Raw genomic sequence first — 72,089 nt, 5'->3', positions numbered from 1 at the left:
AGTTGAATTAAAGCTGGTTATAAAATAGTAGTAGGACGCATAAGAGTTAACAATCTACAGCGCATATATTGACAAATTAAGTTGTTTTTTTTGCTTCTTGGATAGTGTTACTCAAGGTATATGAGGAAACATGTCTAAAATATGTTATATAGCGTAACTTGTCTTAAATTAAATGTGCCCTCCATTGTTCATGATGGGAAATGGGGAAGTTGTGGTACTGTAAGTTTACACCAGATAAGATGTGGCAAGGCCTACTTGGATTTATGCCTGTATCTGGGGGGATGTGGGGTGATATTGAGTGGTCCTGTCATGTGGAGTGATATTATTGGTTAAAGTCTTATATGATGTTCTATCTATGTATTAGTTTGTGGTTTTAGGGCATACAATGCTTGCAAAGTTAACATGTAATCACCATTGATCTGATTGATTTGAATGGTCTGTATTGCTCATACAAGAATAAAACTGAGCATATTCTGAAGAGACTTTGTCCTTGAATTATTCCTGAAAACTTCCATAACATTTTGGAGGTCCCACCGAGATCCTAATTCCATAATACCTGACCTGACGCACTAAGGAGGATCGGCTTTGAGTATATGAACCAACGGATTCCTGCTCTGTTTAAAGTGCTTAATTGCTGGTCCCCTGCTGTTGTGTAAGGCTTTATGGTAGGTTTCTCACTAAGTCTCTTCATTATATTACATATCCAGAGTGCTTAAGAAAAATTGTATAAATTGTATTGTGGTGTTTAAACAAGTAGCATAATTTGTATTCCATCTTTTTCAAGTATAATCTGAGATTATGATAATTGTGTGAAATTGTGTAGACACTTACAGCGATTGATTCTGGTGGGGGTCCAAGCAGAGGAGAACTCAGTAACTCCTCTGACTTGGGTGTCGAGGACACCTCTCAGAGTTCAAAATGCTTTATTGTGGTTGTTGAAGCTGTATCATCAGTGGTGACTGGGGAGGGCTGCTAGAGGTTGTAGCATCCAGCTCCCAAAGTTGGAAGAAATTTCAGACTTGACACTGTGAGTACCCTGGGTTAAAGAAAATATAGTGACTCACAATGGGAGGGAGATCCTCAGTAGGTGAAAAATACAATGTTTTTTTACCTTATGTTTGTCCAGGTAGTGTAATGCTACGAAAGTATGGAAATGAGAGTGTGCAGTATTTGAAAAAATTAAATAGAAAATGTCCAGGTATCTCTTTGGCTGGTACCTTTGATAGAAATTTGTTGACAGAGTTGAAGAAACATGTGGGTAAGTCGGAATCAGAACAAAGCATATGGTCAGTGGGTTATGGAGAAAGTTATCAGTGCTCCACCTGCCTATGTAGAACATGACCAGGGCCGTCTTTCCCATAGGGCACAATGGGCAGGTGCCCGGGGGCCCTGCAGCCCAGGGGGGCCTGTCGGAGGAAGCCCAAAAAAAACAAACCATATATATAATAATTTTTTTTTTTTGTATATATAGGGGCCCCGGTGCACTGCTGTGCCCGGGGGCCCAAGATGGTCTTAAGAGGGCCCTGTCCATGACGTTACAGACAAAAGGTCCGGACTGTGACATAAGTTATGATGTACATGAGAACTTAGATACAGATGCTATGCTTGCTGTGATTGCTGCAGCATCGAGACTAACAGCAACAAAAACAGCTGCACCTGAAGATAAAGGAAAACATTGAACAGACAGAACAGGGAGCAAAAAGTACGCATATGTCAGGAAGAGGCAAACCTTCAGTACATATGGTCAGGAACGCTAAACCAAAGTTAGTGGGCGACTGTGTGGAATATTATGATTCAGACACAGAAAGAGAGAAAGAGGCCCCTGTAATTGACAAAACAGGAACAAAATTCTTTTGCATAGATGATTCAGAGTTAGAAACACATAAAAGAAATGTTATCTTATGTGAAGACCAAATGTAGACCTGAAATTCTAAAAAGCAAAGGTGGGAGGCACATGAAATGTCCCCAACAAAGTTAATTAAACAATCCCTTATTCCAAAAGAATATTGTGATGTAAGACATTGCAATATACAGACTCATAATAGGGGGGTACAAAGCACATCTGTTATTCAGATGCATCCCTTAAGAGAAATAACAACTAGTGACTGGGGAAAGTGGACTATGCATGACCCATGGAGTAAAATGAAACGAAGACAAATAGTAGAAGAATGTTCTAGTTACCAAACAAATCCGGGATATGTTTTGAGTAAGTTAGATAAAACTTACAAGACGTTACACCCCCACATACAGAGATATAGTACGGTTATTTACTGCTCTACTCACAACCACGGAAAGTGTTAAGCTTTTTGAGGAAGTAGACCAGCACTTGACGAATGTGCCAGCGGACAATGACAGGACAAACATTGACAAAGCATGGGAAAATTTTAAGACGCAGTTTAAAAAGTTATTTCCTTGTAAGCCAGACTGGACTCGCATGCAAGCAGTTAAACAAGAATATAATGAGTTAGTGAGAGATTATTATGGACGATTTTGTCAAGAGGCTGAACATATATGGTGGGTTGAAAGCAATTTTGCAGGAGAACAGTGTACTGTTGCAAACATTTTTAGACGGTCTTAGACCAAACATTAAAACTCGTGTAACCACGAGTGGACCCATGTGGAGAAAGCATGAGTTCCATGAAATGCTCCAAGAAGCACAAGCACATGAGGATAATTTAAATGCACAAACACAAAAGAAAGCCATTGCAGCACAAAATAAATTAATGAATGTACAATTGAAAGGTGCTTATAGGGCTACTCCAAATTTGCAGGGTTACAGACCCAGGTTTGATAAATCTGCAATTACTTGCTACAATTGCCCAAAGAAGGGCCATTGCTCAAGGGAATGTACAAAACCAAGAAAGAAAAGGTATCCTCAGGGTAAGCCTCATCAAGAGGAGCAAACTGAGGGAGAGGAGATGCAATGACTACCAAAAGCAAAACCTGTGTAACAAATGCCACTTATTCAATGTAAATCCCAAGAGCCCACAGTCGACACAGGTGCTGCAAGATCTTTGATATCTGAAAAACAAAGATACCTACTAACTGAAAATGTAATACATGCTGTTGGGGTAGCAAATAAAGTGATACCATTAAGAGAGCCATAACAGCTACCTGTCACTATAGGACCACTTACCAGTGAGTATTCTCTCCTTTTAGCTGCAGATGCTCCTACCAATTTGTTAGGCAGGGACCTGCTTTGTAAATTGGGGTGCACAGTATTCTGTACAGCTGATGGGGTATATTTACAAGTACCAGAAAAGCACGAAGATATAGTCAATAGTGCATTACAGAATGATCCTAGTAGATTTGATAGTGTACTATTTGTAGTCAATGTGACACTAGAAGTGTCTCAAATGCTTGACATGGTACCTGAGAAATTATGGGCAACAAGCTCACATGAGGTAGGGAAAATGCTGACAGTTACTCCAGTACAGGTTAAACTGAAACCAGGAGCAGATATTCCTAGCAGACCACAATACCCATTGTCTCCAGAGGCAGAGAAAGGTATTTTCCCTGTAATTCAAGAGCTGTTAGAAAAATAAGTATTGATTAAGACTCAAAGCCCCGCAAATTCTCCAATTCTCCCCATAAAGAAACATGGTGGGTGTGGCTATTGGATAATTCATGACTTAAGGGCAATCAATTTAATTGTAGAACCGCTACACCCAGTTGTCCCAAATCCTGCCACGATTCTGATGCAGATCCAGTTTGAAAGTACACACTTTACAGTGATTGACTTATGTGCAGCTTTTTTTTCAGCATACCTACACACCCAGACAGCCAGTATCTTTTACATACAGAACCACACAGTACACCTGGACCCGAACTCCCTAATGGTGGGCAAACAGCCCCAGTATTTATAGTCACTCATTTTACCCGATGAATCCGTACATATCCAGTATGTAGATGATTTGCTGCTATGTTCACCTGATTACACTACATCACTATTAGACACTAAAGCACTGCTTGTTTTTCTGGCAGTAGATGAACACAGTCTCTAAAGACAAAATGCAATTATGTCAAGAGAGAGTCACATATATTGGACATTGTCTAACACAAGGGTTCAGACACCTCTCACCAGAACGGTTGAGAGCAATACAAGATATCAGGCTACCTAAATAGCAGCTCCATTGTATGACTCAATAAAGTCTGCGGTCCCAGAACCATTTGTTCACACAGAAGAGACAAGAGCATCATTTGAAACATTAAAGGAAGCATTTCTCAGTGCTCCAGCGCTGGGAATAACAAATTATGACATGCTCTTCTCACTGTTTTATCATGATGGACATACTACATGTGTACTATTCCATAAACATGGTAATGATCACAGACTCATAGTGTGCTATAGCACACTGATAGACTCAGTTTCTAAGGGATTTCCAAGTTGTTTAAAAGCAATTGCAGCTGCAGCACTCATGGTAGAGAAATCAGCAGGCATTGTATTGGGGTGCCCCCTAAAGGTTAACGTACCTCATGCAGTAGCCGCACTGTTAAATTGTGAGAAAACCAGACATCTCACTACTTGTTGAATTACTAAGTGGGAGCTGGCTTTAATTTTACCTGAAAACATAGAAATGATACGATGTAATGTGTTGAATCCCGCCTCTTTAATGCCCATAAATGAAACTGATGAGTTTCAGAGAGAGGAGTGGGAAATAATGTCAACAATGATGATCATGACTGTTTGAGGCATGTTGATGGGCAGACACTGCCAAGACTTGATTTAAGTGAGATTCCACTTCAAAACCCTGACTTAACCTTTTATGTGGATGGCAGCTTCCACAAGCAGACTGAGATAGGTGCAGTCCAATCAGGTTATGCACTAGTGGATGATGTCCAAACTGTATTTTCAGCACCACTAACAAAACCTCACTCTGCACAGCTAGCTGAACTAAAAGCATGTCAGCTATCAGAAAATAGAAGTGTTAACATATACACGGATTCCCGTTACGCATTTGGCGTTTGTCAAGATTCTCAAGAAATTTGGAAACAGAGACTTTTTAACTGCAACGGGTTCACCCATGGTGCATGCAGAGGCAGTAAAAGAGTTGATAGCAGTGTTATGCACGTCTAGTCGTTATCCAATAACGATTGTCGATGTGTGGTTCCAAAGCACAAAGTAATTTAATAGCCAAAAGTAGCAGAATAACAATGCAAAATAAAACAAGTACAGACGTTACTTATCACAGGTGCCCTGGATCCAGTGTACAGTCATTCAGGTCTGAAGGCTGCAGTGAAGAAGACTGGCCACTAGGTCCAGAACCCCTGCTTATATACAGTCAGTCCAGGCTTCAGGTAGGTCCAGTGTACTTCAGGTCATAGGCCAGTTCAAACCAAAATATCCAAAGGTGGGGGTCAGCTCTAGGGGATGCACTCCGATTTTCCCGCCAATAATCCAGTTTCAACTAGTCTATTTGCATTATACAGTCAGTATCACTTTAAACATTTATTCCCTAACATCGCTAACTAGAGTATGCAATGTGCGATCTCTTCGGTAAATGAACCGGACAACTGCTGATGAATGGGGGATTAAAATGATACTAAACATGACATAGTTCCTGCAACCTGAACCTTTGATTTCACTAACATGTATATAACTTATAATACTAAGCATAAATACTGCTATATTTCGACATAAATAACTATGTGTTGCAACTACAATTAATTTGTACTAATTACAAATGTGTATGTTTGTGTGAATGTGTGTAAAAGTGTAAAGCCTGTTATTGCCACATGTTGCAGCTGGAGACGCCCTCCACGCCGTAGCGTGTTCTATGCATAATTTTAGTCAAAGACAACCAAGTTTGCTCGATAGCAATTGAAATGACTTTATTCAATTTGCTGACTTCGACAGCAGCCATACAGTTACCTTCGCAAATTGCTATTATAAAGTGTCAAGCACATATGACAGGACATGATGAAGTTACCAAGGGTAACCATAGAGCAGATATTGCGGCCAAAGCTGCTGCACAAATGCGAATTGAGATAGAACAAACACGTACACTACAGAATGTTGTTTGTTTACCTGATGTACAAACACTAATTGATATGCAAAAAGTTTGTGATTCACAGGAAAAGGCCAAGTGGGAAGATGTAGGATGCTCACAAGATGAGCTTGGCATGTGGCGCAGCAAGGAAGGTAAGCCTGTCGCCCTCAGATCACTCTTGCCCGCATTGGCACAAATGTCTCATGGATTGACCCATACAGGTAAGATGGCCATGATTGGTCTGATTTAGACATATTGGCATGAACCTAGATTTACACCAGTAGCAACCAAATACTGTGCATTTTGCATTATTTGTTTAAAAAGTAATGCAGGAAGACCAGTAAATACGATACCTTCACATCTTCCGCAAACTGACGTCCTTTTCAAATCTTGCAGATAGACTTTATTCAACTTCCAAAAGTTAGGATGTTGCAATATGTGTTAATTTGTGTAGATCAATTTAGTGGTTGGGTTGAAGTTTATGCAGTTGCAAGTAACACAGCTTCAATAACTGCAATGAAACTAGTACAGGAGTTTGTATATAGGTATGGTATACATTACGTCATATCCTCAGACCAAAGCCCTCATTTCACAGGACTAGTGTTTCAGAAAATGTGTGAAGTAATGGGAGTTGATCAACAACTCCCTACACCATACCATCCACAGAGTAGTGGAAAAGTAGAAAGATACAATGGGACAATTAAAAATAAACTCTCAAAATATGCAAAGAAACCAAGTTACTATGGCCTGAGGCGTTGCCCATAGTGCTTCACTCAATTAGAGTGACGCCCAGAGGACACTTGAACATCTCCTCATACGAGATCTTATTTGGAAGATTGCCTAATGTTGTTGTTGCTCCCGCACATGAACTAAGTGCTACAAATGACCTAACTGTGAATTAAATTGAATTCACTCAACAACCAGCTCAAGAGAATCCAAACCTCTGTGATAGGCACACAGCTTATAGCAGTGGAAAAGGCCTGTCACCATCTCCGGCCCGGGTAGGAGGTAATGATCAGAAGTTTCCTGAGATCTGGCATGCTGACTGAACGGTGGGAAGGACCTTATTTGATCCTGTTGACCACGCCTACAGCAGTAAAAGTGAAGGAGAAGTCTGCATGGATTCATGCCTCTCATTGCAAAAGGTAAATTCTCCTAAAAGTACAGTTGCTGCAGAATATCTGTTGGAAGACACATATCCTTTACAACGAAGAAGCAACTAGTGATCCTGTCTACAAGTAAGTTATATATTTTACTACGATCATAATAAGATCGTAGCGCTCACCAACAGCAGAGACTCTGATTAATTGGTCGAAACGGCCTAAGGACGAGCTTTGCGAAGTCAAGAACTGATAAGATACATCAATCTAACAAAATGATTGGGCAAGCAAATCCAGAGAAGAAATTGTGTATACTCTGATAGTTTTTGGATTAGCCAATTTATTAACACGAAAATATTTACATTGTTTTATTTTATTTTAGAATATCATTTATATTTCATGTGGTTTTATTATGTCTATTGGATCCTTGCATGTGAGCTGATGGGAGGGATATGAGCAGAAATTAAGGAGTTAATTTAAAGAACAGAAGTTTGTAATCAGAGTTGGTGAACAAAGAATTTTCAAAAATTTCTCCAAAATCTCCATTGTATACAAGAGAGCCTAAAGGACCAAGACACGCCTATATGCCATCTCAGCCAATTGTAATATGACATTTGTGAATTGTAATACAACCTACTTTTTTTACTGATAAAAACTGTCTGGTCTGTGGACGGGCAGAATTTCAGAGATTGAAATTTGGACTGATAATATTAGCGCAAGCTTTTATTTTGTAAATAAACAATGATAGAATTTTTATTATTAAAGTTTCTTTTGCTGAAGAAATTAAATTATTACTTTAACAACTCATATGTGTGTGGGCTATAGTTGCAGCATTATTATTCATTACCATTGATGTCACTGTCATAGTAAAGCATCACCGACAGGCATATAACACAAATACAGGTGCTGGTTAAGGAGCTAAAGGAGTCATTGATGCATAGGTATAGTGTGCTTAAAGAAAAGTGTCATGATTTATCTCCTACTGAGATGCGTATTTGTAAACATTGTTTGCCAGTTCCTGAGAAAAGGTGTATCAAATGGTGTGAGGATGCCAAAGGTCATGAGATAAAGAGAAGGGAAATGCATATGGAATTGGAAAGGTAGAAATGTCAAATTCTGTATTAGAAATGCATAGCAAGATAGCTCTGAGGCTAAATGCAAGTGATTGTTTGGTATGTACACATTTGCCAGTGAGCGCTACATCAGGCATACCTTTAGTAGCACATTTTCTTACAAAAAAGGATATAGATTAAATTGATTGGATTTGTGCTGCATATGCTGTTGAAAAGGTTCAGCAAGAGTATAAGACATGTAGAGAAAAAGCAGACCCATCATAAATAGAGGTAAAAATACCATGGAAGAATGTGACAAAGGAATCATTGCACAGCTCTCTAGCAATCACAGTGACAGTGTTGAGTGGTATTCCTCAATCTTGCATAAAAATATTTGATACAGGAATAATAGGCCGTAAAGTAAAGAACAAACGTACATAAGAGCTAGTAGGGGAAGTGCCAGGTCAGGAGATGGGGTATACTAAGTGTTCACAATCAAAATTCGTGGCTAAGTTCCCTACAAAGTACAATTATGAGGGATTGCGTTGGTACAATGTAGCCAAGAATGGACGTCTAGTTGGGAATCAAACATTGAAAGATATTCAAATAAAAGGTTGTGATTTCAATCATGAAAACTGTAACTCCACGAAGGGAAAGAACATAGCTGTCTTTATGGAAGCGTTTGGTACTGTATATAATAGATATAGAGCACTTTCGCTGCCAAAGGATTTATATTGGATTTGTGGTAATAAGGCTTACTCTTGGATCCCATGGGGTGCCACAGGACAATGAGCCTTGTTGAATGTGTTTCCATATGTAAGGGTTACTAAAGAATTATAACAGTATCCTAGAAATATTCCAGTAGAACATGTAATGATTCCTGCAGGGGTGACCTATTGGACTCACAGAAAAAAAGAAGGTTGACAGGTAAGAAAGAGGTAAGAAAGAGGATGTATTCAGAATCAGTGATGGAGAGAGAGCTGCAGGTACACTGTTCCCATTATCTACAATATATTTGATGGAAACAGCCCTAACTAAGATCATTAATTTAATGGATGACATGGTAGATGAGATAGTTGTGGCCATAAATCAGACTATGGAAGAAGTGTCCCAAATCCAAAAGGTTCCATTATCACAGTGGTCTATAGTGGCTTAAGTGTTTTGCTCTGTGCTGTGTAGGGATAAGGAAAATGTTGAAGACAAAGGAAGAACCTGTTGAACATAATGGAGGGGAATATGTGGGGATGCACGTGTTAGAGGAAAGAAACGATTATAGTCAGGCTCAGATGAGAGTAGGATATGATCCACTTTATGATCATATTGTTGTTCCTCAGATAAAATAAAGAAGAAATAGTATGGAATTGGATATCCGTATGTTATAGTTCAAAAAAACCTAAATACACCTATGATCCTATATAAGGGCTCCCTAATATCCGATACAGCAAGTATTGGGGATTATTCTGTCACAACTGCATCTACCCTTTCCTTTGTTGTCTGTCTCCAATAACCTCCCTCTAGGATCGAGAAAGGATCATATGATTTGTGTAAATTGACATAGTATATCGCTATACAGCAACAGAGAGAGGAATAATATGGATAATCAATTCACACAAATGGAAGTTGAATTAAAGTTGGTTATAAAATAGTAGTAGGACGCATAAGAGTTAACAAGCTACAGCACATATATTGATAAATTAAGTTGTTTTTCTGCTTCTTGGATAGTGTTGCTCAAGGTATGTGAGAAAACATGTCTAAAATATGTTATATAGCGTAACTGGTCTAAAATTAAATGTGCCCTCCATTGTTCATGATGGGAAATGGGGAAGTTGTGGTACTGTACTTCTACACATGATAAGATGTGGCAAGGTCTACTTGGATTTATGCCTGTATCTAGGGGGATGTGGGGGGATATTGAGTGGTCCTGTTATGAGGAGTGATATTATTGGTTAAAGTCTTATATGATGTTCTATCTACGTATTAGTTTGTGGTTTTAGGGCATAAAATGTTTGCAAAGTTAACATGTAATCACCATTGATCTGATTGATTTGAATGGTCTGTATTGCGCACACAAGCATAAAACTGAGCATATTCTGAGAGACTTCGCCTTTGAATTATTCCTAAAAACTTCCATAACAAAGCTACCTCTATATCTCCATTTTCTGCACTACACGGATTCCATCCTAAACCGCCATTCTCAGATCTACAATTGTCCTTAGTGCCTGTGGTGGATTCCCTCCTGCAGAATTCACCTCAGTGACTGTAACAAAATGGAACTGAATGCCTCTGTAATAATATTGTAATGTAAATTTAATTTTAACATGTGTTTGGAGAGCACCCCATGAATAAAACTCTTGAATTTGTACAAAATACTATTTGCTAGAGAGAGTTAGTAGCTGTGGTACTGTTCCTGTTGTGAATGGACTGGATTCACACTAAGGGAATGAGAACAGTTTAGGAGATATTCAAGCTACGTTCTCTTCAGGCAATATGAAAATAAGCCACTCCAATAGGACAATATACATTGTACTATCCCCCTGTACTTATCAGTAAATATTTGTATTTTTGTATGTGTTCATTACCATCTGTTTTATACTGATAGGTGAAATTTGTATTGTAGTTCAGGTGATATCTGTTTGTGAGTTAATGAGTTAAATATTCTATTGCTAACAGTGCATGAACAGTAATGTATTAGTTGTATAAATATTAACACCACATGTGTTTTTTTAATTAGGGTTATCTGTAGCTAGCTAAAATGTGTGATCGTGAGTGCATTTACCAGAAACAAGCACAAAAGAATCTTCAGTTTTACCATTTCCCGGACACTCCTGCAGGCCTCTGCATTCCGTATTTATTTTGTCTTCTTTTCTCAGTGTTATGTGTACTGACCTTTATGCAGAAACTGTTTTACACAATAACACCTTTCAGTCTGTGATAAATTACTGTAAACCACACTGTATAGACAGAAGGGGTAGAGGTGTGGTAAGCGCTCCCTCTTTGAAAGATGGAGTAGGCTGCCCAGGGGCACTGTGGATAATAAGGGAATTTCCAACCCTTAAATAGATGTAGCAAAAAGTGGGATGTCCCCTTTGCGCTCACAAAGTGGGATTGTCGTGATTCTATGTATGTTAAACCTTTTATTAGGTATCAAGAATCATAAACACATAAAACAGGTTGCAACCTTAAAATGGGTACACAGGTAGATCTCTTATGCACACATATAAATGTAGATATAAACTGGGTGTACAAATAGGTGACTACCTTGAACAACTGTACATATACCCAACAAGCATAGAATTGCATATAAATGACATATATACAAAAATGCAAATGTATAAATACAAGTGTATAGAGACTCTGACAGGTAGCATCTTGATTGGAAGTAGCTGAATACACAGAGTCCAAACTAACGATGTAGTAATCCTGTAATACAGGGGTCAGTCTCTGAGCAGTTCAATAAAATTGTCCCAAACAATAATTGGACTGCTTTGAAGGTTCCCAAAGGGATCCAAGTCCTGCACAAGTAAACAAGAAAGCTCCGGTGTGAGCCGTATCCAGCCGCACCAAGGCTAATATTGCCAAGGGAGAATGGAAGTCCAGAAATATAATAAGGACGGAGTCTTGCGTAATACCGGCAGACTTACCCTAGACGGGCTAAACAGCGTTGCTCCATTGTCCAGCTTGATGCCTCCTTATATAGATTGTGCCTAGGTCTTGCGATGAGGACTAAGTCACCGCCGTGGCTGAGTCCGAGTCCTTATTGCCTTACCTTCTCCAGCAGTCCAGATGCAGTGATGTTTGATGCAGAACGCTGTCCAGACTTCACTGCAGACACAGGATTTCTAGAGGGGAGGTATCCAGGTGTTAGATTTCAGAACAAAAAACTTGACACAATAAGCCTATGAATTATGCATTTGTTAAAGGCAATGGACAGCCCTAACATGTCCCTTCATCACACATATGTTCCTTCATCACACAACTGCACCCCCTCTGCATCACACAACTGCACCCCCATCTGCATCACACCACTGCACCCCCCTCTGCATCACACCACTGCACCCCATCTGCATCACACAGCTGCACCCCCTCTACATCACACCAATGCACCCCCTTTGCATCACACAACTGCACCCCCCTCTGCATCACACCACTGCACCCCCCTCTGCCTCACTTGCAAACTATAGTTTAGAAATTCTACCTCATAGTTTGAAAATAAAATATAGAGCATGAGGTGGCAAACGGTATAAAAACGACTTTGCCACCTCATGCTCTATATTTGATTGGCAAACTCTGCGGAAGAAAAATTACTATTATTTGCCACCTCATGTTCTATATTTTATTTTCAAATTATGGTGGAAAAAAATTACAATTTTATTGGCACCTCATGCTCTATATTTGACTTGCAAACTATGGGGCAGAAATTCTACCCCATAGTTTGCAATGAGGTGGCAAAAAAAGTCATATTACCCCCCCCATTTATTTTTAACCCCCCTACTTGCTAGATTGGACTTTGGGCACCCTATTTTTTTAAAAAAGAAATAAATAATTAGATTTTATTTACTCTTTTTCTCCTGAAGTCTGGTCAGCAGATGCAGGGGGGCTCTTCAAACCTCTTCTCTTCTCTTTTCTTTTCTCTTCTCTTTTCTTTTCTCTTCTATCTTCAATGGCTGCTCCTCGGCTTCTTCACACAGGAGGTGGAGTGATACATGCTGGAAGGGGAGGGGGACGTAGGGAAAGAACCTTATTCACACTGTCTGTCACTGACAGACAGTGTGAAACTATTATTCACTGAGGCGCCCCCGGACAGTGAGACTTTCACATCACATGATCACTGACTGACGTCAGTGATCATGTGAAATGCCCCGGGCGGCCCGGGCACTTCTGAATGTAACAAAGAGGACGGCCGCCGCTGCACTTCTCTCCCAGCGGAGAGTCAGCGGCGCCCTGCAGGTCCCGGCGCCCTAGGCAACTGTCTAAGGTTGCCTAATGGGAGCACCGGGCCTGTGTATAGAACAATTAACTCACAGGTTTGGCTTCTATGACCAAGAGCATAACAAAAAGCACAGCCATGTAATAGCATGTGCCACCACTAAGTGGTGTACGCCACTGATGGGGGTGTGTTCAGTTAGAGGAGGACAGTTCATTTAGGGGTATTCCTCCTGTGCATATCAGCTTGTCATACTGATATAATTCTCCATTGTTTCCCCAATATTAAGGAATAGACCATTTACAACGCTTAAAAGTCATTAGCTTTGAAGGTATGAGGTCTAGTATAATGAAATTGCAAATGGAACGGAGTGAAGACAAGATTAAATCTTCTATTTGACAGTTTATGGAGGCAGATCCTAGTATAGCAATCATTAAAAGGCATAGATAGTTAATGGTTGAAATGGGTGTGTATACGGTGGTATGCCATACCGCAACTTCTCCTACTGCCTTCATTGTAACACTATAAAATTCCATTCACTTAAATTCCAATTTAAATTTCTATACCACCACTTCTAAATTTCCACTTACCCGCTGTTACTAGCAATATAAGGAAACTGATAGAGGGAAATCACTGCAATAGTTGTCCTAGCTATCAGAGATATATGATATTGTTTGTTGTAAGATTGTCTTATTTCAGATAATAGTAAGTTTAGATATCTTTTAATCAGCTGTTAATAAGTTGAAATAGCTAACTCTTAGAAGCAATATATTACTGTTTTGAAAACTGTGGTTGACTAATACATCACTGCAGTTTAATAGACAATAACAGCAAAAGATGATATTATCCTTTTCATCAGAATATTATTAAAACTAATATAATTTATAGTTTTTATATAATAATAATAATAATAATAATAATAATAATAATAATAATAATAATAATAATATTCCAATACATACATATAACTGTTTTTTCACACTTTCTTGATTTTTCTATTCACATCTTCTCGATTTTAATATTTCACCCATCTTCAAGGAATTTATTTGAAATGACACATGCTTGAAGATGTTTATACATATAACATGTTGAACAATAAAAACAAGATGTTTACCTATTGTTCACCAGTTTTTAAAAGAAGCACATAGATCCCAGCACAATGTTTATATAAAAAGGGCACCCGTTCATAGTTTTCAGGAAGGAAATAGAATAATGGTGCCCTTCGTACACCTAAGTGCAAGCTCTGTACCATTGTCTAGGGACTGAAATCTGCCTGTACCTTTTAAATTCAAACACTAATACTGTTAGATGACAGATATACTATATCAACTGACTAAAAGCTTGGAAAAATGGGCAAGTCTCTAGAGCTGTAGTATAGGAGATACAATACTTCTATCAGTGACTCTGATCCTGTTTGCTGCACCCGTGCTCATGGGCAGCTTGTACTGAATAATTCCCCAACTTCTCCTCCTTCCTTCTTCCAGTTATAGTGTCTTGCTATACCACCTTACAGCTAAATGCCCAGTTCAGCTGCTCGTAGTGGTGTCATAATACACCGCAACCTCCCGATGGCGGCCGCCATCTTGGATGCATGCGTAGACCCGATTCATTTTTTATCTCTCCCTCTCCCTGCTATTAGCTCTTCTCCCTTCCACAGGATATTTAAGGCACCTGACCCTGAAATCAGGTGCCTGTTCTTTGTGTCAATACCTGGTATATATTCAGACGTGGCTTCCTGCTCTCCTGCTGCAGTACCTTTGTTTTTGCTCAGTTTGCTGTTAAGTGGACCACTTTGCAGACTACCACCCTCTAGCATTCAGCTTGCTGCTCAGTGGTAACCTCCCCGCAAACTATCACCTCCTGTGTCCAGCTTGCTGCTCCAGTGATACCTCAGTCTACTGTTCAGTGAACCTCCTGCAGACTATCAGCCTCTAGTGTTCAGCTTAATGCTCAGTGGTAACTTCTCCGCAGACTATCACCTCCTGTGTCCAGCTTGCTGATCCAATGATACCTCTGTCTGCTGTTCAGTGGACCTCTTTGCAGACTACCACCCTCTAGCATTCAGCTTGCTGCTCAGTGGTAACCTCCCGCAAACTATCACCTCCTGTGTCCAGCTTGCTGCTCCAGTGATACCTCAGTCTACTGTTCAGTGAACCTCCTGCAGACTATCAGCCTCTAGTGTTCAGCCTGATGCTCAGTGGTAACTTCTCCGCAGACTATCACCTCCTGTGTCCAGCTTGCTGCTCCATTGATACCTCAGTCTGCTGTTCTGCTGTTCAGTGGATCTCTCAGCAGATTATCACCTTCTAGTGTTCTCGTCTAGTACTCTCTCAGAGAACTGCGACCTGCAAGGCAGAGGCTGCGAAGTCTAAACCTCCTGGCGGGGATCCCTGGCGAAGACCACCTGCTTCATTAAACTCCGCGCCTTTGGGTAGAGCAGTGTCAAACTAGACACATCTGGGGATTCGAATCTTACCTTCGGTTTGTGACATATAAGAAGAGGTTAAAAGACAAAATGAGGGAACATCGATGTCATACCAGCAGAAGTGGTGGATGACTAAAGGAGGGCTTAGTTTTCAATTGGATGTATACTATCAAGGGGAAAAAATTTAAAAAACAAACACCAGTAACCCTAGGTTTTTCCTTGTTTTGTTTGTTACAATTTAATTATATATGTGTTAAAACTATCAAATATCTGCTTAAAGATATTTTCAACTTTATACATAGTGAATATTTATAAATATAATGCATTATGTATATTTAGGATATAAAGTAGATATGAGTTTAAAATACATGTTATGCTATGAGTTGTCAAATGTGTGTTCTCATTTTCAGTTTTTCAGGGTGGGGTCTCTGAGGAAAAATATAAATTTATATACAAAAGCACTGCTGACCAATCTTTGTATGCTTCATGCATTCTATAGACAGTATCTATTACTTTTTCACATTTGTACCCCTTGCATTAAAACCATTGTTTACCATTGTTTAAAATTTCAGCCTGGAGGTGTGCTATAAACAGGTAACCAGATCTGTAGTATATTTACATTTCCTTATATGTCACTTTATGGTGTAATTGCAATTGAATTATTCCTGGCTAACACGATCCCTAATCCTCTGTTCTTCTTCCAAAGCCACAGGTTTGTGATAATTAGCAAAGGCTTCTCAGTCAAAATCTTCTCTTTCTCTATGTCATATGGCTATGTTATGGAAAAATAACACACAAAAAAATTATATGGCACACAACTTTTGAAGCATACATGAGAGCTCCTCCAGAGTGGTTAAGACAACAAAACCTACAGTTGAGTTATTTGTTATATGACAGATCTGGTGGAGGCATTTGTCGAATTGTATGCTAATTTTTGCTCTGAGACTGTCTTAAACAGAGCAGTGGGAGCCACGTTTGCAGAGGGTAGGCACTGTCTCCTGCAAAAGGAACAGACACATTTTTAGACAAATGACCACTGGGGTTACATCATATTATAAAATTGTTAGTATCTTGAATATGCAACCTTTTAAAGCCTCACACAATTTGAAGGATTTATAGTTATGATAAAATGGAGCATGGAGTGCAATATTTGGGGGAGAAAATATTTTTCCTTTTTTAATATGTATTGTTAAAGTTGGTTTATATCTAACTGAACTGTAAAATGTAAAAATAATTGTTCCCAGTGTTTGTGTGTAACAAACAAAAGGACACATTGATTAGAACACATGGCTTTTTCACACATTGCACATCTATATTCATTGGTCAAATTAACACTGAACTCTCCACAAGCTACAGCTAGCAAAATATAGCAGATATGGCATTGATTAGAGACAATAGAATCAGAGAAATGATTGTATTTAAACGTGTTCAGTATGAGGCTCACTATTATGTTTCAAAAATAACAACTAGCAAGATAAACATTGTAAACAGTAGAGCAAGTTTATAATGTGAAGCTATTTACTACATATTTCCCCTATATGTGCATGAGTGTGCTGAGACTACTGATGACATTTGTACTTCTTTTTTGTTAACTTCACCACCCCTCACAATACAGCGCCATTGTCATAAGAGATAGCTTTGATCCCATGCATGGAACAATGTTGCACCAATGGGATCTATGTATATAACTACATACAGGTCATAATTAGTGTAAAAAACATATACATAAAACATTAACAATAATGTTACATACTAATATGTAGCATTATAACACCATTGAATAAGAGCCACTCCTGTTTACTTTACCTCTTAATTTTGCCAAATACCTGACTGCCTCATTATCATAGGTACTCCCAGAAAATGTGCTAAAGAGGTTACAGATGTGGATAGACACATTGGGCCTGAGTTATTAAGGAGAGCAAAGCAAACAAAAGATGTACATTTGCACCTGGGCAAAACCATGTTGCATTTGTGGGGGAGGTAAATTTAAAATGTGGGAACAGATTTATAGTTGGGGTAGGACATGTTCTACATCAACTCAAAATTTCAGTGTAAACATAAAGCTATCAAGTATTTGTGCGCTACATGAAAAAACAGCCAGTATTTTCCTTATGTGCAAAATAGTAAACTAACGCATTGCAAAATGGTTTCTCCAGGATCAAATTTACTATATTTTTTTGCTTTGCTCTCCTTAATGACTCAGGCCCATTGCATATATCCTGGATCAGGGGCAAGCACATGATTTCCAGAGGGGATGTGGTATTCCAAATGCTTGATATTCATACAAATCAAAGGTGGTGGTGGGTTTGGGGCAATGATCCCACCCTTTAACTGAGCACCTGTGTGACTTATGTTGTGAAGGATGATTGGATAGGTGCCATAGCCGTATAGTCAGGGGCGGTTTTCACTATATTGCTCACTTGTACCTCAGTTATTTTATAGAAAGAAACTGACCTTTATCATTGGAAAGTGTTAATCATTATTATGATTATTAAAGAAAACTGTAAAACAAACAAAAAATATTCCAAAGTAAAATTAATCTTGCACAATGTACATATTTGTTATTTTCTTTTCATAAATTATAAATAGGCAAGTTGTGTTTTTTGGTTTGTTTTTAAAGGGAGTTTGTGCTTTGCTAATAAAAAAATAATAAATTCCTTATCGCTCACTATAATTTTGGTAGGAAAATCCTTTCACATACCATCATTTGTCAATCAAAATTAACCCCCATGTGCAAATATTCTTCCTTTCATCTGCCCAGGCTGCAGTAGTCAACTGAGGGCAGCTCAATGAGCCACTGCTGATTGAAACATTAAAACATCGACTAGACGGCAATTTCTTGGTCAATCAGGTCTTTGTCTAAGCCAAGGATTTTCTAGTAAGAAATCCTTTTAATGTAATTTTCCATCTTTCTTTTAATTTTTCAAAACATTTAACTGAAATACATCAGACAGTAGCTAACCTGCTGCTATACACGTACACATTTGGTACAAGAATTGGCCACCTTACCATTCTAGTTCTGTATTCTTGTCAGCTTCAGAAGGTTTTTGAAAGGGTTGACATTATATTTTCTAATACATCTGTATATTTAAAATATACTTTTTATTTTTACATCTATAATTTCCTAGCTGCTGGGTCATATCTCTCTTTTACAGCAGTTAATAGTTTGCAATTCATTCATTCTTTGTTTTACTTTTATTTTTCTACTTTATCTCTTTATTAGTAACTTATATTTTCAGAGCTCAAAAGGTTGAAAACCATATGTGACACTGTGCTACACATATACAGGATGTTTATTGTGATTTCTGATCTATTACACAATAAAGGCCAGTCATCTATTTGTATACATGCATTAAGGAAGTAAACTGCACGTTTGGGATTTCCCCATACTAGTCCCTGGATGTATTTGTGTACATCTTGACAGTAAATGGTTTGCAGTTTTGCCTATTTTAACGCATGAGCTTCTGTTTGGTGCCCACAAGAGCATGAGCACTTTGATTGGCAGGAAACACACTGAAGAGAGGAATTGAGCAATTCTGTCTCCCACCCAGTCACCTGAGCTCTTCACAGAGCCCTGCATATCTAGCAGTGCCATATGCTGTGTAGCTGACCTGAAGCAATTATAATGGCATTACAGTGCATGTGATTGATTGATAGGACACAATGGTGTCCAAATAGGTGGTAATATATTAAATAGCGGACAAAAAGCACATCCAACTTCTAACAGAAAAGTCCCATGGAGCTTGTATTAGGAATAACCAAAAAGTTAGCTCCCAGGCGTCTTCTCTGTGTACACATTCGCTGCAGCAGCCTGTGAACCCGGGGAGCGGATGCGATGAAGTTTGTATGCCGCTCACGATCGTCTCGCCGTAAGGTCGGAATTCCGGAAGTGGACGCGTTTCTCCGTCACAACTGACGGTTTCATCAGAGGTAAGTATCGATATCCCTCTTAAATAGCGGAAGCATTTTTTTCTCTCTTTTCAATTGGATATCTGCATTATCTTATCAATAAATGGGAACCAAACCCAGGCCAGTTGGAACTTAGATCAACGTCTAGCCAGCGGGAATTCCCTGGTCTTTCCTGATAATTGGCCAATCATTAGAATACAGAGTCCTCATCCAATGAGATAAATCCTAAGGCTCCATATTGTGATGAGCCTTCTGCTGTTGCTAGACAGATTAGCTTTCTTATATATCAGCCTAAATTATGCCGTATCGTTACACTATAGGAATCTCTTTAAATATATAGAGATCACAATACTTTAAAGTCTTCATAGGAGCCAATATATTTCTTTATCATAAATTTATTTTCAGAATATGTACATTTATTTCTTCTAAACCAAAACTTCCCTTTGATACCTCTTTGTTTCCCTCATCCAATATAGTATTTTCTCTTATTTCCTCTGACATAAGTATTCCATATTATCAATATTTAACCTGTTGTGTCATCTATATTCAACAACAATGTCCTGCAATAGGATCATCGAGATCTGAGATGTGTATTCATTAAAACTTATATCTATGGATATACTTAAACAGCAATATCTATTGATTTCTTTCTTATTCATACATTGTCCCTAAATCGGAATCTAATTCAATTCGTGTGTGTATATATATATATATATATATATATATATATATATATATATACAGACTTCAATATCATTAGTCTATATATTATAGCATATTGTACATTATAAAATTATATATTGACCTTCTGCAAACGTTCTTAACTCATAATATTACCTAAGCTCAGTCCTCTTAGAGCTACAATAGCATAATTCTATCTTATCTATATCTAGACATCTACGGTCCATAAAGGATAAATATAATATATAGTTATGTGTCTATACATCTCAATCTTATTGATAGTCACTATTAAGTTTACAACAGATGTCATTATGAAAAAACCCCAAAAATAATAAATAATAATAAATAAAAAATAAATAAAAAAATAATTTTAAATCAGCAAACATTATGTTTTTATACACTTTATATAATCATCACCATTGAATATATCATAGATCCTACTTAGAAACAGATCAACATTTTATATATTATTTAGCTCCAAAGTCTAATTTAGACCAAATGGCGATAATGTTTTAAGTTTGAATATCCAGTATTCTTCACGTCTACATAGGTGGTTAAATCGGTCACCTCCCCTCTTGGTTATTTCAATTTGCTCAATGGCTTTAATTTTCACACCCTTCAAGTCACCATTTTGACACCTGCTAATGTGTTCAGAAAGTATGTGTGTCTTAATGCCATTGATAATATTGCGTCTATGTTCCAAAAAGCGCAAATATAGCGGTCTGATGGTGCGACCCACGTACTGTACACCACATTTGAAGTGAATTAAGTAAACAACAAAATTGGATCTGCAGTCTAATACATCTGTGATGGCAAATTTCTCTTTGGTAGCAAAGGAAATAAATTCCTTTGCTCTATGGTCGACTGATTTACAAGTCAAGCATCAATTTCTACCACATTTATAGAATCCGTCAGATCTACTGGATAACCAGTTTGTAGGTGTCCCTATTAATATATTTTGGATGTCAGTATTGGAATGACTTCTTATCTTAGATGATCTTTTCTCATTAGAATCTAAGAAATGACTAGGGGCTAATTTCTCTTTCAGATTTCGTGCTAGTCTGAAGACAACATTTTTACCTTTGTTAATTTGCGATCCTATTAGATCATCCATCTCAAGTATCTCAAAATTTTTATTAATTATCTTTTTTTTTACTTTTGGCAAATTTATTATACTTCGTAACAAAAGCTAATGATCTATCTTGTTTCTCATCTACTGATTTCTTTTTGTGAGTCAGTAGAGAGTTCCTATCCACCAGTTCTACTTCTTTTAATGCATTGTCTAGCAATGGTTTAGGGTACCCTTGTTTAACAAATGCTTGATATAATACGCTTGCTTGTTCTCTAAAATCAGCCATTTTTGAGCAGTTTCTCCGTACTCTAAGGAATTGTCCTCTTGGAATGTTGGTCTTCCAATTCCTATTATGGCCACTTTGAAAATGCAAGTAGTTGTATGTATCAGCCTATTTGGGAAGGTTTTAGAGATGTCTCTGTCTTCATCAGCATATAATGCCACATCTAGATAATTAATCTGCACCGGATTGTATGAACTAGTAAATTTCAAACCAAAATCATTGTTATTGATATGTGAAATAAATACATCAATGGATTTCTGATCTCCATCCCATACAAAAAATAGGTTGTCGATGTAACGGCCATAAAGAACCAGGTCCGCCCCAAGCGGCGCATCCCATATATATAGGTCCTCAAAGAGGCCCATATACAGGTTCACATAACTCGGGGCGAACCTGGTTCCCATGGCCGTCCCTTTGATCTGTAAATAAAATTCTGTTCTAGGATAAATTTTATGGCTGATAAAATAAAATCAACCAAAGTTTGTATCCTTTCCCAGAAAATATTTAATAGCTTCCAGACCACGAGAGTGTGGGATATTTGAATACAGTGACTCAACATCACATGTGATGAACTTATAGGTGTCCTTCCATTCCAACCTAGCTATCAGATGTAAAAAACTGGTCGTGTCTTTTAGATGAGACCTCAATGCAAATACATATCTCTGCAGATGAATATCTACAAACGATGACAAATTACTTGTCAATGAGCCAATTCCCAATATAATCGGTCTCCCGGGAGGTGTTTTTAGGTTTTTATGAATCTTAGGCAGTTGATAATATGTTGGTATTACTGGGTATTTATTGAATATAAAACTAAAAATATCTTCATTAATTACCCCTTTCCATAGTGGCTCATCTAAGAGGGTCTTCAATTCAACTTGATAGACTATAGTAGGATCCACCTTCAGTTTAATGTAAAAATTGTGATTCTTTAATTGTCTGCGAGCTTCACTGATATAATCTTCAACATTTTGCAGAACCACCCCCCCTTTGTCAGCAGGTTTAATTATAAGGGTCTTGTCAGATGTAAGTCTCTTAAGGGACAATCTTTCTTGTCCTGTAAGGTTATCCCTAAATAGTTCTTTTTCTGCTCTGACGCATAGCTCTCTAAAATCTTCCATGGTCTTTTTGTAAAAGCTTTCGACAAAGGGGCCCTTATGCTGAAGCACAAGGCCTTAAAGTGGTGCATCCTTTCCCACATACTGCAGAGAATCTTTGCCGATAGGAACGGGTCTCTGAGGATAAATAGGGGATTAGAATGACACCAAACATGATATGTTCCCTGTATTCTGAACCTTAGATCTCACTAAAGTGCATTTAACATTATTATATTTAACTATAAACTCTAATAAATTTGGTTATAAACGAGTGTTTGATGGAACTATTTTAAGGTGAACTATTTACAAGTGAATGTGTAAGTGTACATGTGTGTAGAAGTGCTCGCATGTGTTGTGGTTAAATACGCCCTTCCACGCCGTAGCGTGCTATTCGCATACTTTCAGACAAAGACAACAGTATTGATGGATATTAATTTGAAACGACTGCATCCTTTTATTTGACTTCGACAGCTCCACCCTTTGATAGTGCACAAAATTATCACCTAATTATGCTTTCGATTTCAGGATTATAATGCAGTTCTTCACTAACCTTGATACCTGTACTTCTCATCATCATTACAGTCTCATTTTCAGTGTTTACCTCAGTAGAACATTTTACACACTTCAACACAGTAGGGACACATCTGACACATAAGCCAATTACTAAGATGACACCAAGTATAAGAATAAGGAGCTTAAATATACTAACAACCATTTCCTGTACCTACTTCCCCAGACCTGAAAACCATTTTGCAGGATTCAACCAGGAGAATCATCCTGCTATCTTTTCTCCTATCTTTTACAGTGAAGAATTGTGGTTCTTCTGAAATTCCCATTTTAATTGTAAGATTTGTCCATTTTCCGGTCAATAACTTCTTTGGGGTCGTCAATATTATTGGTAATGTATGTGCCACATTTGACAACAATTGGATGGCCAATGTCACACAATATCCACCAGTAATAGATGTGAGATAATTTAACACCAGTCTATGTTGCACTAACTCCTTTTTATAAGCCTACAGCTCCTTACCCGTATACCTGAAAGTGTCATCATCAGGTCTTGAATATACCTAAAATTTAAAGTTCCCCGTGCGATCCTGGTGGGATCTAATGCAACCATAATTTGGAAACCAGTGGTTTCACTAATTAACTTTGTAGCTACATGTTCTTCACCAGGAGTCATATTTCTTTTCCCACGATGTTCACACTGTGTGTGTACATATGGAGGTGATGTAGTTCTATGGATATCAATCAGTTTATCATGTGTAAGGGTCATAACTTCTGGAACCAATTTACCTAGAAAACATAAACCCTTGGAACTCTAAGTTAACCAGGAATAAGCCTTTCTACCACAAAAATAATACACATAATCTGGGAGGACATAAGGTACAGTTCTATCATTGATAATATTACATAAAGTTTTGCCGAAACTACCTATGCCTATTGTCTCCATCTGTTCAAGACAAGTTTCGTCATGGATAACATTTTGACAATAACCTAGAGGAACTTTCCCAATGATTACTCTTCTATGTTTGTTAATATGTCCTCGTCTATGATGTCTATCACTATTCCTGGTTATTGGTGATCTTGAGAGTCTTCCATCAATACTGATGTGACGAGCTATTGCGTGATCATGTAGGTCAGCTTCCCAATTCTCCAGTCTCTTTACATGTGAGATATTGAGACACAACAAAGACTGTTCAAAGATTGTGTGTAACCTCTATCTTAGCAATAACTCAACACCTTGCTCTCACCACACATTGCATGGCAGGGAATACTGTGGCCACAGTGCAAAAATTGTTCAGGAATGGTTTGAGGAACATGACAAAGAGTGCAAAGTGTTGACTTGGCATCCAAATTCCCTAGATCTCAATCCAATCGAGCATCTACTGGAAAAACAAGTCCGAGCCATGTAGACCCCACCTGGGAACTTACAGGATCTGCTGCTAACCAGGTATGTGTAAACAGAAGTGATATGGAAATGATATGGAAACAACAAAGTCTTTTCAAAGTCAGTTATATTTCACATGTGCACGGGAGCTTGCAGTTTCAAAAGATAATGCAAAGCTGATAACAAATGCAATGTTGGCATCTTTTATAGACATGTACTCATCCTTAAAGAAGCATTAAGATACAGACATTCAGGAAACAAGTAAAACAAGTTTCTTATCTTTTTTCTTATCTAAAGGCAAAGCTTAACTTTCTTTGCATGTAAAGCACTTTCTAATGAATAGTTAGAACAATGATCATTACATATTGTCAAGGCTAGGAGGAAACTATAATATCTATTTTAGAAGATAAAATGTAACACATATTAATTCACATACTTCAGCACATTTAAAATGTCAAGGTCTTATTTCCAACTAAAAAGACAAATAAGAAATACCATATTAACTTTTTCTATCCCTAAACAAGCACACTTTTATTCAAATTCCAGTTTGTAGTTGTATTGCTTATCCATATTAAGCCTCTCTCTGTTGCTTACCAGCAACATACTACATATTACTTGCACAAATCGACAGAGGTGAGGGTAGATGCAGCTGTGACAGGATAATTGCTAATACTCTCTGTATTGGACATTAGGAAGACCCTAAAATGTAGACATTGCCACGTGCCAGATATAATTTCTATATAATATGGATAATCAATGTAATCTATCATCCAACATTTCCTCCTGCTCCGGTGTGATAATCACCATTTCTTATTTTAGGTTCTTTTCCTTATTCAGTCCCTTCAAACATTTTGCAAAACATGTGTATATCTTAGGCACACATTTAACCAAAATCCATATTAGGAGCAAAATTAAAAAACAATTCCTCAGACAATTCCCTATACCTAAATACCAAGTAGTTGGATCTTACAATGAAAATGCATTGCCTAGTCAATCCCCTCCATCCTCTGTATTTACCCTTACTGTCGCTTTATTAAGGCTTATTTTTAATTCTGCAATCTATGCCATTTAGTGCCCAATCACTTCTTCAGAATCAGTATCATTAAGCAAATAAGTTCAGCACTTAGTCCCACTAATAGTTTCTATGGTCATGCAATAACCTCCTGTGACAGCAGCCAATAATCCATAAGAAATCTGTGTTGGATTAATTTTACCTTTATAGCGTGTGACTCTTTGCTAATATTTGAAAAATGTTCACCATATATCTCTGTTGTGTTATCAATCAAGATCCCCAAATCGCTAATGAAATGATAGTTATTATTTATACCTTGGATAGGATTGGTACTATATTTAGTATCACCCCTTCATTAGTGCATCATATGTACATATGTTATGTACCCATTGGTTAGATACTTTGCATCTTACCAGGTTGTGGCCATTTGTTTGCTCATACAGAGTTGAGTATTCAGTGATAAAAATAACCCAATGGTAATAGTGATTTTTCCTTCTGTCTGGGGTAAACAAGATCTTACACCTTTTAGGGTAAACCTTTCCTACCATGACCTTTGTCAGATTAAATTTGAAGTCAGTTCCCCAAACCTTTGTTTCATAAATTTTGTCTTTAGTTAATGCATTGAAACATATTGGTGCTTGTTCAACGTATCTCAATACCTACATATAAGGAGCCTGGGTAGTGTTAAAAGCTTTATTTATGTACCTGCCAAAAGTTAACTTATTTCATTTAACTGCAAGGGCACAGGAACAAGTACCAGGTTTTCCTCCCTTTGAGTTGTGTGTGTACATAACCAACAGTTTGTAATTTTAGCTATCAACATATGGTATCAATTAGGTGTTGTTTCTGAAAACGAGATGGATCATCCTCACACCATTTTATACATCTTTTTTTCAGATAGATGTTCACAATATTGACAAATGCATTTTATTACCAGGGGCATCCCTAGATCGTTTTCCTCTTATCAGTAAACTAGTATGATTTCCATCACCAGTGACATCACTTTCACTATTCACCTTATTGTCAGCTCCTCCTGTAGGGGACAAAACATCAAGGCACACTGTCCATATATGGCAAATGCTAAAGCTTTACAAATGAAAAAAAACATAGTCTCATGTCAGGTTCTGGTCCAAATAATGCACTAAAGAACATAATTTCTTCTTCTTCACAGTGCCCTTTTTTTTAGGTCTTAGACCAGGTTTGTCAGAGTCACTGCAGTGGTAAGTGCCACAGTATTATTATGACTGTTGGAATATCATTTACTTGCTGCTTGAGAGTTTATCAATTAATTTCATTAGAAATACAGCAGGACTATCTGTCAAAGCGATTGATTAAACACGTGGCAATAATACAGGAAGTACGCACACGCTATGCAACATAAATCACATTAAATCACACAGTGACAATACAAAAAAAAACAGTTTTTCTTTCTTGTCCCAGGTTCTAATCAGCGCTCCTTGGATTACACTAAAACAGACATTCGGTTTTACAACACAGAATGATAAACGGGCCTCGAACACATTGTGTTCTTACCCATATATGATGCATTTCCACCCTTTGTTGAGGAACCGAAATCCGTAGGCTTTGCAAAGCTTCTGTAATCGTGGTCTCCCGGACGAGCCCCCAAATTGTTATGTCCGTCAAGTCAAAATTCAAGGAAAATTGTCCAATTCGAATAATGTGGTTTCAACTCACAATGCGATTTAATAGCAAAAATTAGCAGAGTAAAAATAAAATAAATAAGTACAGTCAATTACATACGCAGGTGCTCTGTCTCCAGCATACAGTCATTCAATCCTGAAGTCTGTGGTCAAGTAGACTGTATGCTAGTCACAGAGCTCAGTTTATAAACAGTTGGTGTTACATTGAAAACAGTAGAGATGATTTGGCATGTTTCCATTGGCTCAGGCTCCAGGTCAGTCTGGTATAATGCAGGACATAGGTCAGTTCAAACGATGCCCGCCAAGAGTGGGGGTCAGCTCTCCAACAGCTGCATATGTATTTTCCCACCAAAAAGCTAGTTCAAACTGGTCTATTTACATTACACACAATACCATTCTAATCATTAATTCATTATCATCCATAACTCGCATACGCAAGGTGCGATCTCTTGGCTGATAGAAACAGATCTCTGAGGATAAATAGGGGATTAGAATGATACAAAACATGATATGTTCCCTGTATCCTGAACCTTAGATCTCACTAAAGTGCATTTAACATTATTATATTTAACTATAAACTTAACTTTGGTTATAAACGACGGTGTGTTGAAACTATTTTAAGGTGAACTATTTACAAGTGAATGTGTAGGTGTACATGTGTGTAGAAGTGTTCGCATGTGTTGTGGTTAAATACAGCCTAGCACGTCGTAGCATGCTATTCGCATATTTTCAGACAAAGACAATCAGATTGATGGATATTAATTTGAAAATACTACATCCAATTATTTGACTTCGACAAGAGCGTTGGCAAAAGTCCAGCTACTCCGTACGTGATGATTACTTGAATTCTGGTGAAATTATAGTGTTTTGAAGAATATCTTTTGGCTGTGCTGTTTTAGAAGGCTTTAACTTATTACAATGAAAGGTCTGGATCTACATAGTTTTCTCCTTCTTTTTGACAGCATTTGGGGTTGTCAGAAGCACATGATATGGTCCTTCCCACCAGTCAATCAGAGAAGCCGATCTTAGAAAGCTTTGGACCATTACTTTATTATCATCATCATGATTATTATGACAGGCACCATCCACAGAAAACGGTTGTGTTCCAATCACAGCTGCTTGGATATTCTTCAGTTGATTACTAAGAGAAATCAAATAATACTGCGAGAGCAGTAACAACATTAGACAGTTTTACAAATAACACCTCATATGGAGAAATATGCAGAGGTGCTCTAGGTGTTGTTCTGATAGAATGTAAAACTAGTGGTAAGGCTTCTGGTCATATAAAGCAACTTATTTACATATCTTTGAACGTTTATTTTTGATTGTTCTATTATACCTTTCTACCTTTCCACTGGAATGCAGTTGAAAAAGGATGTGTAACTGTTGTTTGACTCCCAGTAATTCACACATTTTCTTAAACACAAGTCCTGTAAAGTGTGTACCCTGTTCTGAGGATATCACAAAAGGTATACCATAACTGTAAAAAAAATATTGTACCAATATTATTACTGTTATTGATGTAGTTGCACTGGCCATAGCGTGGTCTTCTACCCATTCTCCAAAACTATTGGCAGATGCCTATTGGATTATAGCAGGTGTCAACAGATGTGACTAAACAGGTTAATCCCCATGTCACTTATCCAGAGCATTGGTTTATTGAGCACAGGATACAGGTTATACGTGTAATAAACAGTCTGTGAAACAGCATGGATGTACACAAGAGCTAAGTAGTGCCCATCTGTGCAGCACCGAGACTCTCATATGCAGCAAGGGACAGACTCTGTACATGCGCAGTAGGCATTCAGATGGAGCTGGATGCCATCACACTTTCAGCACCTGATCACAGGAGACAGCATGTAGCGCTCATCTGTCTGAACACCCCTCCTCACTTAGAGATGTCTCTGGTTACAAAATATGAGTATTAACCTTATCATTAAACTTTCACATAGTTTACCTGTAACTGAAACATGGGGTTAATGTAACAGATATTGTCAGCAAAACATCAGTATTCTTAATGTTCTAAACCAAATGCAATCAACACTTGTATTGCAAGCCTGTTCGTAAGCATTTCAGTTGCATTCTGCTCACTTGTGATGTAACTTACGGTGATTGACTTTGTCTCAACAAGCTCTAAAATGAAATGATGTCTAATGGCAATATGCTTAGATCTGCCATGATGCTTGGTACTAGCTGACAAATCAATGGCACCTTTGTCATCACATTTTATGTTGATGGTCTTAACTCTATTTAAAAGATGTAGTTCACACAAAGCCTCTTTAATACATAGCGCTTCTTTTGTGGCTTCTGTCAAAGCCATATACTCGGCTTTGGTACTAGAAAGAGGAACTATAGGCTGCTTCATACGTGCCTAGCTGACCGCTGTGCCTACTAATCCAAAGAGGTTACCAGTATATGAACAACGGTCATCTTCGTCTGCTCCCCAATCTGCATCACAGAAAGTCTCTAGTCCTGTAGACTTGGATTTTGAAAACTTTAATTTTAATGAACTTGTACCTTTCAGGTATCTCATGATTCTCTTAACAACTGTCCAATGCTTCTTCCCAGGATTTATTGCAAATTAACTCACTTGGCTCACTAGATGTGTGATGTCAGGATGAGGTCCAACACATGCATACATTAAATTTCCAACTGCATTCTGATAGGGGATTTCTTTCATCTGTTCTATTTCAGATTCACTTGTTGGTGACTTTTAATTTTGTACTTTTATCAACAGGAGAATTTACTTGTTTGATATCGGTCATCCCATACTTAAGAAGTATAGCCTCTCTTGGTCTACGGTGACAGTCCCAGCATTCAGATTTTGTGAAATTCTCATTCCCAAAAGGTGATGTGATGTGTTTTCTCCTTACAGACTTTTTATACTGTCTATGTGGGTTTTCTGACCTGCAAGCAACAAGTCATCCACATATGCAACAATGAACAGCTTTCCATCTATAATTTTGTGCTATAGACAGCGGTCTGATTGTACAAAGCCCATGTCAATCAACAGAGTGTTGATTGACCATTACCAATGTGCCTTTATTTATGTCTGTTTGCTGCTTATTGATTATTTATTTTTGTTTTTAGCAGATTTATTATTGGTTCAGCAATTTTAATAAATGTAACAAGACACTGGATTAGTTATGTAATGGAGCCGAACACACATTCTCACAGATTAATATAAAAAAACCATTAAGAGCTTATAATAGAGAAATAATGCTCAAAATAAATTTTATATATTCCTCAGAAGATAATCATATATGTTATAAACATCTATATCATATATTGATTTGCTACGACTAGCACAATTTGGTCAAACAGAGGTTAATTGTATTACCATTGTTCACATCCAATTTTCCTATTGGTTGTTGAGAGTTTACAAATCCTGCTCAGATAAAAAGCAGGTTTGGCTAAAAAAAGCATATTGCAGTGAAACGCACGTCGGCTTTTGCTTTATGTGTTTCTCCTCTTTTGTAGAACTAGCCTATTTGAACATTTTACACCTATACTGAGACTCTGGTTGATCGATAATGAACTGTTACTACTTGCCGAAATCCCAAGAATTTGCAATTTATAGGTAGTTAGCAATTCACCACCTCATCTAGCAAATACAGGGAACCGCATAATATTAAGCGGATGTTTTCCCTGTTAAAGATTTAGGGAGGTAGCGACAATCTCTAATTCACAAGAAAGAATTATAGAATGGAATATCCTAGTACCTTGTAACATTGGGTCCATACGAGTATGAACTGAAGGATATTACAATCAGAACATCAAGGATATCATTATTGGTTCCTTATATATCAATCTTAGAATCTCAAATCCTAAGTGATGCATTATAGGAAATAAGGGAAAACACATACAGCATTTTAACTCACAGTTTAATTCACCTTACATTTTATATATTTTGCTGTTTTTAACACATACAAGACTATTTTAGCAGGATTTAATAAAGATTAAGTTTTATTTAAATAGGGGGTATTCCTAATACAATTTATTTAACTATTTAATAAGACTATAGTGCACCAACTAATGTCACTTCTTTTTTCTTCTTCCTTTTAAATTTTTTTTAAAAAACACGAACAGGATAAGAAACAGAATTATAACCACCCACTTATTATCTAATTCTCAATGTATGATGCTTACATCCACCTATTAAGAGACACTTGAGATGAAATAAGGTGCTGGTCATGTTAGTATGGATAATACTGTATGACTTCAGGGGAATAGAATAATATTGTGTTCTAATATTAATGTCAGCGAGATGTATATCTTTATATGGAATAATGAGTACAATTTATTTGTAAACTGCACACCTTTGCGTCTCTGTAATATTTCACAAATTCATCTGCATTATTTAAAAAAAGGCTGTCAAATTCCAAGTGTCTATATATTTTACTAGTAGTATACAGTAGGCAAATCAGTTCATTGCCAAAACATAATTGCCTCTTACAACTTGGTTTCTTACAGAAATAAAATCAATAAATAAATAAGACTGTCTGGAGGCTGATGTTTTACTAATGACACAATTCTACTTAGAGAAACACCCAATGTTAAGTTTGTTTCGCTTTCAATTCATTTACAAAGCTATGGAAATTCCAAGTGAAGAAAATATTCACCAGTGTCTCAATCTTCCAGGTTGTGCAATGTTTTGGTCTGTACATGAATTTATGTTGAGCCAATGACATTTCATTAGTCACTTGGCCAATGTGCTGTTTTCTTTTGTGACATCTGTACTATTCTTTATACAGCGTAGACAGTGACATTACAGAGTACTTACAGGATCTGTGTTCTTGAAACCACCAACACAATCTCTACAAATTTCTCCAACCACATACAAATATAGCAAGCAGTAAACTGATACCCAAGAGTTACAGGTATCATGAGTTAGAGCTGGAGTTCCTCTCGATTGTTCTTTTCCATTCCCTTCTAGCACTGAATTCTGGGGCTTGAGTCAAGAGACAAGCTGAGCTGAGATCTTAAAGGGTGGCATTGGGTCTCAATGAGCAACATGCAGAGCTGAGAGGAGACAGAGTACTAGCATGCATGCTGGGACAGATAATGCACTAAGTCTGATGCTGTTGGTTTGACTTGCTCAGACAATACAGAGTCGAGTTACACGATTCAAGTGACAATAGCTTAAGTAATTGAGAACCACAGGTGCAAATGCAGGATTTCTAGAGGGGGGGGGGGTTCCAAATGTTTGAATGTTAAGAAGCTGTGGTTAGCCCATTGAAGGGGCATGACTTGCACAAACGGTAATGCTCCTCCATCCGGCTCCACATGCTCCCTTGTAATGTTATGTTTGACTTGCCATTTGTTCTATCCTGCATCATGAGCAGCGCAACGGGGAAAGGGGGGGAACATACCTCCCAACTGTCCCTGCTGTTGGGACAAAGTCCTGCATGTGCGGTATAGTGGGACTGAGTAAACAAATCTCCCCTCTAATTAATTTCCCACCCTCCCATATTTCCCTTCCTCTCCCTGGTAATTCATTTTCCACTCGCACCCACTCCAACCCACCAATGGTTTATCCACACCATAAAAATATGATATATAGCATGCCATGGGAAGGGGGGGGGGGCTCTGTGCTCATGGGGCCCCCGGACAACTGCACAGCATGCCCATGTGATAAGGCACCTCTGACTGCAGAAGCACTGAGCACCAGCCCTGTTGAAAGTTGACAGCAGTGATGCAAATAATGATGGGGGTCACTAATTCATATTAAATGAATAACAGCTGTCCCTGTTTATGAGTGGCGGCCATTCTCTTGTAGTCCTAGAGGTTAGTCCACCTCCATCTATGCACTGTACACGTTTATTAATAATACAAAGTATTTGATCAGTATGAAGTTTCTGTACTTGACTATCTACTATTTTCTAGAAAGGGATGGGCACCTACTTTCATAATTTGTCCTAAAAAAAAACAAAACTACAGGAGCACCCCCAATCAGGCTAGCTCAGACAGCGTAATCTCTGTCGGACAACAGGGCATGGACAGGATCTGCAGCCACTGACACATCCACTTTTGTTATAGACAGTGCTGCAACATTACGTGAATTGTCATTACTAGCAAAAGCAGTGGGGAAGTCTCTCGTCTGTCCCAGATTTGCAAGCAGGTAATGACTGCTGAAATCACCCACCAGGTCCGGAAAGCTAAAGTTATAGTTTTCTGGTAGTGGTGTCAGCAGAAGATGCTGGTTCTCTAGCTTCCTGGCCTCCTTTTCTTTGGTTTAATGGGCTTGAGTAGCACTTGGGCGAAGACCAGTTTTAAGGAAAACCACTAAAAGAAAATAAGCAAATATAGGAGTGTATGTCAAATAAAGTAAGGTAAAACTGGTGTTAATCTGCAAACAATGTATTATGGAAAAAAAAAAAAATGTTCAATGTAAATACAACAATAAAAAAACAATAAAAAGAAACAAAGATCAGTGTAAGTACAGCAATATAAAAGTCCTTTATGATATTGAATGTGTTAACTGTCTTTTTGTGCAATTGTCATTCATCAGGTATTAGAATCTGAATAGGGGCGCCCAATGTTGTGGCAAATTAGCAGTAACTGTTGTGCACTATAAATGTAATAAGTGGCTGCATAGAGCATATGAGATTAATGCAAGGTTTATCTGTTTTACTGTTGGTCCCCTTGTAGACAGAAAAATATAGACTAAGAGCAATCATAAATAGTGTAGTAATATATAGATGATTTCATAAACACATATATTAGATAAAATTATAACAGTTTGTCTGGGTGATATAGATAGTCCAAAGGTAATGTCTTTGTCTCGAACCAAAAGTCCATCTATTCCTGGAAACATCAGGAGATAGTTTGTAGGAAAGAGCCCAGGTCAGCATACAAAGGCATCCGGATACATTATATAATAGGTAAAATGAGATACAATAGGTGCATTGATAATGTACACTGAAGATCAGTATCAAGTTTTACAGTTTATTTAACTGCACTTACAAAGTTCATATTAAGTCATAACATGATAAAACATAATAAAACATACAGATTTATTCTTCACTTCCTCTTTGGAACAAGATGACGACCTTCTGTAACCAGCTACTTTGTCAGAGCTTAGTCTGTGTGTAAAGGAAGAGAGAGGTTCCCAATTGGTGAAGTACTTTTGTGAATACTGTGTCCACTAATTTCAGTTAATCAGCAAACTCGATCCAAGCTTGATATTGCCTTATCTGAGTAGATGACCTCTCGTGTAACCCTAAATATTTAACATATTCAAATTTAGTGTATTTTCTTGAGTGAGTTTGAATCTCAACATACTAGCATTAGAAATGTGCATTTTTTGGATCATTTTGGATATTTTCAAACAATCGAGGATCCAAGAACTGGGTATTAATCAGCAAAAGCCACAACAAGGATCAGATTTTGACAGGCTTTGCTAGTTATGATATAACAGGGAAACCAGCAGTGTTAGGACCACTGCCATAATGTGACACAGTCCCAGCCTGTTCAGCACAGTGCTGAGATCCCTAGGGGAAGCTGCCCGCATATAAATGAATGCACTAGGGCTCTTCCCAAAGCCCGTACCAAGTTGATGTTGACAGTGCTGGAAGTGGGACAGTATATGCTGGTATGATGTAGCGGCACTTCCTCTCCCCACTCCATTTGTAGCTGCTCATATGCTTTACAAGCAGGTTCTTTGCTTACAGAGCACATGAGCATTAGATTAACGGACAGACAAGGATCGGCTCCTTTCTGGGGTGTGCAAGGGGGGTCGCAAGGCAACAGGAGACATACAATGAGTCTCAAGCATGGGTCAATGTAAGGGACCAAATTCATATTTGCAGCTCCTTGAGACTTAGTAATGCATTGTCCATTGATCAGGTTTTGCAGCCTCCCATTGGTTAAAATGCACACACCCAAATTACTTTGATTGGTGCTTGTTTTATGCCAATCTGTGCATTATAATCAATCAGAGGCTGCAAAACCCTAAAGAGAGGGGGTGAAGCAACAAGTTTAGATCACTCCTACAGATCATTTCTCAGTGAGAAAAACACTGCAGGCAGTGAAACATAATAGATCAATGGAGATTGCCTCCAAAGAACTCAAATGGTGTGAGTGAGTAATTTTTTTTTAGCATTAGACTTTTAGACATTAGACTTTTGTAATAATTTTTGCAAATGCTAACATTATGATGATAGATAATAAAATACAATTAAATTAGCAATTCAGATGCATGTTAGCATGTGTTCATCATGTACATAGGAGCAGGACCGGGTATAGAGAGGGGCAGGGTGTGAGTAAGGGAGTGAGGAAAACATGAGAACAGGGAGAGAGGGGGTTACCAGGGATGAAGACAGAGGCACATGGGAGAGTGGACAGACAAAGAATACAGATAAGGGAACGGAGAAGAGACACATGGATGACAGAGGGAGAGGTGAAGAAACACAGGGTAAACCTTATGCATTGAAGAGACTCAAGAGATATGAGGGAACATGTAAGTACACAAGGAGACATGTGAGAGATATGAGAACACATGAGACATGAGGGTGAGGTGGAGGGACACAAAAGAGAGGTAAGTGGACACAGGAGAGTTGAAGGACACACAGCTGTTGCATCACATAATATGTTTTAGATCATACTATATAGTGTTAAAAACATCTAAAATTAATTTCACACTATCGGTATCCCTAAAGTATCGGGGGACCAAGGTGGACCCCAGGCCCCGGCCATTCACATCTAATTTCGATACCAGCACTTCTAAATTCCCACTTCAACCACTGGATGTAGGGAAAATAAAGAGTTAAATGTAAAAAAATTCTGCATTTTTGTATGTTGCACTACTGGTCCCTGAAAGTCCTGGCAACCATAAACTGCTTGGGTATACCCATGGCTTCCAGAGCATGTTGGTGCATGTAGCCATAGAAGCACCAACACATCCTGGCATCAATAGTCCTTTGGGACCTGTAGAACACTATGAAAAAATATTTTATTTAAATGAAAACTCCCCCTAACCCTCGTTAACCATTTTATTTGATCACCTAAATCCATGGTTGGGATCCTTTATTCTATTCTACCTTATAATCCTTAAAGAATAAAAATATGCACCGCATACTGCAGCTTGTGGAACACTGTCATAATTGAAAAGCATGAAGGATTATCAGGAACTAACCAATACAGAGCGGCTTCGCTCAGAAATCTAATCTGATTGATTTGTAGCAGTTAAAACTCATTTGGGATCTAACCACAATGAACTACATTGAAAAAATACATTTGATCTCATCATCTATTTGTTTATATAGCACCACTAATTCCGTAGCGCTGTACAGAGAACTCATTCACATCAGTCCCTGCCCCATTGGAGCTTACAGTCTAAATTCCCTAACATATACAGACCGAGAAAGGTTAAGAGCAATCTAATTAACCTACCAGTATGGTTTTGGAGTGTGGGAGGAAACCCACGCAAACACAGGGAGAACATACAAACTCCACACAGATAAGGCCATGGTCGGAAATTGAACTCATGACTCCAGTGCTGTGAGGCAGAAATGTTAACCACTAAGTCACCGTGCTGCCTACAAGATACATACAGCTCTGCATACACTCAATTGTGTCATTTTTGCGGACCCGTTTTATGTCTGCATTTTGACGTAAAGTGCGTCACACTACATGAAGCCTTTTGTGTCAAGGAAGCCCCAGATGTTGAGAAAATTAATTTTGATGCTGCTCTACCAACTTGAATATTACTGGTCCACCTGTCCCCAGAGCCCCAGGAGCTGCATTCGTGCAGCTGTTTTCCTACTGCTCTATTGGGTTAAAACACGGGCAGATTGGGAAATTAGAGTGGCATTGGAAAGTAGCCTCATGTAGGCAGGACCATATCAACGGTAGACATGGCCAATACAAAAGTAGACAGGGTTGTCACACCATTAGCCATAGCCATGCCAGTTTTAGGGGATGCTAATGCAATACACAATGGTAGGCAGAGTCACAGCAATTGCAGGTGGAGCCTGTCGAAGTTAACACCCAATTAGGCAAAGCATTGCATTGGTAGTCGGAGCAAACACAAGGAGGCAGAGTCAGCACACCAGTGGGTGGTGTACACACATGAGTTATGTGAGTGGAGCAGCTTAACCCAGCTGCAGGGAGTTCCCAGGGTTAGCATTAATTTAATAGTAGTTGGGTCTTCCAACATTTCAAAAGTCTCCCTAGCAGCATAATTAAAAAATAAAAACAACACATTGCCCCTGCCTAGCTGAATGCTAAACTTTAGTGTGTCTAAACCATGGTGGTCTTTGGGCCCTTACCCCCAAGATGAGGTTGCGTCCTTCATCATGAGCAGCTATTTATATAGCGCCACTAATTCCGCAGCGCTGTACAGAGAACTCACTCAAAGGTCAATTTTAATAGCCAATTATCCTACCAATATGTTTTTGGAGTGTGGGAGAAAACCGGAGCACCTGGAGGAAACTGACACAAACACGGGGAAAACATGCAAACTCCATACAGATAAGGCCATGGTCAGGAGTTGATCTCATGACCCCAGTGCTCTGAGGCAGAAGTGTTAACCACTAAGCCGCCGTGCTGCTCCTCTATACCTCTCAATGCTCTCTGTACCACTTCTTCGGGCCATGGGTGGGATTTCAAAGACACATTTTTTTTAAATATAACTGTGATTACTTTGTAATCACACTGGCATCAATAAATTAAAAAATGCTTTTTTAATTAAACCAAAATGCTTCCATGGATTCGCCATACAAAATGTATTGCAAGGTTTATAATGTTCTGCATGATTCTTTGGCCAGTATTAGTAATGCATATACAATATACAGAGCATCCTAGAGACCAGCATACAATACAGAGAGCGTTATACTGTAATGCGGGCCCAGAGTGTCTGTTCCTATACATGTGTGCCCAGAGTGTCTCTGTAAATGTGTGCCCAGAATGTCTGTACCTATAAATGTGTGCCCAGAATGTCTGTTCCTATAAATGTGTGCCCAGTGTGTCTGTTCCTATAAATGTGTGCCCAGGGTGTCTGTTCCTATAAATGTATGCCCAGAGTGTCTGTCTCTGTAAATGTGTGCCCAGTGTGTCTGTTCCTATACATGTGTGCCCAGAGTGTCTGTCTCTGTAAATGTGTGCCCAGTGTGTCAGTTCCTATAAATGTGTGCCCAGAGTGTCTGTCTCTGTAAATGTGTGCCCAGAATGTCTGTACCTATAAATGTGTGCCCAGAATGTCTGTTCCTATAAATGTGTGCCCAGTGTGTCTGTTCCTATAAATGTGTGCCCAGGGTGTCTGTTCCTATAAATGTGTGCCCAGAGTGTCTGTCTCTGTAAATGTGTGCCTAGTGTGTCTGTTCCTATACATGTGTGCCCAGAGTGTCTGTCTCTGTAAATGTGTGCCCAGTGTGTCTGTTCCTATAAATGTGTGCCCAGAGTGTCTGTCTCTGTAAATGTGTGCCCAGAGTGTCTGTACCTATAAATGTGTCCCCATGAAAAGGAAACATAACAATAATATACCTTATGCAGATGGCCGCGGACTGTTCCCTATGAGTCATTTGCTGGTACAAAATAAATAAATATTTTGTTTTAAATTGGAAGAGGAGAAAACAGAAAAGACAGCAGGCAGCCTCATGAGGCAACCGGCCTACTGGCCAAAGTCCTGATGAAGTGAATGATCAATAAATCCCTGGGTTGAGATCTCGTGAGGGTAGAGAACACATATTGGTGGACTCAGCTGGAGATGACATATGTAATGTGACATGTTGCATTATCCTGCTGGAAGTAGCCAATTAATGATGAGTAGACAATAAAGGGATGCACATAATTAGCAACAATACTCAGGTAAGCTGTGATGTTTAAACAATGCTCAATTGGTATTAAAGGGCCTAATGTGTGCCAAGAAAATATTCCCCACACCATCACACCACCACCACCAGCCTGCACTGTTGACACAAGATAGGATGGAGCAATGGATTCATGTTGTTTAAGCCAAATTGTGACCATACCATCTGCATGTTGCAGCAGATTTAAATATTCATCAGACCAAGCAACATTTTTTTCAAACACGAACTGACCAGTTTTGGGGAGGCAGAGCCCTCTTTAGCTTCAGTTTCCTGTTCTTAAGCTGACAGGAGTGGAACCTGGTATGGAATTCTGCTGCCTTCCACTTCAAGGTTCGATGCGCTATGCGTTCAGAGATGCTCTTCTGCATACCATTGTTGTAACACATTTTTATTTGATTTACTGTCTCCTTCCTTTCAGGTTAAACCAGTCTGGCCACTCTCCCCCTACCTCTCTCATTAGCAAGGCATTTTTGGCCACAAAACTGCCTTTACTTTTCTGTTTTCTGGCTCCTACAATCACTCCAAGTTCAAAGTTAGATCACATTTCTTCCCCATTCTGGTTTTTGGATTGAATAAAAAGTGAACCTCTTGACAATGTTTGCATGATTTTATGCATTGGGTGCTGCCAAATGATTGGTTGATATGATATTTGCATTAACGAGCAGGTGTACAGGTGTACATAATACATATATATATATATATATATATATATATATATATATATATATATATATATATATATATATATATACATATATAGAAGACAATAATCAGTAGGCACTCATAGGACTTATCAAAGAATATTAGATTTTACTCCATAACGTTTTGGCGCCACACAATCCTTTAAGAACTACCTAACTGCAGAATAAGAGTTCTTTTAAGGAACTGCTGTATCTAATTATTCATGTCAAGTGAGAAAATCATAGATCTGACAATACAATATGGATATTGCAACTCTGTGAAATTTGGATTCAGTTATAAGACTTTATCACTTAATATCTGACCTACAGTAAACCTTCTTTCAAATTGGTGTTTTTACATATGAGGACACAATTGATAATGTGTTAAAAGTAAATACACTCTTACGGTGTCCATATCAATATGAAGGAGAAAGTCTCTTCAAACAAGAACTCATTGCAGTATGGCTTAGATTGCAATGTTGCATCTGAATGAAACACAAGACTTCTGAAACAAATATTCACCAGGCAGACAGGACCAAAGTGGAGTTGTTTGGCTTTGATGCACAATTCTATGTTTGTGAAAACCAAACACAGCATATCGCCACGCAAATATCATACCAACCATTCCACATGGTGGTTTAAGGTTAAGGATTTAGGATTGTAATATAGCCACAGGACCTGGGGGCCACTTAATTATTGAGTACACCATAAACTCCTCTTTATAATAGAGTATTTAAAAGGAATGTGTCAGGCCATCTGCCAGATAACCGAAGCTTGGCCGAAATTGGTTCATGCAACAGGACAATGTCCTAAGTACAGCACCAAATCTACAAATAACTGGCTGAATAAGAAAAGAATCAGGTTTTGGAATTACTAAGTCCAGACCTCAACCTCATTGAGGTGCTGTGGCAGGACATTAAGAGAACTGTGCATAAATGATCATTTATAAACTACAGCAGTATTTTAAAAAATAATGGGTCAACATTTAGAAACACAATGTAGGAGACTGAAAAACTCATACATAAAATTATTGCTTCAGGTTATTGGGGGGGTTCTACAATATACTGGATCATGGGGTATACTTGTTTTTCACATGTGACTTATTTGTGCTGGCATATATTAGTTTTTGTTTAGGACTTGGTGAGGACTGGTTAATTATTATGTCCTGATATGTAAAAACACAGATCAAAGATTGTGTACTTTCAATTTCATATAACTGTATCCTTGACAATGGAAAGTACAGTGTTTTTTTTAGATTTCTCAATTTGGCTACATATGGTCAGTTTCAAAGAAAAAAATAGGTGGTTACAGCATAATAAATATGTTCCATGTTGCACAACTCTGTGCAAAATAAGCCTCAGGTACTCCAGTATTATTTCAGAGTGGGGAATTCCATTTCTATTAAAAATGAGTGGAATATACTGAATTCTGCCTTTCATGAAAAGGATGACTGCCAGACATGGTATTAGGGAAGATCCTTAAATCGTGCCAAGAAAGCTAAGTCTTTCCAATGCATTAAAGTTGCATACTTTCCAAAATTACTAACTGGTCTTTAAATGTAACACTAACGTGTAATTATATTTGCAGTATAAATATTGCATAATACAGAAGTATAACTTTAAGGGAAAAACAAACATTATTTATAAAAAAAAAAGGCTTAACTTCTCTATATTTCAAAATAAATATTCAATAAAACGTAGTCATTTTTTCTGCACCAAAAAATTATTTTGGTGTATATTTAACATTAATATTAATATTAACTGCAATTTTGTTTGGCCAATATTAATTAGAAAATTATCCAGCAACAAAAATAGTCCCCCGATAGGCAAAATATCACAAAACTGACAGAATATTTGCATTGCATTACCAACCAATTACATTGGAACAAATGCTTCCTTTTCAAGTACAAAAACTTTGGAAATTGATTATTTTCACCCCGAGTAACTTTCAACATAATGTTCATGAAATAAAGAGAAAATGCACCCTACTGTTATTGCTACTTGCAATACAAAATCTAGAATACTTCTTTTTAATAATATTTTTTTAAACATTATTTTTTGATAATATCATCCAAGCTCTATAAGGAGAACAGCTCTACACATGATTATATCACCACCTTACTTAATGAAATGGCCCATTGCACAGACACCATTGCCACTTTGCACAGATCCACAGACCACCGACCCCACTATTATTATTATTATTGGAGGTAAAATCCTAAATTTTGTCATCAGTCACTTAACCTACCAATACTGGAGCACCCATACAAATCCCTTGGGAGAGCATACTATTGCCAATAGATGGTCGGAATTAAACGTTGGCTCCAGTGTCATGAGACAGCCATGCTAACCACTGTGCCACTGTACACCCCCATTGTAACAATACCAAGTTTGGACATTATCCAAAGACAGTCACTTTACACAGATCCCTTCATTGTGCAGACCGCCCACCTTTTTGTACCAATCTCCAGTAGGTTTGCAAAGACCCCTCAATTGCGGATACTTTTTTTTTGCACACATGCTTGGTTGCAGTCCCCAAATGCACATAGCTCCTTTATTACCAGCCAATTTCTACAAATCCCTTCTCCAATTATACACACCCCACCTTTTGCACAGTGCCCTACTGCATAGATAGACCTCATTGCACAGAATTCATATGCTACACACAACTATATTGCCAGCTAATTTGCACAGACCCCCATCTGCACAAACCCCTGAATTGCACAGCTCCCCTCATTAGAGACAGTTAGTGAGGAGGATCCAGTAGCCCCTTTCCTCACTTTTTTTTCTCCCTGGGTTTTGGGAAACTATCCTGTAGCTCCCACTGTGCTGCTACAACTTTTGAAAGGCGTTAATAACTTGTTAACCCAAATTCTTGCTGTCAGAGTTTGGTCCAAGATACACTTGTTGGTAAATGTAACATGCCATCTAGAAAGGAAAAGTAGAAGTATTGTCCGTAGCAAACAGTCAGATTCTACCTATCATGGTCTAAAATGTGCTAGATAAATGATAGCTAGAATATGATTGACTGCTATGGGCAACACCTCTAATTTTCCTTTTTATAAGGTTTGATACATTTTTACCCCTTGGTCTCTACTACAGAGAGGGAATATTTCTGACCTCAATCCAAGGAAAGGGGAGACTCAGGATTGTACACAAATCACAGATTCACCTGCACTCTAATCATAAGCAGCAGTTTACTTTATAAGATGTCACCTAAAAACACCAAATACAGGAACTGATGATTGTACACAGTTAATAAAATGTGAGGAACTCAGGACTGCACATTAAGTAAGGTAACAGGATCTGAAGCTTGCGCATTGTTATCAGAGTATCAGAAACTCAGCATTACACTTGGATAGCAGAGTGTCAGGAACTTATGATTGCACATAATTAGCAGAGTGGCAGGAACTCAGGATATCACATAGTAGCAGAGTACCAAGGACTCAGAATAACACTCTGGTAACAGAGTGTCAGGAAGTCACGATTGCACATAGCTAGCAGAGTATCAGAAATGCAGGAGTTTACACTGGTTGCTGAGTGTCAGTAAATTAGGATTGCACTTGGTTATCACAGTGTCAGGGGCTCAAAATTGTTCAAGGTTAGCAGAGTGTCAGGATCTCAAGATAGATTGGTGTCAGGATATTAGGCTACTAGGACATGAACTCAGGTTTGTGACAGCATAAGCTCAACAATGATCTGGGCTTGATTGTAGGGAGAGGCAGAGTTTGTAAAGCCCAGATACAAGCGTAGCTTCTTAGCTGTTGATGAATGCAACAGGGTTGATTAACTGCTGCATTAATGAAAAAGCAGAAGTCCAGAATATATCTGAACATCTTGTTGGAGTATGAAGTCTATAAAGTCCTACAAAGTCCACAGTCAGCTGGTACCAGAGCTCAAGCCCTAACAAGTAGAAAATTATTTTAATGACAATAGAGATATTGACATTGAGATAGCCCCTTTGAATACTGGAAGGGAAAGAAGTCTCTTTTAAGCTCCTTATATTGACTGGCTATGGTCTACTTACGTTGCCTACCCTCCAGTGTGTTCTCTGAAAGAGTATTTATTACATCTGGCAAAATTGTAAGAAATTGTCACAGGAGACTAATACCCCAAAATGTTGAAAAACTGGTATTTATCAGAATGAATTAAACTTGTTTGTTCATTACTGTTGCTGACAATGTGAGAGAGAATCTGCAATACCTTGTATTATTAAGAAATTATGGGTTTTGCCCTCCTGAACTTTTTATTAAACTGACATCCTATCTGCCACTGCTCTGTCAATCTGTATCATATGCATCCAATCCCATTTTGTTTTTCTTGTAGTAAATGTATATTTTCTTAAACTGTCATTACATCAGTGGCTGCTCTGCCACTCTGTCTTACTTGCGTCCAATGCCGTCTCATTTTATTAGTAGTATATAAATATTTTATTAAACTGCCATCCTATGTAGGGCTGCTCTGCTACTCTGTTTAATTTGCATCCAATATTACCTTCTTGTACTAGTAGTAAAATGTATATTTTATTAAATTGTCATCCAATATCCATCAGGGGCTGTTCTGCCAGACTGTTTCATTTGTGTCCAATGCCATCTCATTTACTCTTGGTAGCAAATGCATATATCATTGTACTGTCATCCAGATACCTATCTGGAGCTGTTCTACCAGTATTTTAAATCTGCTTCCAATTCCATCTCCTAGTAGAAAAAAGTAACACTGACTTGAAGCTAACTATTTGTTCTATAAGCAAGAGAAAAAAACTTACCACATCAATGCCTGTAATAGGCAGAGAAAGCTTGTTTTCCATAAACCTATTACAGATCAATGTTATATTGGTTGTAGCACTTTCAAACAGCCTGCTCACTACTAGAACAAACAAGGCTCAATGTTGCTAATTTTAAGGTAATCATTTTAATATAGACTGTAAATAAGTGTAAGTGATGTAATACTAGTGCTCTGTTAAACTAGACAGTGGGAAAAATAGAGCGTATATAAAATACTGACATACAAGGTAGACAAAATAACCACCTCAACTGTGTGGCGTTCGTATATTCTCTGCATGTTTATGTTGTTTTCCACAACTCTGTCCAAAAACCAAAAACATACTGGCGATTGAATTGGCTTCCGACACAAATAGACATGTGTGTATGCTTTAGGGAATTCAGACTGTAAGTTGCAATGGGGCAGGGACTGATGTGAGTGATTTCATAGAATAGCAGCTGAGAGCTTTAAATTCTGTTGAGAAAAAGGTGGTATATAAATAAAGAAAAATTATTATTATTATTAATAATAATAATAATAATAATAATAATAATATTATTATTATTATTATTATTATTATTATTATTATTATTATTATTATTATTACTGCTTGCTTGTAGTCATTTTCCAACTGTTCTACCAGACCTCAGTGGAGCTAGTATTGAACTGGTCATTCTACAACTATGTCACGGAGCATGTGCGGTTAATCTGGACACTGATTTTGTCCCTCAGCCTAGTGGCAGTATCAGGTCATTTGTGGCTAGCTTTACTTATAGCAGTTTACCCAGCCCATTTTCTTGGAACATTTCCCTTACATTAACAGAGATATTGGAGATAGTTTGCCCTCTTTTGTTGTTCATGTTTTTAGATTGCTGTATAGGTCTTCAGGCATAATTTAAGTTAAATATTGTTTTCATACATATTTATCTGACTTGTTATGTTGGGTGTGAATATTTTATGGCTGTTTGTGTGTTTTCGTGCTTTAGCTCAAAATGATAAAATTAAATTAATTTCTGATTTATGCCTTTGTGAACTAATGTATTTTGGGTCTGCATTGGACTACAACTAGAGAAATTGTGTCTCAGATGTGCAGGATAGAGGGTACTTCATCAGAAGTAGGTGGTTGGGAGGTGGCAGACGGTTTAATTAAGAATAAATAAATGTCAAAATTCACCTGCGCTCTAATCATATACAGCAGTTTACCCAATAAGATGTCATCTAAAAACACCAAATACAGACAAATATATAGACCAAAATAGTGCAAATCTGTGCTTGTGAAACAAAAACAATTGTACCACAAGTAACAAACAAAATACCTTATATATAAGTGTCCATTTCTATTAATCAAAAATATATAAATCCAAATAAAGCAAATAGAATTGTCTCTTTGAAATTATGTGATTTCTTCTATTGGTGAATATATGATCTATTTCTTCTTTGTGTCTCTGATTTTGACATGTAAAGAAATACAAAGCAAAATCCATCACTGTGTAAGCTTTTAAGCATATTTGAGGTATGTCGCATATGCTGGAACTTAATGTAAACAAATGTGCACATTTCTATATGACTCCCTCACACCCATATAGAGTAAACTAGGGATAATAGAATTCAAATATACACAGTAGGTGATATAGTGTATATTCCTTACTGATGATAATATAGAACTAATATTTCTAAGCTATTCAACATAGGAGGAAGCTTTCTGAATCATACAATCAAAGAAAGGACATTCCTATAAAAACTCCGGTTTTTATAAAAATATATTTTTTATTACCAGGCATTTGCTAGATTAAAAGCATTTCGGTTTTAAATGGACATGAGCTTTCCATGTGACTTCCAATTTCTATAGAGATGTGCACTTACCCATGTGTAGATTGAATATAGGCATGTAGAATATAACAAATCTCTGCAGAGCGTGATGTTCAAAGGCCGGTGACTTGTTTTCCATAGCACATGGGTTTCAAGAGCTCTATAGGTCTTGGATCCCCACTTGCCTCTAACGCGTTTCAATTAAAAAAAAATTCAAGGTGCCTTTTATTATTTAATTTTATTGTTTGTTCAAACCCCATATCTACAGTGCTGTGGACCCCTTGTGGTACCTTAAAGAAAATATAATAATAATTGGAATACTTCTATAGATTTTACAATTATAAACTTAATTATTATAAATTGGAATCATGTTTAAAATATTTAGTGATATTATTAAGGGGATAGAGAATTTAATTGTAGTTAAAATTTAAAGGTTAGGGGATACATTACCTTCTAGTATCACATACAGGTTATGAAGATGGTCTGAGCTTTGCTAGTTGAGTCCGAGCTTTGCAGGTTGAGTCTGATCTATTTGTCAAATGCAGTCCACAGACTGTAAATTCTTCTGATTGTCAGGATTCAGTTTCTCTGCGCAGCGCTTTCACATATGAAATAAACTGAAGTGTTATAAACTGAAGTGGTATAAGAAAACCGTGTTTCCCATACATGTTAGGTGTTGAAGGAATTTTTCATGCCATCACATTTTTTCTGAATGGATGTTCTTAAAGAGATGGGATGCTAACCACCAGTAGCACAAGATATATAAAAATAATTTGATATTATGTTACTGTTGGGATGAACAATGAAAGTAAAAGTAAAATACCTTCATATGTCAAGTAATGTTTTCTTGTAATTTAGTGGGCTTCATCAAAATACAAAATTCTCAGTGCCACAGGTCTGTACTGTTTGAGACAGTTATTTCTACGGAATGCTGTTATGTAACACACTAATCCTCTGAAGGAAAACTTTCAGTATGGAACAAATTACATTGGCAGCAGATATTGGGCCAATAAATGCATCTGGACATCTCTAAGTAACAACTGTTCTTCTCTTTGTTGTCTATCATGAAAGCCTTCCAAGGTCACTTCTCATAACCAGTATTTCCACACAGATTAAAACTATCTATAATCATTGTAAGGAGAAACAACAAATATTATGTTTTTGCTTTATAATTGTATGTAGAATATTATGATATTAATACCATTTACGCATTAAAAAATATATTCAAGTAGTATTGGTGCAGGCTGTCCACTATATAAGCATAAATAAATTGCATACAGACTGTGAAAAATACTTCTATTAGTGTAATACATTTAAAATCTTTACAAAACATAAACTTAAATGAGATGACAAGCAAAAAAGAAGATATATTATTAAGCAAACATCACTTAAACCTACAAGTTAAAAAAGGATAAGGTACCAGTAACGTTCCTCGAGAAATGAGTCCCATTTTGTTGCTTGGCCATGGGGTATGGGTCAAAGGACCTCCCAGCCAACAAAATAGGTGAAATAGATACTATAAAAATATAACATTTACCTGCAATAAAAATAATAGAGTGTAAATTAAGTACAGGACAACAGGTTAAGCAACATCCATATTGTTGTGACTTGGTGGATGAATAAAAACACTTTGGCCCAAATAGAGGAGAGTTTAAAGCAGGACAAGAAACACTTTGAAAAAGTACCTGTGGCTGGACTGGATCACATAGAAATAACTTATTGCAGAAATTTATTTTAATTATGGGCGCAGACGCCTCTGTGTATCATTGCAAATATACTGATGTTTAGCAAAAATGTGTTAATGTCTGATGCAATAGTCATATGTTGGAGGAAATCTATTTTGTAACTTAGAGAGGAAATCCTCTTTAAGTTAATTAGACCTTTTCATGTGAAGTGACCGACATTTGTTTAGCCTGAATACACAGCAGAGAGCCGTTACCTTTCTTTCCTGTGTGGCCTTTCGTCCTGTGTGTTAGAACTGAACTGTCTGAACAATGTAAACACCATGTGATTTGGGAGATCACAGAGTGGTGTAAGTTTTGTTAAGTATAGATTGCATTTAAAATCCAAGTTTAGAGAACATATTGCACCCTGCTGCTAATCTTTTAATGCAATATTTCAGGCTCCTTGGTGCCTAGTTGGACAAGGGGCTGGTTTACCCCCTGTCAACATATGAGTCAGAAACTGTATAGAAAGAACACTGTTTGACCATGTTTTGTATTATTCCATCTTTAACTTCTGTAAAGATCGTTAGTAAACTAGCATGTAACTGTCCTTATAAGGACTACTTGAGCTAATAAAACATCATTGCTTCAAGGTCCTGCTTTGATGACAACTTACCTGCTGTAAATCCTGTGACCTACAGATTAGACCAATCTAATCTATTATCTGGCTGTTCTGAGTTTAGGACCCAGCATCCAGTACCAACGCTGTGCTCGCAGCCCTGCAACTCTGGCCATTGTGAGAGGCCAAGGGAAACCATCCACAGCTACCCTGATCTAAAGGAAGAGGTAAGGTGTACCAGCCCAGGTACACTAGCAATGAGCGTTGCACAGAAGGAATCGGCTCTAGGTGTCGTTGAAGGAACCTAGAGATGACAGCAGGCCCCTCCTACTGTGGTCAGAGAGGCGCCAGTGGGATAAAGAAAGGGAACAGTGACAAAGCAAGCCCAGTCGGTCCCCAGCAACATGGACAGGGAGGCATAGGAGTTCCATCCTGTCACAGTACCCTACCTCCTCACAATTTTGCTAACCATGGTGAGGAATAAATGGTGAATGAGTGGCATTTTGATATATTATGGGACTTATTAAATATCTTCACCAAGTAATCTGCTGGAAAGGTGTATCCCAAACTGGTTTCCCTTTGTGCATTTACAGGGGATTTGACTGGGAATGGTGGGGCAATTAAATTAAAATTTCAAAATATTATGTATTCTATGCTTAAAATGGAGAGATTGACGGTGCAGAAGCCAGGAACTGGGAGTGCAAATGCACCCAATGGCTTACCTGCAGATAGCTATCTATCTTGGAAAGGGAGCTTAAATTGTGAAAGAGTCTGGGGAAAGGGAAAAATTGTGGATCCTGAGAACATTGGACTTACAGTTGACCCAGATTGGAGGGTAGGAAGCTCCACCAATTGTGGAAACTTAACAGGTTTATACCAAACTGCTAGGGAAGCCGCCATGTTTGGGTGAAAGTTAAGTCATAAGGGAATCAGCTCAGAGGAAGCCACAGTAGGGCAGTTAGAGGGAAATAGACAATAATATACAACTATCATACAATATTTACAGAACAGGTGGCTTACTGACTGCCTTCACCAAACATGTGGCAACAGAGAGTCCAATAAGTCCAGTGCTGGGGGCTAATAAGTCCAAAAGGTCCTTGCTGAAGAAGGAACTATCCACCAGGAGTTAACGATCCTGGAGTGTGTGCACTTGCCGTGCAGAGAAATGAACACTATGTGTGGTCAAATACAGTGAGTTCATACACAGCTAGTTCATGGCAAGCTGTTGGGAAAATCTGAAACTTATGCTAAAAAAATAACACTCCCTGTTTTGCTCACACAATAAACTTGGTGGTACAGAGCTATTTGAAAAATGAAAGGGACGTGCAGGAGATACTGTATGTGGCCCGTAAAATATCGGCATTTGGCAACAGCATGTAGAAGATTGCAGTAGAACAATTTAATTTGCCCTGCCACCAACTGAAGCAAGAGGTGGTAACAAGGTGGAATTCCACGCTGTGGGCAGCACGGTGGCTAAGTGGTTAGCACTTCTGCCTCACAGCACTGGAGTCATGAGTTCAATTCCCGACCATGGCCTTATCTGTGTGGAGTTTGTATGTTCTCCCCGTGTTTGTGTTGGTTTCCTCCGGGTGCTCCGGTTTCCTCCCACACTCCAAAAACATACTGGTAGGTTAATTGGCTGCTATCAAAATTGATCCTAGCCTCTCTCTGTCTGTCTGTCTTTCTGTAAGTGCTTATGTTAGGAAATTTAGACTGTAAGCTCTAACGGGAAAGGGACTGATGTGAATGAGTTCTCTGTACAGCGCTGCGCGGAATCAGTGGCGCTATATAAATAAATGGTGGTGATGATGATGATGATGATATATGTTTCTGAGGATGGAGGAACAGCGAAAAGTCATCCACGCTTACTCCACAAGCCATGACATTGGGAAAGGAGGGGGAATGTATTTTACTCAAGCGCAGTAGAATACTTTCTATGTTGTGCAAGTTGCTGAAACTATTCGAAGTAGTCACCTGTGAAGTGAGTTCAGACACTAGCTTGAGCCAAATGATTACCCTAATTAGACTTTTGGAAAAGCAGCTTGAGAAACTGAAGAAGGAGCTGAAACAAAACAATTATGCTAACTATGTTGGACTTGTAGATCAAATACTTTATTCGTTTTGCCAGGATCCAAGAGTTATCAAAATCCTGAAATCGGATCACTACATTTTAGCGACTGTGCTTGATCCTAGGCTTAAGAGCTTTGTCTTCTCTTTGTTTCCAACTGACCCAGATCTGAAGAGATGCAAGGAGCTCCTGGTGAGCAAGATGACAGCTCAAGTCTTATGTGACAAGATCCAACATAAGGATGGGTGGGAGGGCCCAAGGACAATTTCATCTAGCATCACTCTTCCTTTCAGCTACCGATGTGTGCCAATGTTACTTACATGTACTATATACTGTTGTGTGCTTTGCAAAAATCTTAGACACCCATTGATGATGCAGATGACTCAGCACAACATTTTGACATCTGGTCTGTTATAAAAAAAATTGACTAAAATTAGTCTGATGCGACTATCAACATCCAAAGAATGGTGGAGTATTATTATTTATTTTTAACGGTATAAAGACAACAGTTTTATTAAGAAGAAACAATGTTGCTTGCAAAAGTAATGTAGGCATGGATATCTAAATAGACGTGTATATTTATTACTCAAAGCATCCACTTTACTACTGTTTCAAGTGGGGAGGTTAGAGAAAGCAGTTTTGAAGCAGCATTGGAACATACATTAGAAATAGAGATGTTGAAATCACCCATGATGATGGTGGGGATGTTAGCATATAAAAAGTGAGGGAGTGTTAGGAACCCCAACAACCAGCACCACAAAACCCGGAGTCTGCTCTGAAGTCTGGTGTTCGCAGGAGCCCCTAGTGGTGGGGACAGACTAGTCAAATTTCAGGCAATAGGTCGGCAACAGTAATCAGGATCAGAAGGTATACAGAAAATAAGCAGGGTAGTGTGCTAGTGAGCAGGGACTATAACCGGCAGGGAGGGCTTGCCCCTTCCTGCCTTAAATACTCATGTGGCCCAATAGAAATTGCCCTAGTAGCAGAGGGCAGGGAAACATCAGCTGGCCATAATAATTACTTTGCGCACGCGCCCGGCTGCCCTAGATGCAGGGACGCGGCGCTAGCACCCTGAGAGCATCCCAACCGTTGCCTTGGGAATTTTTTCAAGAATTCAAAAAGTAGCTTGTAAGCATGTAGATTCCTTTGAGGCTCCCAGGACCGCTCCTCAGGGCCATACCCCTTCCAATGAACAAGAAAATTAGTTTGTCCTTGGACCTTTTTTGAATCCAATATTTTCTCGACTTCAAATTCTTGCTGTCCATCGATGGATAGAGGCTGAGGTTTAGAAGGTCGTTGTTGTCTGAACTTCTTGGAGGAGAGAACAGGTTTCAACAAGGAGCAGTGGAATGTGTTGGGTATCTTTAATGATTCCGGAAGCTTCAGCCTGAAAGATACTGGGTTCATTTGTTTCAGGATGGGAAAAGGACACTATAAACTTGGGCCCTAATTTCTTGCAAGGTTGGCGGAGTTTGATGTTCCGGGTTACCAACCACACAAAATCTCCAACCTTGAAGGAACAGGCGTAACGGTGAAGATCGGCAAAAACCTTTGACTTAAAAGAGGCTCGGAGTAAGGATTGATGTACCATCTTCCAAATTCTTCTAAGCTGGGTGGCCGTAGACCTAGGTTCACAAGGCTTATCGGTAGGCAAGAAAGACAATGAGTTGGTTCTGGGGTGATACCTGAAATTGCAGTAGAATGGAGAATGTTGGTATGACTAATGGCATGCGTTGTTGTAGGCGAATTCAGCCCAAGGAAGAAGGTCCACCCAGTTGTCGTGGCTTTTAGATATATATAATCGCAGGTATTGCTCTAGAGATTGGTTCACTCTTTCAGTCTGTCCGTTTGACTGCGGATGGTAGGCAGATGACAGACTAAGATTAATACCTAGCAGAGAGCAAAAAGATCTCCAGAAGGCTGCTATGAACTGAGAGCCTCGATCCGATACTATATTTTCCGGGAGACCATGGATTCAGAATATGTGTTTAATGAACAATGACGCTAGGGTGCGTGCTGAAGGTAGTTTACTCAACGGAATGAAGTGGGCCATTTTACTGAACCTATCTAAAGTAACCCATATGGTGTTGCACCCGGAGGAAGGAGGTAAGTCGACAATAAAATCCATGGACAAGTGGGTCCAAGGCCTGACTGGAGCAGGCAATGGTAACAATAGCCCAGTAGGTGATCTCCAAGGAACCTTGTTTTTTGAGCACAGATCACAAGATAATATGTATTCTTTAATATCTGCAGACATAGACGGCCACCATACAACCCGGGATATGATTTCAGTGGTCTTGGTAATACCAGGATGACCAGAAGACTGTTTGTCGTGAAATTCTGATAAAACTGCTTTCCTGAGGTGGATAGGCACAAACAGTTTATCCGTAGGAGTTTCAGGAGGTGCTTGTGATTGAGCTTGTAAAAGAATCTTTCCCAAATCTTGAGTGAAGGCAATCAATACAGATGAGGCCGGGACAATAGGACACGGCTCAGTGGTAGGAGTCTGATACGAAATGAAACTACGGGATAAGGCATCTGCCCTAAGGTTCTTCGAGCCAGGCCGGAAAGTTATAATAAAACGGAGAAGGGAGAAAAAGAGGGACCATCATGCCTGTCTGGAGTTCAACCTTTTGGCTGATTGGATGTAAGATAGGTTCTTATGGTCAGTGTAAATGGTGATGACATGATTGGCTCCTTCAAGCCAATGGCGCCACTCTTCCAATGCCCATTTAATGGCCATTAGCTCTCGATTGCCTACGTCATTATGCTCTTCAGCGGAAGAGAACCTTCGATATAAGTAGGCACAAGGATGAAGGTGATGATCTTCTGGGTCTTTTTGTGACAGCACGGCTCCTACACCTACCTCTGAGGCATCCACTTCTACAATAAATGGAAGGTCTAGGTCAGGATGTCTCAACACAGGGGCAGACACAAAAGCCTGTTTCAAAGCTTTGAAAGCAGACACTGCGGCAGGTGGCCAGATTTTTGGATCAGCACCCTTGCGAGTCAGAGCAGTGATGGGAGCAATGAGAACAGAAAAGGAACTGATGAATTTCCTATAATAATTTACAAATCCTAGGATTCTCTGGATGGCTTTAAGATTCGAGGGCTGTACCCAGTCTAGGATTGCTTGTACTTTCATTGGATCCATAGCGAAGCCTTCTGGGGAGATCACATATCCCAGGAAAGTGACTTTAGTATCTTCGAACTCGCATTTCTCTAACTTGGCGTATAGATGATGATGACGAAGTTTCATAAGAACTTGTCGAACATGAACTCGGTGCTGTTTTAATGAACGGGAGAAAATTAATATGTCATCCAAATAGACCACTACAAAGGAGCCCAAGAACTCATGAAGGACATCATTGATCAAATCTTGAAAGACAGCAGGAGCATTGCTGAGGCCGAAGGGCATTACGAGGTATTCATAATGGCCTGTCTGAGTTTCAAAGGCCGTTTTCCATTCGTCGCCACTCCGGATTTGTATCAGATTATAAGCTCCAGCCAGATCTATTTTAGAGTAAATTTTTGCTCCTTTAAGTTGGTCAAAGATGACTGAAATAAGTGGCAAAGGATACGTGTTTTTGATGGTTATGTTATTCAACCCTCTATAATCAATACAGGGCCTTAGCCCACCATCCTTTTTGGCCACAAAGAAGAAACCTGCTCCAGCGGGTGACTTGGAATGCCTGATAAACCCTTTTCATACAGTCTTCCCTTCGGTAATCTAGAACCCGGGATGATGTCAATTGCACAATCGTACTCCCAGTGAGGAGGAAGAGTGTCAGCTTCTCTTTTATAAAAAACGTCCTGGAACTCACGGTACGGAGGAGGCAAAGACTCAGAATTAGTATGGGTAATCCTAATTGGCAAGGACAAGCAGGAAGAAGAGCATTTGGGACCCCATTAAATTATCTCGCCCCAAGTCCAATTAATAGGAGGATTATGCAGAGCTAGCCAGGGATGACCCAAGATCAAAGGCGCTGAAGGGCAATGAATCAGGTACAATGAACCTGAGTGAAGAGCGCCAATCTTCAACTGCAGAGGAGGAGAATGATGATGAATTTCTCCATGATTAAGACGATTCCCATCCAATCCGCACACAGAAATTATGGAATCTAGGGGAACAGCTGAGAACCCCAAGGAATGAGCAAAGGTTAAATCTAAAAAATTCCCAGCAGCTCCACTGTCCACGAATGCTGGAACTGAAACGGCTTGACCACCATATGTGAGTTGGGCAGGTATTTGTAGAGAATTTGTTGGAGAGATGGCTTGTAGGCCTAAGTGTACTCCCTCCACGTTCTCTTGGCCAGATCTTTTCCCGGTCTGATGGAACAAGTACGAAGCAAATGGCCTTTTTCCCCACAGTATAAGCAGAGACCCAAGGTACGCCTTCGGGTACGTTCCTGAGATGCCAGACGATACGCTCCCAGTTGCATAGGTTCAACCTGATCCACGGGGGAAACTTGAGGAGGAATAGGAGAATAAGATGAAGAGTCTTCCATCTCAGCTTTCCTTTCTTTATATCTCCTGTCAATCCGAATAGCTAACTTCATCTCGAGGGATTCCGCAGTGGGATACTGGACTAGGGAGTCTTTAATTTGATCAAAGAGACCCAAGCAGAATTGACTGCGAGGAGCTGGGTCATTCCATGCACAGTCTGAAGACCACCGCCTGAAGTTGGAACAGTACTCTTCAGCGGAACATCGTCCCTGCTTTAATGATCGAAGCTGTGCTTCAACAGAAGCCACTCGGTCCGGGTCATCATAAATCAAACCAAGCACTTCAAAAAAGGCGTCTACAGACTGCAACTGAGGACAATTGGGCTCCAGGCTAAACGCCCAAGATTGAGGATCCCCTTGAAGAAGAGAAATAATTATCCCCACTCTTTGCTGTGGAGACCCAGACGACAGTGGTCTCAACTTAAAGTAAAGTTTACAACTTTCAAGGAAGTTACGGAAGTGCCTGCAATCTCTTGCAAACCGGTCTAGAAGATGCATCTTGGGTTCCACAACAGAAGACTGAGCAGCTTGTGAGACTCTGGACGCCTGTTTAAGGCCGGTTATAATGTTAGGAACCCCAACAGCCAGCACCACAAAACCCGGAGTCTGCTCTGAAGTCTGGTGTTCGCTGGTGGGGACAGACTTGGCCGCAGACAACAGAGGGTCGTGAGTTGCGTACTGACTGGGGAGAACCCAGGAAAGCGAAGTGAGGTCCAGGCAAGGGTCGAATAGGTCACAGGCAAGCCGGCAGCATCAGTATCCAGGCAAAAGATCAGGGGTCACTAGCAAACAATCGTGGTCAATATCCAGGCAAGGGGTCAAAGGTCACAGGCAATAAATCGTAGTCAAATTTCAGGCAATAGGTCGGCAACAGTAATCAGGATCAGAAGGTATACAGAAAACAAGCAGGGTAGTGTGCTAGTGAGCAGGGACTATAACCGGCAGGGAGGGCTTGCCCTTTCCTGCCTTAAATACTCATGTGGCCCAATAGAAATTGCCGTAGAAGCAGAGAACAGGGAAACATCAGCTGGCCATAATAATTACTTTGCGCACGCGCCCGGCTGCCGGGATGCGGCACTAGCACCCTGAGAGCGCGGCCGGGACAAGACGGAAGTGACGTCCCGGTCGTCATGATGACGGCCAGGACGTGAGAGCCTCAGAGGTGCCTGAAGCTGCCGCGGCTCGTCACAGGGAGCCATGCAGAGAAGTGTTCAGGAACTTGTTGGTGTGGACCAGGGGGCGGTAGATGACAGCAACATGCATAGAGAATGGGTTAAAAATCCTAACAGCATGTACTTCAAAAGCTGTGAACGTGAGTGATGGGATATTTGGTAGAACTGTGAATGTACACTGTGGGGAGAGAAGTAGTCCAACCAAACCTCCTTGTCTGCCTCCAGGTCTGGGAGTGTGGGTGAAATGGAGACCACCATGTAAAAGGGCTGCAGCTGAGGCAGTGTCTGATTGCGTGAGCCATGTTTTTGTTATTGCCAAAAGGTTGAGTTTGTTTCAGAGGAAGAGGTCATGTTTGGAGGAAAGTTTGTTACAAACAGAGCATGCATTTCAAAGAAAACATTTAAAGGACTTTGGAAGATAGAGGAGACAGGTGATGTGCTTGAGGTTTGTTGGATTTGGTAGCGTTCAGATATAAGAGTGTGGGAGAAGTGTGAGGACCTGGATTAGGTGATATATCACCAGCTAATAGAAGCAGGGAGGAAGAAAGGTAAGAAAGAGGATTGTAAGATGTATGTCCTTTTAGTTTCTGGTGACAGGGTGAGTCTGTTATAACTATTGAATTTAAATAGGAAAACATGAGTGTTGACTAGAGGTGAGTGAAGCAATGAAGGGGCAATGTGGACAGAGGTGTGTGTTGCAGGAAGGGTGAAGGCAGATATAGTTCTAAAGGGAATGCCATGAAGGGAAAGCAAGAAAAATTATTTGGCAAACATTGATATTTGGAAGGAAAATAGCAACAAATACAGAAATTAAAAAGAATTTCCTAGTTGCAATGGTCTGTGCAATCAGAAGTAGCAAAGTAAAGGTGCAGCAGTCTTCAATTGTTGTTTAATGTTTGTTCAACTGTCTTGTTTAACTGTATTTTCTAAACATTTTCTGAGAAAACCACTTAGTGTAGAAAACACACATCATGCTCCCCACATACGTCTCCCCCAGACTAAATGGTAAGTTATAGTGAGGCTGATTTCAAAATAAGTTACATCTGTGCTAATTGGACAGCTTATCAGAGACGGAAGGGGGGAACTATTGGGTTTACTCAGACTATATATATGAGTAAGGCCAGAGTCATAAAATTGGTTCAATGAGACGCAACTAAACACAGGTTAAGCAAGTAACAAAGTCCTATTACATATTTTTAAAAAACACAGGTACAGTTGCAGAGATGAGAATAAGAGAGGATGAGATGAGCTGTTCAGTTCTTGTACATACTTTTAAAATAAAATCAATTCAACTCCCCAGGGAATCAATGAACAGTTTTTAAGGGAATCCTAAACTACTCCAACAGAGATTACACAAATGGATGTGAATGCATACACAGAGGCGCCTGTCAGGAAGCACATTTCATTCAGGTGCTTGACCCTTAGAGCAAAGATCCTTGCGAATTATGATCATCAAAGGAACAAACACAGAAAATTCCCCCAGCACACTGCTATAGCCAGCAAAAGACGTGCCATTTCTACTGTACATAAAACTGCAAAAGTCTTAGTTACACACATTTGCAAATGTATGTTAAAGCCACCCGCCACTCCATGGAACTTTTGCTAATAGGGGGGTCCTAACTCTAAACAGTGAGAGTCCCATATATTTGGGCCATACATATATGTGTTTTTAAATTGAGAACTAACTTACCAAAGAGGTACCCCAGAGACCTCCAAACAGCAATTCAATGCCAGTACCCCCTCTCAGCTACTGATACCAACATGCCTCTCAGACAAATACAGAAGTGGAGGTTGCTCCTGCAATTTATAGGCTCATAGCAGGTGCTTGAATGTGTGGGGTTATCCTAAAAGGAACAAACACACAGAAAGATCCCCCAGCACGCTGCTATAGCCAGCAAAAGACCTGCCATTTCTACTGTAAAAGTCTTAGTTGCAAATGTATGTTAAAGCCACCCGCCACTCTACGGCGATTTTGTCAATAGGGTGGTCCTAACTCTAAACAGTGAGAGTCCCATATATTTGGGCCATACAAATATGTGTTTTTTAATTATGATTAACAGTAATAGTAAACTTACACCTTGCTGCATTTTTGCTTGCCTTGCGAACATATTGGGGTGCCATCCCCAGAAAATGGTCCAGGACTCATGTCAGGGCCCAGGGCTCTGCCCACACAGAGCTGGCTGAACATATGTTTGCAAGTGAATGAGGCTTTTTAACATTCTCCTCATGGATTAGCTCACAAGAAGCGTATAAGCGTAGATACATAAGCTCATACTTACCAACTTTCTGTTGGTGAAATCCGGGAGCCTGCAGAGGAGGTGGGCGTAACAGGGGGGCGGGGCTCCAAGTGGCGTCATTTTGGACCTGCCCCCATGACGTGATGACGCAAAATGCGTCATTTGACAGCGGGGGGCGGGGCCAAACGCCGCGATTCACCGGGAATCGCGGCGTTTGGGACTTAATTCTGCCCACTTCACTAGGAAGTGGGCAGAATTATCCAGATGCGGGGGATTGCCACACTCGCCCGGGAGCCCGGGAGACTCTCGCAAAATGCGGGAGTCTCCCGGATATTTCGGGAGAGTTGGCAAGTCTGCATAAGCTTCAAGATTCTACCTTCAAGACCAAATCTAAAATCGTGTATATAATTTAATTCTGTGTACCCATACTGGAGTACGTGTCACATCCACTTTGATAATGATAACAGGTCAAACTACCATCAGGGCCATAAGAACACCATTAGGGGAGGTCACACACAAACAGGTGGGAGGCTATGCTACTGCATGCAGACTGCACCTCTGCAGACACTATATAAAGCAGAAGAGGTGGATTTTACATTGCCATTTTGTGACAACTCATATCCAATTGGTATTTTGCTGTATTTTGTGTGGAACATCATTTCCGAGCAAGAAGATAAAACACCTGGACCTAAGCAAGCATCTGCAGTCAGCAGCCAAACTTCAGTCACCAGAAAGTGGAGCTGCTGGTACAGATAGTGGTAGATAAGATGCCCCACACTACCCGGCAGCTTTCCGCAGAGGCTAAACAATGCATCTGGGAAGAAATAACCAAGCAGGTCAACTTTGCTACTACCATGTGCAGAACTGTGACCGAAATCAAAAAGAGGTGAGTGAACTAAAATGGCCAAATCAAATATTATGCTTATTTGCACATTAGTCAGTACCTCTAAACTACCAAATGTGGCCCTGGTATGCTCAGACAGTGTGTGGGACTCTGTGGAGCTAATCATTGAACTATATTGTCATGAGTCATTCTCCTGATTTAGTAGTTCAATAGTTCATCTAGTTTATTTGGCTTTTTTGAGTCATTTGAATAGTTTTGCTCACAAGTCACAGGATACCTTGCCTGTCAGCTCAAGACACAGTGCTGAGTGCTGCATGCTATATACTGTAGTTCTGTTTACTCCACCATATGTAGGGGAGATGTATTGAACCTTCAAGAGAGATAAGTGGAAAAGTTAAGGTTTTTTTTTCTAATGACTGTATTTTAAAAGCAAAGAAAAGTGACACTTTATAATACTCTGAATCTGGGTATTTCTCATTTGCATTTTATGGAAGTAAAAATTAATAATGAAAATGTTATTAACTTTGCATAGCTCAACATGCCACTACTAGTTGGATGTATAAGTGATTTGCCCTTTTTAAATATTAAAAATGATCAGACATATTAAACATATCTGAACATTTTAACAGGACTATAACTCATCTGATGAGCTAGTAGTAGACATGTCTACTGTATGTGCAATAGACTAGATCTATGTTTCCAATCACATTTCTCAGCAGTGTTCCAGAGAGTGATCTAACTGAACTAACTGAACTAAATTAACTAATCTTTTGCGTGAACTAGATCAGAATGAACTAATCCCCACAATGAACTAGATTTGCCATCACTACTCTCCCTGCTGTGTGTCTCTGCCCCTTTCTCTCTCATTGTCAGCATGTCTCCTGTGTGCAACAGCAAGATACAAGATAAAGCACTAGATGAAGGAGGTGAGTGTGAGTGTGGGAGGTGGTTCTCATGTAAATATGCTTTCAATGTAAGTGGGGGGATTTAAAGAATAAGTACAATAGTTCCTTTGTATACATAGGTTTGGAGGGGTTTTTAATGTAAGTGTGGTGGAGGGGGTGGATTTTAATGTAAGTATAGGGGGTGTATTTTATGTGATGTGGGTGGGGTGTGAAATATTAATTTCATTGATAGGCTTTTTCTGCACCTTTTTTTTTTTTTAACATTAATTGGTATATTTAGAGTGGAGAATGGGCACAGTACCTATAAGAGACTGTGATTTATACACCATACCATGACAAAGTGGTTTGAAAAAATGAAACAACTAAGTTATGATGCTCAATATCTACTGGTTATACAGCCTATCTACATTTTTATGGAAATTGCTTAGGCTGGATAGCTGTTCATTTGTTTACAACAAGGAAATTGCCGCAATTAAATCAATAAAAGAACACACTATTATGTGATTACTTCATTGGGCTTCATTGTGTCATTCTCTGCTACACCTACCTGTCTGTTGCTCGTCACTCCACCCTGACTACCTGCAGATGACTGGTATTCTCAGTGTGTATGGGCGTAGGTGCATATGGAGAGTTTTAAGGAGTAATCCCTCAATATAGATCACCAGGTTTATACAGTCATCAATCTTGATCCGTCATCAGCTTAAGTAGGATATTTTTTGGTCTTTTACCCGGATATAGCTAAAAAAAACCAAAATGTGTTTCCTGCGCTAATAATAACCAGCCACAATAATAGTTTAATCAGCAGCTGTATCAAACTGGGGGTTGATGCCAAACCCACTATAGATATCCAGATCTTAACAAACAAACAACAGCGCTTAGTTAGTTAGAAAGCCAGAGAATAAATGTGGTGGCTTATGGAATTCTCTTTCCTATGGCAGAAGTCACTAATACGACTAGGAGTGGTTACAAATCAAACATATAACATATATCGCTCAGAATAAAAATTAATAAAATCCTAAATATATCGAGACTGGTCTCCTATTTCTATTGAACTGTGTACACTAGCTCAAGATAAGAACATGACAGGAATAAAGGCAGATGCAGCCTGAGATGTGTAGGCTACTACCATGTATTAACAATGTCATCAAATCAAATTAAAAATACATGGTTTAACTTTTTTTTTTTTAGGAGTGCTGGTCTGTAGTCCTTCCTTCTTCTCTGGCCCCAGATCTTATTGCTTCTCTGTCTGCTAGTTCTTCAAAGTCTTATCTTTCTTTAGCAACAGTTCTTCCACCTTTCTTGCTCCCCAGTCCTTCCTACTTCACCTGACAGTGCACAGTGTGTCCCAGAGTACAGAGACCTGTAATGGAGATACAAGTGTTCCCACTACGTTTTCCATTGTTTCTGGAGACCACTTCTCTGGTAACTTAGCAAAACACTGAAGGCCAGCAACATAAATGTATGGGGTGTTTTGGTATCCCTTGTAGCTTTGAACTCGCAGCCTCTGGAAGTGAGTTTGATCCATAAAATGATAATTAGGGTACATGTATTTTTCTCCCATGATGAGAATACCACAATGCCACCAGGGCCGGACTGGCCATCTGGCACTTCTGGCAAATGCCAGAAGGGCCGATGGCTAAATGGGCCGGGGCAAGCAGTGTTTTTTTTAAAAAAAAGTACTTTTTTTTTCTCCAGCAGGTGGCGCACCCGCGATCGCGCGTGCACCCGCGAGTGGGGGGGTAGGGGGTAGGGAACAGTTATAGGGGGCACGGTGCAGGAAATTGGCACCCATTTCAAAAAGTGAAGGAGCCGGCGTTCCAGTGCCAAGTACATGGCAGGGTGGAACTATATGCTGCTGAGGACCACCTGCAGTGTCTGAAGGAGGAAGCCTGGAGCATACAACAGGTAAGGTAACTTAAAAAAAAGAGGACTGTAATATACTGTAAAAATTCTCAAAGTTTTCAAATTGCAGAAATATTCTTTTTTGTTTTTTAATTTTACTTGAAGATCATCATTAGCACCAATTTGTGAGATCCCAGCTCTGATTTGAACCGCTCACTTCCTATCAGCCATCAGTAATCTCTGGGGGAGCATTAGGCAACACAATACAGCAAGTGAGAGCTAGAGAGGGTGCTTAAATGGAAGATTTAGGGATTATTTAGTGCCTGAGTAATTTGGGTTACAGCTTTGTTTAAAAAAAAAAAAATAGTGTATATATACTTCACATCTCAGTTCTGCACAAGTCATCAATTCCCAAAATAACACAGATTCAACAATTCAAACATCTCTAATGATATATTTTTGTTTTGTAACAATCATTTTTCCTTTTTACAGCTCTGTACAATTATTTATTGTAATTGATACTCTTTATTATCCTACCCACCTATTTACTAACACTAATAACTCAAGTCATACCTACTGAAGTATGGAAGAAGTGCACAAATGTGTCTCATAATGCAGAACAGTGCAGAAATTTATCATTAATTTTGCAGAGCGAGAGTATTATAATGAAATAAGAGGTGAAGAAGGAGCATTTTCAGGAATATTCTATTGCTTTTCCCTCTCTACAAAAATCACTTGAATTCTAAAGCAGCTTTAAGCTGGTGGACATCAGACCTCCACCTATACATTTAAAGAGGAAACACTTTCCATACACAGTGCACTGTTTGATAAAAATGAAAAAAATATATACTTATATATGGGCGACATGCTCCCTTTCAAATTCTCAATTCGCCCCTGAGCTAGGCAGCCTGGACTTGTTTCCACTATAACAGGGAAATTCTAACCATGGGACCCCTCTCCTGGTTAGTACATGGGTTTTCTCATACTTTTCTCACTTTTGATTGGTCGACTACAAAGAGAAGTCTTTGATTATTACTTTTGTTTCCTGACACTATACATGGGGACTGGCAAAGCAAAGGCAGAACTTGAGAATCAAATTGTTAGAACTTCACACTCTCTGATATTACCACAGCTTCACTCCTCTCCATTAAACAGATTTCATAAGATTATGTTTTAGCCATATATAAATGAGGATAGAAATAAACATATTCCAATCTTTACCCTGTTGCCTTTATGAACAATGTAAAAACTTAACAGTTATTCCCTGCACAAAAACCATCTGGAAATGGCATTCTTTTTATATAACTGATTAGCTCATTTTTATAATGGTTATTTAGCACTGAACTTAACTGATATATTGAGATATTGAAATATACAGTTATATCTATTTTGCTTTACTTTATAAGTCAGAATAAACTTGTTATTGATATTGATTATTATGAAGTTATTGGTCTCCAGTATTTAAAGCTGTATATGATCTGTATAATCCGACAGGGTTGTTTGTAAACTGGGGTTAGTGATATTCTTAAAATGTTGGTTTTAGAGCTGCACTACCACCCAGGGTTGCTATATGTATGTTTTTGTTTCTGGGGCTCTGCCAGTTCTCTAAAACACACTAGATGCTGAAGGCACAGTCAGTCAGGGTGACCGCATAGGTGGCACCAGTAGGACCATCTCCATTTCTCTGCCCAAAGGATTGCACAGTGCCATATATAGACAGTGCACAGCTATATTGTATACATACGTAGTGCACCCTCTAACCCCACCTCTATACCCTTTGTGTTTGTGTCTCTTTGTCTTCGCATTGTGGGTGTCTGTCCTTTTCTTCGCCCCCTTTATATGTCTGTCTCTCTTTGCCCCTATTATCACATGTGTCTCCTCACCTTTTTCTACCATTTCCCAGTATCTATTTTTCCCCTGTACAACCATGTCCAATGCCACCTCTCCCTCCCGCCTACAAGGCTTCTCTTGTGCTGCTCCCCACTTATGGAATTCCTTACTATGCTCAATCCAGCTTTCCCACAGTCTTCAAATCTTTAGACAGTCTCTGAAAACCTATCTTTTTTTTAGAGGTGACCTTATCCTCGAAAACACTATTCACACTAATGCACCCTCACAACTGTCATAATCTCCAATCTGAACAACACTCGCTCCTCTTGTTCCTCTCTAATGAGCAGGGTCCTCCATACCCTTTGTTTTCAAGTCTTCATTTATTTAGTCTACCTAGTATGTCCCTGTTTTATGAATGTACTATTTTCCCTACTGTATGGCTCTGTGGAGCACTGTGGTGCCTTAGAAATCTATGATAATAAATAATAATATTGATGCCACCTAACTGAACCTGAACCTCAAAATTCTGATTTTAATAATTTTTGATAAGCGACTGAATGATACATTTTTTCTACATTGTGTATTAGTTAGTAACTCTCTCTTTTGTGAATTATGATACTATACTCTTAATTTTAGACCATAGTGTCCCCTGTCTTAAGTGCCCCAGGCCCCCCAAAGCCTTAATCCACCTCTGGGGGGAGCTGTCCACGGACAGTGTGTGGTGACAGCGTATGTCATCATATACTGTCCAGCAGCCTGCAGAGCAGGCCTGGAGCTCCAAATCTCGCAAGACTAAGAACTTACCTGCTCACTCTGCAAGGCTGGGGGGGTGTCATAATGTGTCTCGGGGGGTTATAATATGTCTTGTGTGGCATGATAATGTGCCTTGGGGGTGGCATGATAATGTGACTGGGGGGTAGCGCGATTTGTCTGGGGGGGTGTTGTGGTGTGATTTGTCTGGGGGGGTGGCATGGTGTGATTTGTCTGGCGGTGGTGTGGTGTGATGGGTGATGTGGCAGGGGGTAGCGTGATGCAGGATGTGGCGTGATGTGTCTGAGGGGTGGCGATATGTAGCTGGTGATAAATGTAATATTTTATTATGATGTATGTATTTTATACTATGTGATCTGTGTCATGTACGATGTTCACTTATTGCTCGGTTTTCCATATATACATTTTCCAACAGGTCCCAACATTCCAGGGTCTATGCAAGAATCCAGTACCAGGTTGTGAAAGCTGCAATAACCGGTAGGTGAGAGCAACACCATTTTAATACATAATGGTGGAAGTCAATTAGCTGCAAAGTGAACATCCGCGAGACACTTTGCGGCTGAAATTTGACAGAAATCACTGTTCATTTTTCCTCTCAAGGAAAAATAAGCAGAGATTTCTACCGTAATTGCCAGCAATGTGCGATGCGCGATACCCATGTATCACATCACCAGCAATTGAGTCTCCCCCAATTTGTTATGCCACGCCACATATTGACCACACGCCCAACATTATGCGACCACACCCCTTCACCGACGCCGCTGCGCGTCAGTATACATCTCTCTTCCTGTGCACCTGTGGGGGTGGGGGAGGGCAAAATTTCACTGTACCCCAGACCCAAATTTCTCTTTCCAGTCCTGTGCATACCATTATCTGATACTGGTGCGCCCTATGCTGCAAATAGAGAGTCAGGCTGCACATAATACATTAATATCTCACGGGACACTGTATAACAATGAGCTTTGCAAAATGTACTGTAATTATTATTAATCTGGAACAGAGGTGGGCCTATGTGCTTTAAATGCCAGGGCTGATTTTTAGTCCCAGTCCGGCCCTGAATGGCACCCATCATTGTCTACAACTCTATAGCTAGGAAAGTGTGTCTATTAGACATGAACGAAATTAAAATCACGCGTGTGAGTGATTGGAGGGCTAACTAATGAGAGGTTCTATTATATTTTGATAGCCAATAGGACACAGGAGGGGGTATAGTCGGTGTTTATATATAGTGCAGTTTGCAGCAGATCTGTCTCTCTGCTTCCGGATTCCTCACGCCCACCCTGCAGTTTTAGGGGTAGGGGTATATCTTTTATAGTGTATACGTAGGAGAGCAGTGCAGTCGGTAAGTTTGCATATGGTGCTCAGGTTATCTCGTCATAGGTCACTACTCCCCCTTTTGGTTCGTGGTGTCATCACATGTTTGGTCCGACTCTGAGGAGGACACTTGGCCAGTATGTTAAAGGTTATACTGGCGGTTATAAGGGGGTGTAGTCTTTCCGTTGGACAGATATTTAGCACCGGCTAATAAATAAGGTATGATCCTGGGTTGGTGGTACTATGGTCTGACCTTTCCACCGTTATTGGTTTTGTTGTTGCTGACTGCCCTGCTCTCGTCCGCCTTTCAGTTCCCTTTAGCTTTCATCATCAAGTCATTTAATAAATCCTATTTTATTCCAACGTTAATTTGGTGTCCTTGTCTTTATTGGTTTATTCTGGTATGTTAATTCTGGTATAAACGAAGACAACTTCCCCTCTGTGCATTTTAACTGTTGCAACAAACCCATGGTAGAAGAAAAAGTTACAAGTGATTCATGGTTGTTGAGACTGTAAGAGCAATAGGCTTTAATTTTCGCATAATGCATCATTCTATGAAAATACTCATAAAGAGATTTTTTAAAAATCATCATCATTTATTTATATAGCACCAGAAAATTCCGTAGCGCTTTACAAATAAACTTGTTTAACATGCTGTGAGACTGTAAGTCCTATAACAATAAACCATGAAACGGTGAAATATTTGCTGTAGGTCTTGTGTCCAGAACTGGTGCAAAATTATTTCTTTCATCTACCATTCCTGGTGCCAGCACCATAGCCGGGAAAGTAACCGCGTGCAATTGTTCAACATTTCTTTGCTGTAGCTGTGGTTCTTCTAAATGGCAGACCTAGATTTCCTGAGACTTACAGTTATAAACATCTTTTGATACCATGAAATGTCAAGATTAAAACTCAGTTTGCCATTAATATGTATATATTCATATGTATATATGAAATTTGTCTTGCGTGTACAATGTAGAAGGGTAACCTCATCATATTAGTCACATTGTGTTGCAACCGTGTTGTTGCAATTGGCACGTGATTCTTTGTTTCCCAAAAATTTTAATTAGATCCCACATCCAGGGGTTATGTATAGTACAACCTTCAAAGACCTCATGTGAGCAATCACAAATTAAAATAATATATACATAAAATACAACATACATATTACACTATATTCCCAGAAGCGTACTAGCTTGTATACCAGTATCACAATGATCGGGTAATACTGGTTCATGTAGATTTATCATACCTGTATTATATGATTTAATGGCCATTTGTTATTGTGGCCTTTTTGTTATTGATAGTCATACCAACATAGTAAAAATGATTAGCACTGGAGGTCTATAAAGGTATGGTAATATAACTTTTTTATTACACACAATACTAAATACATATCACGATATCAAAACAGATGTAAACAAAAATGTTTCTGCTTAGGACTTTTATTGTATAATATTTGGCCAGTCTTATATGATTGTGTATGGTTAGTGTACTGCAACTGACCCTTCTACAGTTAGTACTTTAAACATACTGCCCTGTTTTATAATTTTATCAGCAATGATTTAATTGTGGTTTTTATATCCCTCAGATCTTTTGTGCTTTGGAAATAAAACATGCCATTTTTTAGCTGATTATTTTGCTATGCAATATTTCTAGTATTTATTTTTGAGATTTCATACTTATGTAAATGTTTATATAAGTTTTAGCTAACATTAATGTAGATTAAACATGTTTTTTTGTTTTAAAATTAATTTTGTCTTATTCATTAGTAATATTTTAAACTACAATTTTTCCCTTATTCTGACATATAAAATATTCTTGATCCAATGGCATTTTGCATTTTTCTTTGACGTTATCACCACTGTTGCAAGCAATAACAGTAAGAAAAAAGGCACAGAGAGTGTGCATACAGGTCACACGTAAACCTCTTTTGAATGCCTGACACAGAGGTGAGAAGCTGCTTCATGTCATCCAGGAAACTATGAAGATTGTGCAGAGTGTGCCTATGATCAGCATTTGCTGTGTTACATTTCTGTGTGTCTTGGGCATTCCAGACCACAGTAGCTGTGGCGTCAGTGATGACACAGACTTCTTTTAGTTAAGCACTAATATAGGTACAATGCTATTTCTGCAACGCCTCAGTTTATAAATTTGACATTGGATGAGGATTTCCTTTTGCCAATAAAAGCAGAAATTGTACATGATATATACAATGAATACAAATATAAAGTCATATAGTACTGGAGGCAGGAGCTGCCAATGCAAAGTAGCATGCTATGCAGAGGGCTGCAGGCAGGTCCTGACAGTATCCCCCCCCTTAGGGCAGATTCCAGCTGGGCAGTGCCCTCTCTGAAGAAGGCTGTAGGAGCAGAGCCCTCTCTGAAGCAGGCTGTAGGTGCAGAGCCCTCCCTTAAGCAGGCTGTAGGGGCAGCGCCCTCTCTGAAGCAGGCTGTAGGGGCAGCGCCCTCTCCCAAGCAGGCTGTAGGGGCAGCGCCCTCTCTCAAGCAGACTGTAGGGGAAACACCCTCTCTAAAGCAAGCTGTAGGGCCAGCGCTCTCTCAGAAGCAGGCTGTAGCTCAGGAACTGGAGGCAGCGGCTGGTGACTCAGAACTGGAGGCAGCGGCTGAAGACTCGGAACTGGAGACAGCGGCTGAAGACTCGGAACTGGGGACAACGGCTGAAGACTCGGAACTGGAGACAGAGGCTGAAGACTCGGGTGCAGAGGCAGAGGCAGAGGCTGGAGGCTCAAGATCGGAGACAATGGCAGGAGACTCGGAACTGGAGACAATGGCAGGAGACTCGGGACTGGAGACAGTGGCAGGAGACTCAGGAATGGAGGTAGAAGCTGGCACTTCAGAACTGGCTGGTACCTTGGAACTGGAGGCAGAGGCTGGCACCTCGGGATTAGGTAGCAACTCAGAACTGGAGATAGAGGCTGGCACCTCAGAACAGGATGCAGAGGCTGGCACCTCAGAACAAGATGCAGAGGCTGGCACCTCGGAACAGGATGGCACCAGGAACTGGCAGCTCAGGCCTGGCAGCTGGAACTGGCATCTCAGGTCTGGCAGCTGGAACTGGCACCTCAAGACAGGTAACTGGGGTTGGCAGATTGGGCCTCATTCCAGGGAGCAGAACAGGCTATAAATCCAGAATGCGGAGGGGAAAAAACAGAAGACGGTTCTGTAGGCTGTTGTGGTCTGTAGAGAGGACAGTCTTAAAAGAAGTGAACATTACTGGCACAGTAGAAACATAATTTGTTAGTTGTTCTGTGCTACCACTCCTCTTCAGTCAGGTGGAGGTATGGACCAACTTAAACTGCAAATTAGTAGTAGCACTATTAAGAGGTGCAGTTTGCACAGACTCAGCTGCAGAGAAAGTTGATTGATCGCAAATCACCAGTATTTGAATTGTGTGAAACAAAATCTGAGCCAGGGAGATCGTAATAAAATTATATCTGCTAGTAGATTCTGCAGCTGAGGTAGTTCAGGGATTTGTAAGGCAGACATTTTGTAGGAGAACGTGAATAAACACAATTGATAAAAAGTTCCAGGAATAAAATCTGAGGCAGAAACTTTCACACAGCTCCAAAGCTTTTTTTTGGGCTGATCATACTGTCACACTTCAAAGTAAGTAGCAGCTGTGGAGCCCAGGATGTGATAAAGAATATAGGTGTTTTTTGATCAAAATACAGATAAATAGTACAAGCCAAATAATTCTGAAACTGCACAAGAATATCTGAGATGACTGGATACTGGTTGCATGGAATACTGCAGATACAGGAGGAATGGTTTGATAAAGCGGGATCTGGAGTAGTGATGTGAAGTCCAAGAGCACAGGAGGACCAGGATACAAACCAAAGGGGAAGGCAACAAGACAACAATGACCACCACAGGAGATGAAGAGAGGCAGGTATAAGTAGGAAACACCCAGGTGCAGAAGATAATTAGTCCAAGAGGTTAACCATTAGTAGTGAAAAACTCAATAGCAGCACCTCTGGTGAGTTAGAAGTACTGCCATGATATATACAATGAACACAAATATAAAGTTGTATAGTCCTGGAGGCAGGAACTGCCAATGCAAAGCATCATGCAATGCAGAGGGCTGCAGGCAGATTATGACAGTTGCCACAATGCCCCATGTATTCTAAACTAATTTTTACAACACAGCTGACCTTTTTCTACTCATGTTTATTTTGCAGAATGATGTAGATCATTTTATTCCCCTTCAGTTGTTAGTGCAAACTAAAAATACATATTATCATAAAAATATTGTACGTTTTTCTACTTTATATTTGTAACTGAAATAATCTAACAACTGGTTACCTAAACAATGTATTTTTTGTTATTAATTTGAACTATTTATATATATAGATATATAATGCTGCATGAATATTTTGCTGAGGTGTGCTTGTAAATAATTTTCATACCTGTTATTTCCCAACAACATATTCAGAATTGTTGATTGACTCAACATAGATTTCACTATGCAGCATATAGTCAAACAAAAGTATTAGCCAACTTTACAAAGAATTATATATACACTGATTAAATCTATTACATACAGTGGTTGAAGTGGGCTGGTATATGCTGGCATGCCATATCTAGGGCTGCCATCAAGGGAGTACAGGGAGTACAGCAGCATGGGCCCTGACCAGCCCTAGGCCCAAACAGATTTGTTTGGGGAGGGGGCCTCCACAGTGAATTAAGGGATGTGGCAATCTCCCTTTCTAGGCAGTAGTTGCTCTGGAGATGAGATGGTTGCCATCTGTGCTGAATTAAGGGATGTTGTAGGCAGCACATCCACATCCAGTCCTAGCACCCTGGTTGTGTATCTTCCCAAGACTCAGAGAGGCATCCAGGGGCGCACGTAGGGGGAGTTTCTGGGTCTCCGGAAACCCCTCCCCTCCGCTAACGAAGTGCTCCTACATACGGCACTGTACTTAAGAATCCGGCGTGCGCCACTGGCATCCAGCTCCCAGACAGAGAGCCTTGATAAAACAGATATGCACTTGGCTCCCAGTTCCTGCAGCGTCACTGATGTAACTAATCACATTATGATACTGTCAATAGAAAGAAGCTATTAAAATGTAGAGAAGAAGAGGAGAAGCTGAGAGGTTAGTAAACTACTGCAGGGGATGGATAGACAGAGGATGAGTGTGGCTGGACAGAATGGGGCAGACATAAGCCAAATGTTAGGTGATGGATGGGGAGGGCTAAGAGAAGGAAGGAGGGGGCCCTGCTTGTTACATTTGTACTGGGCCCTGCAGTTTCTGGTGGCAGCTCTGGTCATACCTTGACTTCTCCTATTGCATTCATTATAAAACTATCAAATTCCTTTCATTTTTATTCCAGCCATGTCTAAATTTCCATTCTGTCACTTCTAAGTTTCCACTTCAACCACTGTTTACATATGTAGAATTCATTGCAAAAGTTCAGCAGACTTTTTTAAAAAAAACAAATAAAAACAAATTTAATATATATTTGAAAAGAAACTAAATTTACAGGCAGATGTTTTTGGCAAAATGTATCCTGTTTTTTATATCTCTGTGGCTCACAGTGGTAATCGTTAATACGATTACCATATTAATACGATTACCACCATTACAACACCCACTATACCTACAAATAAAAACCGAAACAGTTAAAAAGCGATGTTAATATTAATAGACTTACCTTTAAAGCGACCCTGAAGATCACCGATGACGGAAAATGCTGACCGCAACTGATTTTGACTGAAGAGCTGTCCGGCAATTCTGTTTCCTGTCATCACGACTTCTATTACTCTGAATTTAAAGCGACAATGTTGGGTTAAGTGTTTAAACACTTAATAGCCAATAGCCAATCATCATGATGAACATTGAATAGTTTAACTCAGTTGCCAGGATGCAAGCAGGTAGGTTCCCCAAAGAGCTCCTCACCCAAACAACGGACAGGTACCTTGCCAGTGAAGTACCTCTGAGCAATTTCCTTAAGGCCAGGGCCTACCAAGATGCTAAAAGATGATTGTCGAGCAAACTGGGCATAAGGCACTCCATCATTTAATTGCAATGACTGAAGTTTAGGAGGAGGCAGACTGAATGTTTCGCTAGTCTGAGTAGGAATATTAGGAGGCATATGTTATCAGTTAATTTTAATAAAATTATATTTAAAATATGTGACA

This window comes from Mixophyes fleayi, chromosome 2, assembly GCF_038048845.1.
Source record: "Mixophyes fleayi isolate aMixFle1 chromosome 2, aMixFle1.hap1, whole genome shotgun sequence".
Lineage (NCBI taxonomy): Eukaryota > Metazoa > Chordata > Amphibia > Anura > Limnodynastidae > Mixophyes > Mixophyes fleayi.
This window is presented reverse-complemented; position numbering follows the sequence as displayed.